General features: G+C 51.9%; 2 protein-coding genes, 1 long non-coding RNA gene and 4 other non-coding genes across 7 annotated transcripts; 5 read left to right on the forward strand and 2 right to left on the reverse strand.

Moving 5' to 3' along the window:
• Positions 1–11,825: 11,825 nt before the first annotated feature.
• On the reverse strand, positions 11,826–13,023 carry LOC123378015. Its single transcript, XR_006582423.1, has 2 exons — positions 12,934–13,023; positions 11,826–12,339 (listed from the first exon to the last, which is right to left on the reverse strand). It is a non-coding gene; the product is annotated as an uncharacterized LOC123378015 (long non-coding RNA).
• Positions 13,024–26,255: 13,232 nt separating this feature from the next.
• Positions 26,256–37,896, forward strand: NCL (nucleolin). Its single transcript, XM_045030599.1, has 15 exons — positions 26,256–26,412; positions 27,529–27,642; positions 28,350–28,590; positions 29,539–29,685; positions 30,289–30,444; positions 30,709–30,795; positions 31,106–31,241; positions 32,682–32,818; positions 33,424–33,550; positions 33,757–33,890; positions 34,632–34,758; positions 34,932–35,083; positions 35,789–35,915; positions 36,977–37,215; positions 37,426–37,896. The coding sequence occupies exons 1-15, from the start codon at positions 26,395–26,397 to the stop codon at positions 37,506–37,508; spliced, it is 2,025 nt and encodes a 674-aa protein (XP_044886534.1). The 5' UTR covers positions 26,256–26,394; the 3' UTR covers positions 37,509–37,896.
• On the forward strand, positions 30,553–30,633 carry LOC123378131. The gene has a single exon (XR_006582473.1). It is a non-coding gene; the product is annotated as a small nucleolar RNA SNORD20 (small nucleolar RNA).
• Positions 30,965–31,032, forward strand: LOC123378129. The gene has a single exon (XR_006582471.1). It is a non-coding gene; the product is annotated as a small nucleolar RNA SNORD82 (small nucleolar RNA).
• LOC123378130 lies at positions 35,265–35,333 on the forward strand. The gene has a single exon (XR_006582472.1). It is a non-coding gene; the product is annotated as a small nucleolar RNA SNORD20 (small nucleolar RNA).
• On the forward strand, positions 36,100–36,237 carry LOC123378124. The gene has a single exon (XR_006582466.1). It is a non-coding gene; the product is annotated as a small nucleolar RNA SNORA75 (small nucleolar RNA).
• Positions 37,897–55,340: 17,444 nt separating the features above from the next.
• On the reverse strand, positions 55,341–69,704 carry B3GNT7 (UDP-GlcNAc:betaGal beta-1,3-N-acetylglucosaminyltransferase 7). Its single transcript, XM_045030955.1, has 2 exons — positions 69,574–69,704; positions 55,341–56,948 (listed from the first exon to the last, which is right to left on the reverse strand). The coding sequence occupies exons 1-2, from the start codon at positions 69,582–69,584 to the stop codon at positions 55,754–55,756; spliced, it is 1,206 nt and encodes a 401-aa protein (XP_044886890.1). The 5' UTR covers positions 69,585–69,704; the 3' UTR covers positions 55,341–55,753.
• Positions 69,705–70,116: the final 412 nt, after the last annotated feature.

Genomic DNA, 70,116 nt, shown 5'->3' on the forward strand with positions numbered 1-70,116 from the left:
AGAGGCTGGTGGGGAACAGGAGAGCGGTGGATGTACGGGAGGGGAGGGGTCTCAGGGCAGGAAGGGGCGGAGCCAGGGGACCAGTTGTTTTTCCTAAGGGGAGGGAGCTGCTGAGAGTCAAGCTGGAGCCTGGCCACCACCCCTGCTAAGACGTTTGCTTATGGGGCGCACCCCATCGATGCGGGCAAGGCGCTGCAGCTCTGCCTCACTGCCAGCTCCTCCTGCCACCTCCCCGTTGGGCTCCGGAGGGAGCCCCACGCCCTTGCTGAGGTCCCGCTGGGCACGTCTTAACAGGCTCTGAGTGTCTCCGAGAGCCCTGGCATTGGACTCCTGGCAGCCGCCCGTGTCACGAGCTAGCAGCCAGCATAACCCAGCAGGCTACCTGTGACAGGGGCAAAGAGCTGTAGGGCCAAAGGGGTGGTGAGGACACTGGTGTAGGCTGCAGGAGACCTGGGTTCCCGTCCCAGCTCAGCCACAGATTCCCTGACCAAGTCATTTAATTGCCCCACTGCCTCAGTTTCCCTTCTGAGAGGCCCCAGTAGAGCTGGGGGTGTGCATACTGCAGTGCAATAGTGGAGGGAACGGTGGGTCCAACCAGCGTGCAGAAATGCCAACAAACAGCCAAGGCCCGGCTTTCCGCCTCACGGCACCAACTCAGAATTAAGACACAAATGCCATTTAGCAAGGGCGGGCAGAGCTGTGCTGCCTGCAAACGTCTGTCTGAGCCCAGGCTCTTGAACCTGAAAAGTAACGCTCACGTTGGCTCAAATGAGAGGAGCCTGCGGTTCTGATGGATGGTGCGAGCAGGAGGGATAGAATGCAGAGGCAGGAACAGGATTCGGGGGGATGTGGGGCTCAGGGAAGCAGTCACATGGTCTGGGGTGATGGGTGACAATATAAGGAATTGGTTAGGCAGGATCCAGGGAGTAGGGTCTAGAAACAAGACAGACCAATGAACTAAGCCTGTCTTTCTTTTTGTCTCTCTCGCTCTCTCTTTTTTTAGGGGAACCCTGATAGCTTCCAGCTGTGCTCAAGAAAAAAAATCTGGGTCCGGTTCTCAGTTACTCCATCCTTGCGCCTGGGATGGGAATGAGGAGGGTGGGATTGTGGTGCTCCGGGGCCATCCCAGATCCTGCCCAGCCCTGGGTGTAAGTTAGAGCAGTCCTGAGGCCGCTCTGATTTACGCTTTGCTTCCTATGGCCGCAGGGATGCAGTGAACAGCTGCAGTGCAATGCATTTAGCCACCCCAGGGCTGGCTCTCCCAGTGCAGGAGGGCTGGCACAGAGCCCTTAAGCTAACTCTACCCCAGTTGGGCAAGGATCCTCAGGAGGCTGTGTAGGCTCCTTTTAAGGCCCCTATACGCTGCCTGAGCACAGTCATGGGGCATGCTGAGACTTAGGCCTTCTGGCGTTGGTAGGGGCTGGGACGGTTTGGAGAGATGGGCGTGGGGGGCGGGGCAGGCAGCGGGGTTAGCAGCTCAGAAATAAAATCCCCCAGTCTACTGAGAGCTGTCGATCCACTGGCGACAGCAGCTGCGGTGCCTTCCTGCAGACTCCTGGCAGAGTCAATTAAAAGGCTTTTTTAAAAGAAGAAGTAGCTTCATTTCATGCCCTGAATCAAATCATGAGAACAAACGTGGCCACACAAAGCTACCGCAAGTGATAAACCGGGGTCGGGCTAGTTACCCACCCCAGACGTGATGGCTTCTCGCGGGGGCCTGCAAGCCTGTGATTCTGGATACCCTGCCAAGTGCCAATTCGAGTACATTATAGTCACAGACCTTTCCTGGAGGGAAGGATTAGGACACTTGGTAGCTCAGTGAAAACGTGACCCTTGCTAATAGCTTGCGGTTAGAAAAGTTGGTGTGAACTGAATGTTGTTTGATAAGCGATCGCAGCGTTGGGGAGTTTCTGCACAGTGCCAAGGTGGAAGCAGCCCCACGGAAATTCAGCAAAGAGGGGTGCTTAGCAGCCAGATTCACCGGCTGCATGGCTGGGTTTGCAGCTGGGGATTGGAGCGAAGGGGAAACTGGGGGTGTCTAGGGGCAGACGCAGCAACACTGAGAGCTGCAAAGGGAAGGAGGAAACTCTTGAGAAGCTGGGTGTGGATGAGCAGGGGTTCTCTCTCCTAGTCAGCAGCGCCAAATCAGGCAAAGCCCCTAACTCTGAGCAATAGCCTGGCTTTGGAAGAGCTCAGAGGACATTCCTGGTCTAGTGCAGGGGAGAGGGACCTCTGTGGGCCTGTCTGGCCACGAAAGGAAGTATCAGCTAGTGGTTAGAGCACTGGGCGAGGACCAGGACTCCTTGGATCTCTTCTTGGCTGTGTCATTGCCTCACTGTCACCTCATCTTTCTGTGCCTCGGTTTCCCCATCTGTGAAACAGGCATTACACTTGCCTCCCTCCCAGGGTGTGAGTCTCCGTTACTGAGAGAGAACAAAGGACTTGGAGATCCTCGACTGTGAGGTGCGCCGTGCAAGGGCTGTTCCTCAGCGGGAGCCCGCCCACCCCCAGGCTGTAACTCACCGTCCACGGTGTGTGCTTCGGTGCTTGGCAACCCAGCCCGTCCTTACGCGGGGAATAAATGGTCCCCTTTTGTTTAGAATGGGTACAATCCGCCGTAATTTGGGGGAATTAATCACAGACACATGCATTCTGTCCCCACTGGTAGCAGCCTAAGTCATAAAGATGCCAAAGTGGCCACCCACTCATTGAATATATACAGCTAAGTGCTAGGCGAGCAGGCCCTGCCGGGACCCGCTCCCTCGGCTCGGTGCACCGTGGCATAAAGGACTCTCTCCACTTGATGTAGTGTCATTATGAGGGCACAAAAGACAAAGCTCTGGCCCAAAGATGTTACAGGGGAGGAATGAGCTGCAGGCTCCATGAGATGGGCTTATAGGTCGGGCACTGGGTTAGGGGTTAGGTGCCCTAGGTGCACTTCCTGACTCTGCCACAGACGCCCAGGGTAACCTTGGTCAAGTCACTTAGGGACCAATCCCGCAACTTTTTTTTTTCCTGCGAGTGGAGTGCTGGGCCCCTCCTGAAGTCAGTGGGGGTTGGGAGTGCAGCTGCAGGATCGGGGCCTCGTCTCCTGGTTGCTGGCCTCAGACCTTACTGGGGACTGAACCCTCCCCATTATGCTCCCACAGGAGGGGGCGGGGCCTTTCGTTACTCTGCAGGGCTCCACCTACTGGCCCAGTGCTCAGCTAGGCTGATGGCCAGTGGGTCTGAATGTGAGGGGGGGGGGGGCAGCAGGTTGCCCCATTGTAGGGCTGTAGCTCGCATTTCCCTGCACAGAGCGGTCTCCTGCTAGCAGAGTGCCCCTGGCACAGACTCAGATCCTGGTGGCCCCTCTGTCAGGGAGCCAAAGGAGAGTCACACCGAGCTGGTCTCAGCTGAGAGTCTCCTTACTCCACTCAGGCTGCTAGGAGCCATGCTGAGCCAGTCTCTACGGGGACTGGCCTCCCTCTGGCTGAGCTGAGCCAGCTCCCAGGCTTCCTCCCGCTGCGATAGTAGACGTCACCTTGAACTGGTCTCCGCTGGGAGTCCCCGGAGAGAGGAAGGCTGGCCTGACAGTCTGGCTCAACCACCCCTTTGCTCAGTTTCATCCCATTAGGTCTCCTTATTCCCTTTGGATCCCCTGCACCGTCCCTCTCCCACCTGGGGGTTTACACCCTCCAGCTAGCCAGAGCTGTAACCCAGCTCCTCCAGTCTTTCACTGATTTTTTGCTATTGAGAGAAGATGACCCTTCCACCAGCTCCTTTCCCGCCACGTGCTGCGCAAAGCCCGGCAGTTGGGCCAGCAGGCCATTGAGGTTTTATAGCCAACAGCATTAAGTATTTAATTGCCCAGTTGGGTGAGCAAATCAGGTTGTTTGTTTGCTGTACAATTAAAAAGGAGCATTCTGGGCCTGGTATAAATGTCTCTGGTCTAACTTTCCACTACAATTCTCGGGTCCAGGAGGGGGGTTGATGGCTTGGGGGGGGGGTGTAGAGGGGAGGGGTCTGGAAAACACTTTTTCTCCTAGCAAGCAATGTTCTTCCTTCTCTCTCTCAGGGTCCAAATGGCTCGATAACCTGCTTGTCTCTGGTTAATGGGACACAGCTGGGTAGTTTGTCTCAGGGCTCAGGGATTGTTTTACAACATGGATATTAACGGAGAAGTTTTCTTTGTTTGATTGATTGATTTTTTTTTCCATTTCAGCGAGAACAATTTTTTTTTGTTCAGACCTTACCATCCCCCTGCGGAGTTTGCTGGGCTTCTGGGGTGAAAACCAGGAAGTGAAACTGACCCGAAATGACTGTGGTTGTTTGCAGTGATGTTGTAGCCCTGCTGGTCCCAGGATACGAAAGAGACATGGTAGGTGAGGCCATTTCTTTTATTGGACCAACTTCTTGAGGTCCGGGGAAGGAAAATGAATTCTGTGGAGCTTGAAAGCTAGTACTTCCGCCAATGTTTTTGGTCCAATGAAAGATTATCTCACCTACCCTGTCTCTCTAGAAATGACTAATCTGGGTCCTTTGACCTGCCCATGCTGAGTGAAATGAAGAAAGCCAGTGAACAGCATCAGTGCTGGGAAAGTACGTTCTATTTACAAAGAAATTCTTTCGATCGTAATAATATACGATATTAGCTGGAACACGCAGATACGGCAGAGCTGAGAAGATAGAGAAGAGCCTAGTTAGACAGTGAGTGACTGAAAGGCTGGTCTTATATGGGTCAGGCCCTGGACTGGGACTCAGGAGATCTGGCCTCAGTTCCTAGCTCTGCTACTGACTCGCCGTCTGACTTGGGCAAGTCACGTAATCTCTGTTCACCTTAATTCCACATTGGTGAAACAGGGAAAACAATTTTTCTCTTCTCCCCGCACAATCTCCCACTGTGTATCTTGTCCACAGGCTGCCTCATGCTAACTGTCTGTGCAACACCCGGCACAATGGGGCCCTGATCTCCACTGGGGCTTTTTTGTGCCACTATATTGCGCATAAAGAGATTGTTTTTAAACCTGACTTTATCCCTTTAACCTCACACGGCGGCTGCATGGTTCCCTGCGGCATATCCTGCATTGTGCTGGCATGGGAACACACACACACACACACACACACACACACACACACACACACACACACACACACACACACACACACACACACACACACACACACACACACAGAGCCTGGCTTTCACACCAGTGTGCAGGCCCAAGGACTGTCCTGGGGTTGTGTAATATTTTGAAGTGGTGCAGTTGTTTCAGAAAAGACTCTCAGTAATTAAAAAACAAAAATGAAATCAATTGACTGTAGCACTCTCCACCAACCCTAGAACACTGTCTGCTAATAAGATCAGCAGTGCTGTGAAGCCAGAATCAAAGCAGCCAGCTGGCTGGGCACATGCCAGCCCCAACAAATAGCAAGAAGATGCGATTCAGTTTTCAATGACGAGGCCAGTGCCCAGTAAATCTCCCTTCGCCTGCCCTGTCCAGTTTGCGGGGGCAGCCGAGTTAATGTGGTCAACGGGTGCCCTGCGTTCCCATTCTCACCGATGCACCCAAAGCCACTTGGGTTTGCAGCGAGCTGCTGACCCATGACTTAACACCTGACTCTCAGTGAAACATCTCACATAAGCATAGAAATGCAAGATGAAAACCACTATTCTGAAACGCATCCAGAGGCGCCGGCTGTTAGCAGAGCAGTTAGCAAAGCATTAGAACGCGGCAGGTGGCGTGTTTCAAGGGTTTAGCATGCGCCACAAGCGATCCGTGGCTTCATGATATACAGGTGCTGAGGCCCTGAGCCAACCATGTACGTGTGACCTTGGAGAGGGAGCTTGCAACCATCACCTTTTGCGTCGCTGGTTTCTACTCAGTGAACGATGCTGACATATTGCACCCAGCAGGAGGCAGTGCTGAGACCAAACTCTCCTGTCAGATCATTGTCTGTATTCAGCAAAGTACATAAGCATCTGCTTAAAGTCCAAGTGGATTCAATGGGACGGAAGCCTATTCTTAAAGTTAAGCATGTGCTTAAACACTCTTCTGGATCAGAGATGGTCTTCCTCTTATGAAATGGAAATGATCGCACCCAAGCCCGTAAGCATGAGCGATACAAACTCATGAAATTCTCCCAACAAAAGGCGAAGCTACTTGGCATTAGAATCTGTTGGTGTTTTGTGCCTTGCAAATGGGCGATTTGGCATAAACAAAACACGCTCCGTTTTGCAGACATCTTGCTATACATGGGACACTTTCCCGGAGGAGATGAGCTTAAAGGGGCGTCGGAATCCAACACTGTCAGCTTGAATAATAAATATTGTTTGTAGCAAAGTAACACTGGAGAGTCCCCAGTCCTGACCCCGCAGCCGTGGGGACCTGCTCAGCAGAGGGACAACAGGAAGCTCAGGCAGCTGCATAGGTTAGTTACATGCACAACGTGATGGCTCCTAGGCCTGGATTGCTCCAGCCAGAGGAATCTTGCTGTATTGCTGCCTGCGCCCGCCCTGTGGGTGCCCAGAGCTGTTGATCTCGTACCTTTCCCCAGCACGGAGTGCACTAAAACAGCAGCCCACAGAGACGTGGGCAGAGTCTCTCTCATAGGAATTGCCAGCGTGGGTCAGATCCAAGGTCCAGACACCCTGTCCTGTGTCCTGTCTTTGACAATGGCCAGTGCCAGATGCTTCATAGTAGCAGATGTGGGATAATCTGCCCCCAACATAGGTCTCAGCCTGAAATCTAACAGAACTTGGCTTAAGCCCTGAAGCACAAGGTTTCCTATTCATTCCAAAATGTAGTTGTCATTAATGTAACATGGGATATTTTTCATATCCATATAGAAGTCCAATCTCATTTTTGACTCCTAAGGAGTTTTTGGCCTAACTGACTTCATGTGGCAGGGAGTTCCACAGGCCAATTACACACTGTGTGAACGAAATATTTCCTTTGGTCAGTTTTGAATTTCCAACCTTTGTGTTTCATTGACTGGCTCCTCTTTCCTGTGTTGAGAGCCAGGGAGAAAAGAAACTCCCAGTCTCTCTTCTCTACCCCAGTCATTATTTCACGCACTTTTATCAAGTCTCCTTTTATCCGTCTCCTCTCTAAGGGAACAATCCCAATCTTGTCAATCTCTCTTCTTTCTCTCGCCCCCACCAGTCTGACAGCGGTGTAATCGCTCTGGCGGTGACAGTTACTTCTGCACCTGCGTGAGAGGGGAATTGGGCCCAGCCAGTGTAACCAAAGCAATAGGGGGTAGGAAATGCAATGTGTTTGCTGGCAGATTCGAAATACAGAGCTGCAGAGTTGTGTTCGGCGCGACAGCCCTCTGGAGAGCTTTGCTATGTCAGGGAAGAACCGCAGCCTGCGCCAACGGAGGCTGCAGAGAGCAGGCTAGCAGAAATGATCATTGCTAGGAGCCCTGGGGGAAAGCAGAAAAGTACGGGCTGGTGCCAAAAGAGGAAGCTCATCCACCGTTAAAATAGCGGTGACTGGGCATGTTGATTACAGAGAAGTGACTAAAGTGCAGTAATTTAATTCCGAAGGGGAGAGCAGAGCGTGTGATTCGGAGGGTAGGTTAACAACTGCTCTCTTATTGCTGTGCCATCAGGCAGAAGGAAGGCATGTTTGAACTCAAGACTCTGGTAATGCCGGCTAGAGGCGGGCCCAGGTCCAGGTGGGTACAATGTGTGCTGCTGCACCAGAACCCCAGCACACTTCAATCCTGACACACGGCATCCCCTGCTATCCCAGCCCCGGGATCCCACCCCAGCTCTGCCAGTGCCCTCCAATACCAACCCACAGCCCCCTGCTATCCCAGCCCCGGGATCCCCCCCCAGCTCTGCCGGTGCCCCCCAATACCGACCCGCAGCCCCCTGCTATCCCAGCCCCGGGCTCCCCTCCACCCCAGCTCTGCCGATGCCCCTCAATCCCAACCCACAGCCCCCTGCTAACCCAGCCCCGGGCTCCCCCCCCAGCTCTGCCAATGCCCCCCAATACTGACCCACAGCTCCCTGCTAACCCATCCCCGGGCTCCCCTCCAGTCCAGCTCTGCCGATGCCCCTCAATCCCAACCCATAGCCCCCTGCTATCCCAGCCCCAGGATCCCCCATCTCCACCTACCCCACAGCCCCCAGCTAACCCACCCTGGGCTGCCCCATCTCCACCTACCCCATAACCCCCAGCTAACCCATCCTGGATTCCCACATCTGCAGGGAGAAAAATTGTTCTCGTTAACCTCTGAGGATAGGACAAGAAGCAATGGGCTTAAATTGCAGCAAGGGAGGTTGCATTAGGAAACACTTCCTAACTGTCAGAGTGGTTAAGCACTGGAATAAATTGCCCAGGGAGGTTGTGGAATCTCCGTCATTGGGGATTTTTCAGAGCAGGTTGGACAAACACCTGTCAGGGATGGTCCAGATAATACTTAGTCCTGCTGTGAGTGCAGGGGACTGGACTAGACGACCTCTCATGGTCCCTTCCAGCCCTAGAATCTATGATTCTATGACTGGCATGGGCAGACCGCTGCAGGCTAATGGTACCTGAGGCTGAGGATTGCAGCATGCAAAGGAAGTGGAGCGTAAACTGAGCTTTACAAAAAGATGTTCACAAATCGAGCTCCCGGCGAGCGATCCCTGGGCACAGGAGCTGGCGTGACCTGACGTGGCCTAAGGGACAGAGCCAGACACCACAGGCCTGTTAGATTTGCCACAGCTGAGGGCAGAGTACCAGGAAGCGTTCGAAGGGATCCCGTGGGAAAGGAGCGTGCAGCGCTCGGATGAAGCACGCCTGAGCTCTCTGAGTGCTCTGAGGGGTGGTGGGCTGAGGGGGATGGAGTGGGGAGATGGAGGGCAGGAGGCACTCCGAGGGCAGGCATGGCGTCAGAAGGGATCTCACACAGAAGCTGGCATCCCATTCACGCCTCCGTGTAGCTGGGAGACGGCACACAGCGGGGCTGGGGGTGGGGGGGAGTTTGGGACGCTAGCAAAGGGCCCTGGCTCTACAGAGAAAGCAGTCGCTGAGTGGCCCACCTGGCACTCTCTGGTGGGATGGGCCACAAGGGCTTTGGGGGAAGTGAAACCTCCCCATGGCCAAATTCCTGCCCTCGCTCAGAGCGATCTGGGGCTGATACAAAGCCCCTAGGAGTCACGGTCAGAGAGTTTCAGGCCAGCAGTTCATCTAGCCCAACCTCCTGGACATCCCAGGTCATCAACCACTCCTCCCCCTCGCACCCGCACCCTAACCCCAACAACCGAAGTGTTGCAGCCCCCAGGAGACTCGCTATTCCCCATGGGCAGGGATAGGAGGGGCTGAGGTGTGCCAGTCCCCAGGCCCCCGCACTAGCAGGGAAATGATGATGTGAGATATACCCAGCTAATCCCGGCAAGTGACCCGCACCTACACGCTGCAGAGGAAGGCGAAAAACAAACAAACCACCAGGCCAATGGGAGCCTTTCCACTGCTGTCATGGCCTGTGTCTGATGCACCCATCCTGAGGGTGCGTGAGCACCACTCCTCCGGAGCCAGGCCATGCTGCTGCCCGCGGCACGAGATGCCGATCGAAAGTGCGAGGGCACATGACTCAAAGGGCAGAAGAGCTCCACAGATGGGTGGATGTCCTCCTCCGCTCAGCACCGGGAAGGCGGTGCCTGTGTTACCCCTATGCCCGTGTTAGCCAGCACCTCTGCACCCCCCACCCCCCACACACAGGGCAGACCTGAGAGCCCGTCGTTAGCAGCGAGGGCAGCAGGGCCGATACAGTCTGATGTGGGGCACTGCGAACGGCTTCCTCTGACAGTTCTTGGCATCCGCTCTTCACCCCTGCCTACATCCAGGTGCCAAGTGGAGGGGGATGCAGACATCGGCAGCTCATTACCTGGAAGTGAGAAAAGCTTTATCATCCTCCCCACTGCCTTTTCTTCCATGCACCCTTGCTCCTTTGATCTGCTGTTCAGGATGCTCCCTTGCTCAGCCGCGCATGCCTGCAAGGAAGACGGCACCTGACATAACGATATAGGTACCTCCATGGTAGTCAATAGAGCTATGCTGATTCACACCAGCTGGGATCAGATCCTACCCCCGCTGAACTTCAGGGGTTTTGCTGTTGAGTTCCGTGGCCATAGGATCAGACCCATGATAGCCACGCTAAGGTTAGCAAACATGTCCCAGGCCATGTCTTCTCTACAGTAGTGACTGTGTGTGTATTCGGCAGAGACACGTGGCTGTGAGCCAACATGGTTTCTTGTTCCCGTGTGGACAGAAAACCACGTCAGGCAGCGGCACTTGAGGCATGTCTCCGCCTGGCTCGGGGAAGTTGGTTCCAGCCTGCTTGTTCTCTGGCCTGACGATATCGGGGTTGAGGTCTGTAGCGCTGACGGGACCTTCACCGTGTTCCAAAGCCCTGGGCAGCCCAGTTACGGTCCCATCAACACAACCAATCAGAATGGGGTTGTCTCTGGATCCGGGCCAGCCACGCTGTGAGTGGGTCGCCTTTCTCGGTTGGACCTCCTTAAATTCCAGCCCAACGTAAATGGGCCCTGATTGGGCAGAGAGTTCAGACGCCGTGTCCCGTCAGTCCTTGGCCCCTTGCTGCGGTTGCCAGGGGAGCTGCTGGCCGACACCAGTTATAACGGGGTATTTTTCATGCCGGGGTGGACGCCTTCTGCAGAGAACAGTGAGACCCAGCAGGCTTGTTCCATGCAGGCACCGCACAACAGCTGTCAGGTGAGAACAACCTGTCAATCACGGGCAACTTAGCCTGGATCTGGACCCATGGCGGAGGGAACTCGTGTGTGACATGACATAGAGCAGTGCTAGGGTCTCACTCCCAGGCTCTTCCCACATGGGGGGCTGGGGTCTTTAATGACCATTGCACGGTGGGTGGAAGTATCTGATTTCCTTGTGCCCCTTTCCTAGCTGCACTGGGCCCAGGGAATCTCCACAGCCTATCCTCCCTGCAGCCCCCCAGGCTGTTTCTTTGCCCAGGAGTTGCCGGTGCATTCGTTCGAGGGATACGGACCTGGGGAAGAGAAGCTTCAGCTCTTTCTGCTTTTCCCATCTGGGTGGTGGAGTGCGATCGTTCTGCCAGACGCTCATCTGCTGCACGTTGCTCAGCAAGCCGGTGGTCAGAGTCCTAGGAGCTGCACTTAGGGCCGGTGGTGCTGGCTGGACTCAGATCCCTTCTCTGCTTATATCAGCTGTGTCCTGCTCAGCATAAACTAGCGCATGAGTCTCCATCGCCTCTGCCTTCCCTTCTCCCCCCCCCCACCTTTCCTTTCTCCCACTTGTGCACCTGATCCAGTGGCAGCTTTCGAGTGACTTCAGATCAGGCCCCATGTCTAGACCACCAGGAGTGTGCACAAGACGCTGCCTTGGGCATGTGAGGGGCCCTGCTGGAGGGGGTTTCAGTCAAGCAGGGAGGCGTTTCTGGGGGTGGGGGTCCTTAGGGGTGGCGGGGAGCCAGAGAGAAGGGCTGCACCGGTAACGGTGTCAGAACCACATCCAAACACTTGTGCTGCTGTTCAACTCCGGAGCGTCCAACCAGCCGGGGCAATAGGCAGCGGAAAGGGTGAGATTCCCCTTCCCTCTCCCATGCTGCCTCCTGCTCCTTGATACTAGCTAATGCGGCTGCTGTGCCCCAGTCAGGATCAGGGCCCCTTTGGGCTGGGTGCTGCACAAAGAGAGGGGTAGACACTGTCCCGGCCCAAAAGGGCTCATCCTCTGATGGAGGGGTCCTCTCCCATCTCTTGTGATGATTATTGTATTTTATTTATCTGACAGTAGCATTTAAAGACCCCCATTGTGTGAGGTGCTGCACAAACACACAGCAAGAGACACTTCCCACCTTGAAATGCTCACTGTTAAAGGACCCCAGGACTAGAACCCAGGTCTGCTGAGTCTAGGACAGCCAAGAGTCCCACGGTGCCATTGGGAGACCATGCAGAGGCATAGCCAGGGAACATTATGGAGAGTAGGCACTGCAGGATGTCCCGCTCAAGAGACCCAGAGCGACTGTACCTTGTGGCCCTCCGATTGGCCAAGCTCCCTATTTAACCCCAGGGGTTGGCATTGTCTGAGCAGCCATACAGATGTTGGCTTGTTGCAATGTCAGATTTCTGGGCTCTGGCTTATGGAGCCTGGCTCTTGCGATTCCTCCAACTCCTGCCCATTGACTCCTGCCCGTGGTGGGTAGACCTCAGCCCAGCTACGACCGCCTCTGCCCTGGTCTCTTGCACATCTGCTGAATGCGTCGTCTTGCTGACATCTCCTGGCAGGTTCATTCCAACCCACGGGAGTTCCCATCACGTCTGCATTCCTCTTCCACTCGGCGGCGTGACTCTTCAGTGCCGGTCAGCTGGCCAAAGGCAAGGGGGACAAAAGCCCCACGATGTTAGGCCCATGGGATAACAAAGGGTGTTGCAAGCTGCTGGGGAGTGGAGACAGGCTGGTCACAGAGGTGACATGAGTGATGTGCGCTGAGTGCGGCTAATTCGTGTGTATTGTTTGCTGAGGGCACAGATAGGGGCTCCCTGCAGCTGCAGAGGTGGGCACTGGCAGGGGGGATTCGCTGGCAGATGGGGGGATATTGTTTGGGCCTGACTGGTAGGCGTTGGGCTGACCTGGGTGAAGCTGAGACAGGACTAAGTGAGGTGCTCCCAAAATTGGAACTAGGGGCTCCCTGAAATACTTCCCACCACCGCTGGCGAGACACACGAAGTTCCCTGGATAAAATCTGCTCCCCCAAAGGATAAGCCGTAAACTAGGGGCACTCTGCCTCACGTCCACCTTGAAAACCATCAGTTCCACACTGATCCCCCAAGAGACTCATCAGTTCCATACTGTCCTTCCCTCCACCCCATCAGTTCCGTGCTCATCCACTCCCCAACTCCCAAGAGTCCAGTCAATCCCATGCCATTCTGAGCATCCCTTCCTAGCTGCCTTCGCTTACCCGCCTGGCCCTGTGGGCTCGCGTCCGTCTCTGACTGCGAAGGCTCTCTGAGATGCTGGCTCTTTCTCTCCTGGTGCCACGTGGTCTCTGACGCCTGGGCTCTCTGTGATGCACTAACTGGCTGCTGGGGTGCTGATTGTGGTGTCACGGAGCAGAGGGCTGTGGCTTGAAATGAGGCATGAGCAGCTGCTGCAAATGGGGAGCTTCCAGGCTGGAAGCAGCTCGTGTGCCCTGGTGTAATTTGGCCTTTCCGACATTCCCTTCGCTGGTACTGCAGCTCTCCTGCCATCATGCTCAGAGACGCCACTGTGAAAACAACAGAGTGGGCTCCTGCATATTCCCTCCCAGCAGAGCCAGATCAAAATTGCCTGGTGGTTTTTGCTGTCGGCATTTCCAGCTCCCTGTGGGGATCCGGGCTCTTCTTGCCATTTGGCTCTGCAATCAGGACTTAGCCGACAGTTTTGCTGCCGGCGTGTGAGGGGAACAGATTTCTGGCTCTGTAGCCAGGCTAGCAGGAACGGTGCCTCCTGTGGGTCAGGCGGGTGCAGATCTCACCTGAATACACGAGGAGTGAGAAGGCGACGTTGTTGCCACTGCTTCTCTGCACCTTAGTCAGGGCCTTTGCCTACCCGGCTAATGGTCACTCACAGGCCCCCAGGACTCAGTACAGCCCAGGTCACCTGTCTGACTGCATTTGGCTGATCAGACAGATGGATTGTGGCCCAAGCGCATTCTGTGGGGGACCCACAAAATGGGGAGGGGTTATCAGTGGCCATTTATATTGCGGCAAACAGCCATTGTGCATGTGGTCTAAGTACTTATAGCAGGGGGCTTGGAGATAGGGCTCCTGGGTGTTATTCCTGTCTCTTGGAGAAGAGAGGGGCCTACCAGTTAGAGTGGGGGAGGGGAGCTGACTGTCAGGACTCCTGGGTTCCATTCCCAGCTATGGGAGGAACGTGGGGTCTAGCGGGTTAGAGAGCGGGTTAGAGAGCAGGGGGGCTGGGAGCCAGGACTCCTGGATTCTGTCCCCAGCTCTGGTGGGCTGGACGCTGTCAATAGGGGAGAGAACTGGCTCCAGCCACCTGGCGCCAGGTATTAGGACAGAACTCAGTGTCTGGGACCACGTGCGCAAGGCAGGGCAAGGAGGTGGGCTAGTCCCCAAGCATCCCAGCACTGAGCGTGGGTGTCCTCGGTGGGGAATGGTCTCCCAGCCCTCCGCAGGGCTGCCCCAGGAGACCTCGCTCGGGGGAGTGCAGGAGGTGGAGGTGGAGTCAACCAGTGCCGAACGTCCCCGTCTGTCCTGCTCTAAATCCACAGGAGCTAGCCAAGTCGCTCTAAGCAGCAGGCTGTTACAGCAGCAGGGCCCAGCCCTGGGAGGGAGACATGGGCACACACACTAACCTTGCGTATCCCACAGGGTGCTGGGAACCAGAGTGAACCAGCAGGGTTTACATGAGGGGTGGGGTTAGCAGGAGAGCAGCCTGTTCTTGGTTTGTACTGTTATCTGAAACTCCCAGCCACTTGCTTTTCCCTCACCACGGAGCTGCTGAAGAGCTACTGGGAAGGGAAACAGCCTGGTATATCCTTGTAACGACCGGCTGGGAGTTCTGATTGGAACCGAGTTCTAAAGAACCGGGGGGAAAGGGTCTTTGATCACAAAAGGGAAGAGGCCGGAAGTAGGGCTGCCAAGTTTGGCTGGACGTGTTCCCGGAGGCTTCATCACATGACATAATCTTTGGAGCCAGGGTTGGCAACCCTCGCCAAAAGCGCTGCTTGACGTTCACTCTGTGGAACAAAAGGGAAGGTGAGCGTTGATGGCAAAGAGAGCTGAGAGCCCCAGCTGGGGTTAGAGACAGTTCAGTCCCCTACTTACCTAGGACATGGCTACACTTGCAGATGTAGAGCACTTGGAGTTAAACCAGCCTTCAGAGAGTGCAGTAGGGAAAGCGCTGCAGTCTGTCCACACTGACAGCTGCATGTCCACTGGCGTGGCCACATTTGCGGCACTTGCAGTGGCATTGGGAGCTGTGCATTATGGGCAGCTATCCCAGCATGCAAGTGACTGCAACGTGCTTTTCAAATGGGGGTGGGGTTGGGTGCAGTGTGACAGGGAGCACGTTGTGTGTATGTGGGGGGAGAGAGAGTGGGTTTTGGGGGGGCTGAGAGCATGTCAGCATGCTGTCTTGTAAGTTCAGACAGCAGCAGACCTCCCCCCGGCCTCTCTCACACACAGCATTCCACAGTAATGGTTGATTTGTCTCGGAGCAGATAAGCAGCTGTCTGTCTGAAACGGAGCTTTCAAACGGCATATCCACATTCCTACAGCGATTCAAAACAATGACGAGTGGCCACTTGACTTAAGGGGATTATGGGATGTTTCCGGAGGTTGATCAGAGCGCAGTAATGCAACACCTCATCCACACTGGCGCCGCGGCACTCCAGTGGGGGTGCAGCAAACGTTCTTCCTCTCGCCGAGGTGGAGTACCAGGAGCACTCTAGCTGTGGAGTCAGAGCGCTCTCCGTGCCTTGCCAGTGTGGACGGGGAGTGAGCTAGGGCGCCCAAGGCGCCTTTATTGCGCTGTAACTTGCAAGTGTAGCCAAGCCCCTAGATATCTCTAGCTGTCTGAGAGACAAGGCGGGTGAAGTAATCTCTTTTATTGGACCAACTTCTGTCAGTGGAAGACACAAGCTTTCGAGCTTGCACACACAGCTCTTCTTCAGGTGTGGGAAAGGTACTCAGAGCGTCCCAGCTAAATAGGAGGTGGAACAGATTGTTAAGCATAAGAAGTTAACACATGTTGCAAGAGACTGTTCACAGTCAAGGGGCCAGTTTACACCCCTGCAAGGAGGGTTAGTGGGTTACAAATTGTTGCAATGAGCCATAAATCTAGTTTCTTTACTGAGTCTGTGATTTTTAGCGTCTATCAGAGAGAAGAATTTAAGCTCCCAAGCTCTCGTCTTTTGGAAGTGGCTAAGCTCTCCATCCTCATAGGAAACCAGTGCAGCATTGATCCTGGCCCCCTGCATGGTGGCAGCTGCCTAGGAGAAAGGCTCCTTGTGTTACCTCTCTCCCCCACTTGCACAGGGACCCTCCCTGGGCCCAGCTGCTCCCACGTTCCTTCCCACCATTTGCATGATGAGAGGGAGTTAATGTGTCTGGGATCTGGCTGTTCAATCCAGTGAAATATCCCTCAAATGCCAGCTACTAGGCTAGTGTTTTTCCCTGAGAGCATCAGAATGGGACGAGGCTCTGGAGAGATTTTCATCCGCTCTTTGAATTTGGTTTGATGGCTGATGCCCCTCATCAGCTGTAAAGGGCAGGAATGAGAGGAAACCATGGTAACCCCACGGTGGCCAGCAGCAGGTGCACCATCCAGCCCAGGGCCGGGGCTATGCTGGGGGTGACAGCTTGTCCATCCGTCTTTCACTTCTCTCCACTCAGAGCCTAATGGATGAGGAGGGACGCGAGTGGGAGCTGAACGCTGAACAACCTGCCTTTCTACTGCCTCACCGGGAGCAGAATGGGCGTTTGGGCTGGCACTCGGGCTCGCCGCAGGGGAGGTAGGGGCTGCTTCTCAGGCTCGGGTCTCTCGGCAGCATGGCAGCTGCGGCTGGGACGTGGGGGAATGAACTGATGGGACCAGTCCAGGCAGGTCCCAGGGGTTATGGTTCTCAGGCCCCTTGCAGTGATGTTCAGATTCACTTAGATTGTCCCGCCCCCCGGGGCGTGGACAGGGGTAAGGGCACTGAGGCTGGGGGCAGGTCTGGGGCCGGGAACAGAGCTGGGGCTGAGGCTGAGGGCAAGGCCGGGGTTGGGGCTGGGGCTGGGGCTGGAGCAGGGCTGGATGGCACTCCTGTCCCAGCCCCTGTGTGGGCTGGCTCAGGCCCAGCTGCGCCCCTCTAGAGGGGCGCACCCCACAGTTTGGGGACCTCTGATCTGGTGTAAAGTGCTGGCTCGATAGCCCTGGAAAGTGATGGCCTCTATCCACGGCACAAATCTGAATGGCAACTTTCCCAGCCCTCAACCAGCCCGCACTCAACTCAACCGCAGCTCCCGCTTGCAGCTGAGACGTCGCCTGTCAGGCTGGCCAACGGGAGTTACAGCTCTCCAGGAAAAGGAGGGAAGATCAAAAACAAGCCGGAACGATTAAACCTCCGATAGGGGCAGTAAAGGATGTTCAGGTACCATGGTGACGAGTGTGTGATAGAGAGAGCTGGGCCTGGATGGGGTTGGATGGATGGTCCGAGGGATCTATATGATAGGGATATATAGGTCTGACCCCATGCAGCCATTCTTAGGTTCTTATCCAGGATGGGTAAGGAATGGTGTCCCTAGCCTCTGTTTGTCAGAGGGTGGAGATGGACGGCAGGAGAGAGATCACTTGATCATTGCCTGTTAGGTTCATTCTCTCTGGGGCACCTGGCACTGGCCACTGTTGGTAGACAGGATACTGGGCTAGATGGACCTTTGGTCTGACCCCATATGGCCGTTCTTATGGCTGTGTGGGGAGGGATGGCTAGAGGGGCTGTGTGGGGATGGATGGCTGGCCAGAGGGATCTATATGATAAGGATATATAGGGCTGTGTGGGGAGGGATGGGTAGATAGATGCAAACCATCTTTATTGTGCTTTGCAGTTCACATATAACTAGCACAAGCCCAGTCCTTTACGTCCCTATGTCCCATGCTAGCACCTGAGGTCAGAGGCATTGGAACCGCTCTCTGTGGCGCAGCATAATCCCGTAGGGATAGGAGGTAGGGCCTTCTACATGGCGGGTCCATGAGCTCTAACCCTCTGCATGTGCCAGGACGCGGAATCCAGGCAAGGCTGCTGCTGTTTTGGTTTCTGTGTGAGATTTACGTTGCCTGAGCAGGGGTTGTTTTATTTATTTGAGCATCGGGGGCTGGGCTTTGGCAGTTTTTCTCTTTCATTTTCCCCGCCTGCTCTGCTGTTTGTTTAGTTCTTGGCCCTCTGGTATGTGGTAAGTTTTCAGTTATTGGGTCCCAGTGGCCCTTAGGTGCAGAGTGCCTGTGGCAGTACAACTGCCTGGTGTTTGATTGCTCCCAGGATTGGTCAGCAGGGCCGCTCAGAGGATTCAGGGGGACAAAGCAGGGGAGCTGCGGTGCTTGTACTCACCCGGCAGCGGTCCAGGTCTTCAGCAGCGGGGGGCCCTTCAGTCGCTCTGTGTCTTCGGCAGCACGGAAGGGCCCCTGCCGCCGAAGACCCGGACCACCGCCGGGCCAGGGCTCGCAGGGCCCCTGCGGGGCCTGGGGCAAATTGCCCCACTTCCCCCACACACACCCCGAGCGGCCCTGTTGGGCATTGTGTTTTTAGGACCCCAGCTGCTTTTTGATCAAATGCAGAACTTTGTCGCTTCGGTCATCCTGCCTGTTCCAGGGCCTCCCGTGCTCTCGGGATGGGAGATTTACCAGGGGCAAGTGCCCGGCTGCTCAGGTACTCGCTTCTCCACGCGTGCCCCTGCAGAGTGCACCACAGGTGAGATCTGCCGTGCGGCTCTGACCGCACAACTTACCCTTCTGTCGCTGTGGGGTTCCCACTCTGAAAAAACGACATGCAGCCCTTTGTCGCCATCTACTGGCAAAACCCAGCCACAGACACACACATAGTTTGGGGGTGAGGATTTTTTTCGCCTGTGGGTGGCATTAATTTGTACCCAATGCCAGCCCCTGTCACTGTGTTGAGATAGGTACAGAAAGCCCTCAACTGGAGGCGGTTTTGTTCTAAAGAACCATTTTATTTTAGTTCAAGTTTTTGGGCATTCTGCCCTGGCCTCAACATCCTGACTGGAGATTGCTCAGTACTTGAACTAATGTCTGAGAATGGTGCTAGGGGGAAATGTGCTTCCTGGAGGTGCCTATCTTTCAGATCGGATGTCAAACCAAAGTCCTGATCATTTACAGAAGTTATAGATTGCCTGACGCTTCAGAGGTGGAAGGATGGACCAGTGGTTAGGATGTTGACTTGGGAGACCCAAGTTCAATTTCCTTCTCTGCCACAGATTTCCTGTGTGATTAGCCACGCTGGGCCTCAGTTCTCATGGGGATAACAGCACCACCCAACCTCGCAGGGGTGGTGTGGAAATAAATACATTACAGATTGAGAAGTTAGATGCTCCAGTGATGGGGGGCCAATCTAAATACGTACCTAAAACAGATTTGCTCCAAGAATCAGACTGCTTGTCCCACTCCTCTAGCCAAGTTTCAACTTAAGTCATTGTCTTGCATCCCTAAAATTTCAGTTGCATGCGGTATTCTTCACTTCCCAGCTTAAACTGTTTCAGAGTTTGGGTCTGTATTTATATTGCGGTAGTGCCTAGGAGGCCCATTTAAGAGAACAGGGCAATTATTGAGTGATCCCTCCCGTTGCCCAGTCCCAGTTTCCAGCAGTCAGAGGCTTAGGGACATCCACAACATGGGGTTGCATCCCTGACCGTAATCACTAATAGCCATTGATGCCCTTTCCTCCATGAATTTATCTAATTCTTTTTTGAACCCAGTTATAGTTTTGGTCTTCACAGCATCCCCTGGCAGTGAGTTCCACAGGTTGACCATGCATGGTATGAAGAAGTACTTCCCTTTGTTTTAAATCTGAACCCTGATTCTTGTGTTATGTGAAGGAGTAAATACATCCTTATTCACTTTCTCCACACCAGTCACAATTTCATAGATTTCTATCATATCCCCCCTTAGTCATCACTTTTTCCAAGCTGAACAGTCCCAGTCTTTTTAATCGCTCCTCATATAGTCCTAACACATGGACCATGTTGCATTAAATGGGTCTCTAGCTCTAGAGAAACAATGTAACATAATGGACTGAGCACTGGATTGGAAGCCAAGAGTTCCTGAGACTTACTGCCACTGCCTCCCTCTGTGGCCTTTGGTAAGTCACTTTGCTGCTCTGTGCCTCAGTTTCTCCATCTGTAGGTGGGATTTTGTGGCCTGACATTTGTGAGGTTATTACTATATACTCAGGCAGTCATTGCCACTACAGTAGGATTCCAAAGAACACTTTGCTACAGACCGTGACACCTGCTGTGGGGAAATAGCGTGTTTTGAAGACTGAACACTCGGCTGTCCCTGAAGTACATGAAACCCGTCTGGCAGCCCTCCGTGAGCTGAGGCAAGGAGAGAGAGAGACCACATGCGTCAACCTGCTGGTGCCTTGGTCAGACTGTTCAGAAATGGATTTGGACATCAGATGACTTCTTCCTTGAGCATTAACTTCTGGGCAAACTCCTCCTAACCGTAAGAGTGGTTGCTGGGCACCTCAGACATGTCTGGGTCTGTTCTAAGCAGAATCCAGCATGATCCCATGCATGGGAAATTCCTGACTGGCCACAGTTCAGCTGTTTGGCTGACTCAGCGGCTTGGCTTCCCTTCCCATGGGAGGGATGCAGCGCTCAGGAGGTAATTGAGCACCACGGGTAGCAGTTTGGTGTGGAGCTAAGCCAGTGCAGGTAGGGTGACAGTACAATGGCAGACAGACAGTAACGCGGTGCTATTGAAGTGCTCAGCAGAGCTAGAGTAGCCATGGGGTGTAATGCAGTGCCCCAGTGGTTCGGGGGTATAGCAGTCGAAGGAATGGAGGGCAGCGCTAGGGGTAATTCAGTACCATGTGGGCAGCGCAGTGCAGCACGCCTGGGGCGATGCAGTGTCACAGAGGTGTCGCAGAGCCTTGAGCAGGGAGGCAGTGCAACAGGGTTAATGCAGTGGACACTGGGTTGGGGGTCAGTGAAAACATTCCTCCTTCCCATTTGGGTACTGGGCTCCGTCAGCACCACATCTCATTGCTGCGATTCACGAGCAGGCTGCGTGGAGACGGAAGACAATGTCTTGGTACCTGAAAACAGCCTGCTGCCCTCCCCCATTCAGAACACTCCATGAATAACTGATCGAGTAAGAAATATACCAATCTGGTCCCTGCCAACCTCAGGCTCTGGCTGGCTGCCAAAGCTGTCCCTTTCATTCTTTGCTGCTGCCTCTGGGAGAGCGCATCAAAAGACACAGGCTTGGCTACGCTGAAAAGGTTTATCAGTGTAACTATATCGGTATAGCCATTCCAGCAAACCCTCATACGGGAGAGCCAGTCTATAGTGGTAAAAAAAGTCCTTTCACCAGCATAGATTATCCCAGTCCCCTGCGTGAAATAGGCTGGCAAAATGACATTTTTGCTGCTATCACTGGACTTATGCTAGAACTTTTAGCACAGTTGTGTCCACAAAAAAAATCACACCCCTAACGGACAGCTATGCCACCAACCCTTCTGAAAGCAGCCCAGCCTTTAGTGATGGCAGGAGCACAGGTTGTAAATCCACTAATGTAAAGGCAATTACAAAGTACAGCACAATAAGCCTCACTCTGATGCCATGCGTCTTAAGAACAATGAATGGCACCATGGGACATCCAGGTCCCTGGCTCCAGCAATCGCAGCATGGTGAAGAGATGCCATGGGGAACTTGAGAAATACTTCAGGGTTTCCAACACCTGCATCAGCAACAGTGATGTTTTCTCTAAAGAAAGAAAAAGAGTTTCAGTGGCAAAAGTTGAGGAGGACTGAAATGATCCTCTGCAGAGCTGTGAACCTAAACACCAGTGAGCTACTCAGGAGCCAGAAATGAAAGTGATTAGAAACCCAAAATGAAACCAGGAATGAATGAAAAATTCATTTCATTGCTCTAACTGTGTGAAGTGCAGAAAAGTAAACAAACAGCATGGACTGTGAAAAGTGAATGAGTTATTACAGATGATTTGTGTGTGAATGGTCTCTAGCATTGCCACATACAGAGAAAAGCGCAGGATAAATATTGACAAGACAGGGAAGGGGGGAAATGAATGCACACTTTTGATCATATTTGCTGTCTGGACTTTTAGAGGTATACAATGCTGGTAAAATGTGATTGAAGTTATCCTTAAGAGGGAGATGGGAGGGGGCAATTTTAGGAGCATAAATACAGCTTGGGAGCTGAGCGGTGACTATAAAGACCAGCAAGAAGGTGTGCTACTGGAACAACAATGGAAGGTTTTAAAATAGAGACACACTAGGGTTGCCAACTCTGACTGAAGCTATTCTGGGAGATTTTTTTTTCCCCCCAACATGTCATAATGTCATTTTCTTAAAATATCCTATTCAGATCTCCTGGATTGCTTTCAGTAGTCACTGGGAGATGGATGCTGATTCCAGGAAACTCCAGGCCAATCCTGGAGGGCTGGCAACCCTAAGAGACACAGAGAACAGCCCAAACTCCCCCTGGACGTCTACTGTGCTAGAGGATCTAGTTACATCTTGGTAGTAGTCGATATGGTTAAAACACTGTCCAGCCTTGCAGTGAGATGGGACCAAACTCTCTTATCAGATGATGATAAAATTTCCAACTTCGCAACCAGCTCTGGCAATGTGTTTTTATAGTGTGGACAGGCCTATGCGCATAAGCACAAGCTGTCGTAGAATCACAGACTTTAAGGTCAGAAGGGACCATTATGATCATCTCACCAGGAATTCCCTGTGTACCACGGAGCCAAACACCTGTTCGCGTTGCCATATGAAACCCAGCTTGCCCAAGGCTAAAGGGTGAAATCAGTGAGTATGGCCTGGAGATTGAGCTAATTTAGACACCTGAAATCCAGGGATGTCTTTCTCCACTTCTGCACCTATCTAGCTCAGTGGTACTCAGACTTCAGGAGCTCAGGAGCCAAAGGAGAGATCAACATTACCCAAAAGAGCCACAGTCGTGTGAATTTTTTCATTTCCTATTTTATATGTATATAATGTACATATTATTCTCACAGCAAAATGACTGACCAAATATTTTATCAACTACAATTGGTTAATAACATAGTAAAAGCATCTGATTGGCTAATAACAGATTGGCTAATTAAATCACACAGAGATACATTAAAGAGCCACTTGAGGTCCATAAGCCTCAGTGTGAATATCAGTGATCTAGTTGATTGATAGTGATTAGTCAGTATAGACAAGGGCAAATTATATTCGGCATTGTGTCAGTTAGTTGTGGGTAGGGGCGGGGAGTTTTATGGGCCTGTGGTGCCCATGCTCCAGCAAATTCAGGGCCCTGGATCCACCAATGTTCAGGGCCGGGTCTCTCCCCCAGCCCTGCATGCCGGCCCCAAGCGTCCCTGCCTCACCTATGCCCTGGGCAGCGGGTGGCTGCCCCCTGCAGCTCCGTGCTGAACTCCCTCGCCGGCCGCTGCTGACTAAGGGAGCAGTGCTGGTGGCTGGCTGACTGCTGCGCCTGCGGAGGGTAGGAGGCGCAGCGGCATGGCAGCCCCCCTGGCAGGCAACTCAGAGGCGGCTTATCTTGTCTGGACCTCCTGAGCCACAGCCTGGGGCTTGGGTGAGTGTCATGTCGGGGGGGAGGGAGCTCGCTGCTGCCAGTGAGGAGAGGGCTGGGGAGAGTCATCCTCTCTGGCCCCGGCCCCGGAGCAGCCTGCCTGCTGCACCCCAAAATTTGAACTTCTCAATCCTGGCCCAGCCCCACCCCAGAGCCCACACCCCCAGCCAGAGCCCTCACCCCCCCAACCCTCTGCCCCAGCCCTGACCCCCCCCCCCTCCTGCCCCATGAACCCCTCATCCCCGGCCCCACCCAGCAGCCCTCACCCCAGAACCCCAACCCTCTGCCCTACCCTGAACTTGCTCCCATACTCCAAACCCCTCAGCCCCATCCCATTAATTCTGTGTAATAATAATCAACAGTGGGTAAATTTTTAATAAAGTTACCCAGAAAAAAGGAACAAAAGGGCAATTCATCAAGTGACGGCCTGAGTTCGACCCCCAGCTTGCAAACTGAAGTGCTACAAAAGAAAGATGTGGCAAATCTAACAGATAAGAGAAGGAGTTTTCATCAATCTTGGCTATCAAGATTTACATGGTTGGAGTCCAATAGCAAATTAGAGCTTTTTGTTTTTGAGGGTTATTGATCCAAGAATGCTGGGTTGTTTCCGTATTCAACAGAGTATTACTAAAGTTGATATTCTTAGTTAAATATTTTTTTCTTAGGATAGTGATATTGTGCAATATAGGGAAACTATTACACACTTACTGTTTCCAGTCCATTTTTACATTATTTTAAAAAATATGTATCAGCTTACAAGGCAGGTGTGGCGGTGGGAGAGGACTTGGACCCATTCTGGGCACCACCAAAAATTATACAAGCCTGCCGCCACTGGTTGTGGGTAAAATCTACTGGCGTCCGAGTTTACCCACCACTTGCTAACACGATGCTGACCACAACTTGTCCTTGTCTGCACTGATGAGTCAGACCTGGCCAGCATCATGCCCCCTAACATAATAGTTAAAAAACGTGGTTAAATACAATTTAGTTTCCTAGTAAAGACAAGCCTACGTTGAATTACAGTTTTGCCTTTTTCCTCCAGCCTGTAAGTCCCCAGAAAGAATAAAATAATAGTGGCAAAGAAAAGTTTGAACTACTTTCCCCTTCATCTTAAGGGAATGTTAACTATGATCACATTAACTTGATCTGCAAAGCTTTTCTGCGTTTGTCAGCTCATGTGACCCATGGTTCATGAAGATCGACTCCTGCTTTATTATTTTTTGGTCAAAAAAACCTGTTTTAATGATTTTAAAATTAAAAATAGAGGCTCTGATGCCCCATCCTGGATAAATCCCAGTGAGAGCGATTTAAACCCCAGCCTCTTGCTGATTTAACTGATTAGCATGGTAAGCAGATGCAAAGAGCCTTCCCTTCTCTATCACACTCCCTACTTACCCATTGGTTAAAGTTGTTACATTGCAGCCTTCCAGTACAGAGTGGGGAGGGGAACTAATGTTACAGATGCTGGTTAGTTAGTGACTAAGAAGTCCGAGGGGGTTGTGATGTCACTCTTTCACAGAAAATGAAGTTATAGGAGCTACTGACACAGCAGATGTTTTAAGGGTATGTCTACACTTCGAGATGGGGGTGACATTTTATAACATAAGCTCTTTGAGGCAGGGATTGCCTCTTACTCTGTCTTTGAACAGTGCCTAACATAGTGGGGTCGGGACCTTGATTGGTCTCGACGCTATCATAATAAACATGATTGATAATGGTAGAGTCAGCTAAAATGTGCTGGATTTGTACTGGTCAGGATGTGACATTTTGGATGGTTTGTACAAAATAGGGTCCAACAATAGCAAAGATCATTTACTGTGTCAGATGGAATCTGTCATCTGCATATTTTCATGGCTCTTACATTTTGTGCTATTTAAACTCAAGACTGTCTCACTTGCCATTTGAAGTGAGCAGAACCCTCGGCAGGGATGTCTACACTGCAAGTGAAGGTGTGATTGTAGTAAGGGTAGGCATAGATTGTAATGCAGACGTAGTGGCACAGGCATCAGCACGGACTCGGGGTGCCAGAGTATGCATTCTGATTGCTAACCCGTGCCACGCCAGCTACTCTATTGTTACCTGAGCTAGATTAAAACTAGCACCAGTATGCCTAGCTGTGCTACTGTACCTTCACTAGCAATGTTGGCCTGCCCCACAGAAGAGCAAGTGGAATGAGGTAGAAACAGAGTACAGAGGGTAAAGATGGAAGGAAAAGAGATCATGATGAAGAGAGACTGGGAAAGAGAGGTGGAAAGTGGGTATTCTTAAACACTCACAAACCAAAAGGGGAAAAAACCTTATCCAAGGTAAACATTTGACCCTGAAAAGGGATCCATGCCTGAGGCGCTACAAAGTCTGTGAGGGTCTTTGCTATTGACTTTATGTGTAAGGAACTTAGATACCATGGTGATGGGTAGCAGGATAAAAGCGATCATAGATCAGGGAAGAAACCACCCTCTCCAACCCATCACCAGCCCAAGCCCCCCTGGCCTAATTCCATCTATCCCAGTCCTATCCCCAGGGCTGGGTGGTCCCATGGCCAGTCCCCCAGGGGTAGGCTGCTCTCCAGCCCCAGGCTGGTCTCGGCTCCCGGCCCCCAGCCAAGCCATGGGGTAACGTAACGACCCCTCTGACTCCCTCTCTCCTGAGCCCCCCAGGTGCACGTGGTTTTCCTGGAGCCACGTGCTGCGCTGCTCCTTTACCAGGTCCCCCTCCCCCATCCGAGCGCCGCCACCTATTGGTTACATTGCGCCTTCTCCCCAGCGGGCACGACCCCTCGCTGTAACGCGCACTCCAATTGGTCAGTGGCAGCCCCGCGCGGATTGGTGCGTCTTCCGCCCTCGGAGACCAGCGATTGGGCGGCATTTGGGCGGGAGGGCGGCGCTAACCGCGACGCGGGCAGGGGTTGGTCCGGCGGGGCGAAGGGGGGCGGGACAAAGCATAAGCTGAGGGAGGTAGGGGGGAGGGGCGGCGCTCTCACTCTTTCGCTTCAGCCCAGGCCACAGTCGAGTCGCTGCTCCCGGCGCTGCCTGTCGCACTCGGACCCAGCCGACCCGGACCGCGCGCCGGCCCGTGACGCCCCCGCCGCCATCATGGTGAAGATCGCCAAGGTGAGGCCCGCGGAGAGCGCGGGGCCCGGAGGGGAGGGGCGCGCGCTTGCCGCGGCCAGGCCCCGGCCCGCGGAGCGGCGGGCCCGAGGCGGCCCCTTCCGGGCCCCATCCGTGAGAGGGGCGAGCGGCGGCCAGGCCCCCGTCGGGGGGCGGTGCCGGGGGGCGGTTTCTCGGCTCCCTGAGGAGAGGGGGCTTCTAATCCCCCCCCTCCGCGCAACCCCGAAGCCAGCAGGTTTCGCGCGGCCTCTCCCAGCCCCCGAGGCCGGGTGCCGCATCCCGGCTCCGCAGGGCTCGGGGCGGTTTCTAGGCCTCTTTCCGGCCTTTGGGGGGGGAGGGGGAAGGAGGGTTTCTAGGCTCCCCTCGGGGCTCGCGACGGAAGCTAGGGGGTCGGGGCGCGCGCGCGCGCGGGGGGGAGGAGGCGGGGCCGGAGGCTCGCGCTGCCGGATGGGAAGGCCTCAGGCTGCGTGCGCCGCGTGGGGGGGGTGGCCACGTGGTGTCTCCGGAGCAGCAAGTACGCGGCGCGGGCCCGCCTGCCCCACATGGTGCAGGGCCCTTTGTCGAGCCCTCCCGGGGCTCGGGCGGGCAGGGGAAGCGCTTGGACTTTCCGCGGCCTGGTCGCAGCGCTGACGGCTCCCCCACGAGGCGTGTGGGCTCCTCGATCAGCATGGCCCTGTGTGGGCGGGAGGGAAGCCGGGTGTTAGGCGTGACTTCCCATAGGGGAGGGATTTCCCACCCCCCATTTCTCCATCGCTCGGCTTTATTCACGGGCTGCGCGTGTATTAACCTGACAAACTGAGCAGGTTCAGGAAGAGCTCCGCGTGGCTCCAAACCTCGTTCCTCCCCTCGTGTCTCAGGTTCACGAGCAGGCATTTTAGAGGATCTGAAAATGATGCATGATACAGGGTGACAGACCAGCAGATTTCTAAATTTGATATGAAAGTAGTGGTGCCATGCAGTTGTAACAATTGTGTGTGCAAGCACAATTTGGAAACAATTTTGCTAAAATGGGATTTGTCTTAAATGTTTTACGGCTTTGGTGTACTTTTCCAATTTACAAAAATGTCTATAAAAGAATGTAGTTTAATGTATGTTCATATTTTACATTTTTTCTTTAAGACCCCGAAGAATCAAGCCAAACAGAAAAAAGTGGCTCCTCCTCCCCCAAAGGATGTCGAAGATAGTGAGGAGGACGATGACTCCTTAGAGGAAGAGGACAGTAGCGAGGAAGAGGTGATCATTTTACATCTGGATTTTATTTTGCTCCATGTTACTTTGGGAATAAACTACTCATTTGGGAAACACAACCAGAAGGCTTCGGTGAATGAAATAGGGGAATAAATACAATAAGTGATGAGACAATACCATAAGTGATGAGACAAGGAACTAGCATTAGCAAATGGATATTTTGAGTGTAGTTAAATAATTTTCAAATCTGGCACTGTAAAAGTTTGAGTCTGTTGCGGAAAGGCTGGCTTCTTGAGCACTAAACTAATTGTATTCTCCTTTCTATTCCTCTCCCATAGAGATAAGGAAGAAAACACAAACTAGCTATCTGGGCATTTCATCAGAAACTAAGTAGTTCTGTCAAAAAGGGCAACTATTAATACTCAGCTCTTACCAAGGGTTCTTAATATTGGTTTCTTTTTATACTTGGTAAACCCACCCCCTCCAGATGTCCTAGCTGTGGAGGCAGAGAGGGGCCAGAAACAGGCGTAGAGGTGGCACAAGTTCACATGTAGCAGGGAGACTTATTATATATGCAAATGGGGAACAGTCCTTTAGTTCCCGGTGAGCTGCCAGCGTGGCTTTACAGTTTGGTCATGCGGTCTTTTTAGTCACAGCAGCAGAGACGCTAGTTGGATGAATGATTGTGGTGGGTTTAATTTAATCTAATTTAGGAGTTGTGTACACTCATTTGACTTGTCTGTTTCTCTAAGGTTGTTCCTCAAAAGAAAGTGGCAACACCAAAAGCAGCAGTTACACCTGGCAAAAAGGCTGCCACTCCAGCCAAGAAGGTAGTTGCCACTCCAGCCAAGAAGGTAGTTGCCACTCCAGCCAAGAAGGCAGTTGCTACTCCAGCCAAAGGAGCTAAAAATGGAAAAAATGCGAAGAAAAAAGACATGGAGGAGGAGGAGGAGGAGGAAGACGACAACAGTGAGGAGGATGAAGATGACTCTGGCAAGTCAAAATTCACTTTTCTGTTAAATGCTTTGCCATAATTGAACAAAATTACCTCAAACTGAATAGCTCCTATTTGGCCATATCACAACCAGTGCACAGTTCAGCACAACTGGCAGTTTTTAGTCCAATGAGGCACAGGGTTTATATAGCAAAGGAATAGGGTAGAGAGGTCAGCACTAAGTTAAAGTAGCAGAGCTGTTAGGGGGAAGCTTCATGGGCTCCCTGTCGTGCATGGTTCAAGCCAATGATTGATTGATTTTTCACAGCTTTCTTTAGCAACATCTCATAGAGTACATTTCTTGAGCAAACCTGAATTAACCATATAAATCAGGGATGGGCAAACTTTTTGGCCTGAGAGCCACATCTGGGAGGGAAAATTGTATGCAGGGCCATGAATGTAGGGCTGGGGCAGGGGATTGGAGTGCGGTGTATGGGAAGGGGGTGCAGTGTGCAGGAGGGGACTCAGGGCAACGGCTTGGGGTTCGGGCTCCGGCACGGCGCCGCTTACCTCGAGCGGCTCTGGGGTGGCAGTGGGGCTGAGGCAGGCTCTCTGCCTGCCCTGGCCCTGCACCACTCTCAGAAGTGGCCAGCATGCCGTGGGGTGGGGCAGGCGGCTCCGCTGCGTGCCACCCTTGCCTGTGAGTACCACCCCCTGAAGCACCCATTGGCCGCAGTTCCCCATTTCCGGCCAACTGGAGCTGCAGGTGGGCAGTGCCTCCAGGTGAGGGCAGCACATGGAGCCCGCTGTTCTCCTCCCACAGGGGCCGCAGGGATGTGGTGCTGACCGTCTCTGGGATTGGGGCCAGGGCAGGCCATAGCCCTGCTGAGCCACGGGGCTGGCAATCCCCCAGGCTGAATCCTGCCCACAGGCTGTAGTTCGCTCTCCCCTGGGATAAGTGCTCGTTTGTAGCATACAGACTAGTGAGTGATAAACTCTTGTTACAGATGAGTCTGAGGAGGAAGTAGCAATGCCTGTGACGCCTGCAGTCAAAAAGCCTGTACTGGCAAAACCTGTGGCAGTATCTGCAAAGCAAGAATCTGACGACGATGAGGATGACGACGATGAGGAAGATGACGATGAGGAAGACGATGGTGTGTAGACTACACTGGTTATGGGAAGGCTTAGAGTATATAATTCTGATGATTTATAAAATGCACAAGTTTTTAGTTGGCTTGAACCCACAGAGGCTGACATGGCACTAATAATGTACTGAGCTCTTTGTATTATTGAAACTAGTTTGCTTGCCTATTTCACATAGGGCAGACCTGATTTTATAAGGCCGCTGATGCCTATAAATAAAACTAAGGAGTGTGTTAGAGTTTAACAATTATTTCCTATTGCTGCTTTCTGTGGTGCTTGTTACTACCTACTGGACACTACTAATGGTAGAATACGTCTACACTGCAATAAAATGTCCACAGCTGGCCTGTGTCAACTGACTCAGGCCAGCCACAGGTGTTTCACTGCAGTGTGGACATAAGCTAAGAGACCTCAGTCATGTCCAGGACCCAGTTGTGTTAAGCACTGTAAAACACACCTGCCCCAAAGAGCTTGCAAACTGAAATGGATAAGACGAAAGAGAGAGAAGCATGGCTCATTTTACCAGAGCGGAAATGAGGGTGGTGAAGATTCTTTGCTCAGTTGCACAGGTATTGAACCATTCCCAAGAAAGATCGTTTGCTTTGATGTTTCAGACTCTGAAGTTGAGGCAATGGACGTAACCCCAGCAAAAGGAAAGAAAGCTGCTCCAGTGAAAGCTGTTCCAATGAAAGCAAAGGCAGACTCTGAGGATGAGGATGACGACGACGAAGATGAGGACGATGATGAGGATGATGATGATGAAGAGGAAGGTGAGCTGAATGTTCTATGCTTATGTAAATCCCTGCTGCTTAGTAATACACAGAACTCATCTACAGCAGCAGTAGGCAAGAAGTGTGTCCAACCCTGTCTTCCAAAGCTGGAACTGATGAACACTCCGTGAAATGATGTGAGGAAAAATCACAATGAAAGTTTCTCAAGATAGTCAAGTACTGATCCAGCATGATGGGGGGGCGGGGTGTCACTGGATGCCTTTTTATTCTAAGATCCTTCTAATGTATTTTCCTGTACTACAGAGTCTGTGAAGGAAGTTCCTGGAAAACGAAAGAAGGAAATGACCAAGCAAAAAAGTGTTCCAGAAGCCAAGAAAAAGAAAACTGAAGGTATGTTAGTATGATGCAGCCTGAAATGTGAGTGCAGCTAAAGTCAAGGCTCCCCTTACTGCAGTGCTCCAGAGAGAATGTTCAACATTTCTTCATTTAATGTGGGAAGGTACTAGCTGGGGAACTTGCACTATGGGGTTTGAATCTTTGGCTTTTATATGGTGCTTCCAGCACAAATGATGAATACTAGGGACTTAATACTGAAGTCTGATGTGACTTTGATATAAACTGATGTGCCGTAGTCCTCTAGAGTAAGATGCCTCCAATTTGATCATCCTTTTAATTTGCCTAACTTCACTTTTTCTTAAAGAAACTGCTTCAGCTTTCTCCCTGTTCATGGGAAACTTGAACGCCAACAAGGACTATGAGGAACTGAAGACTGCCATCAAGGAGTTCTTTGGCAAAAAAGACCTTCCAGTTCTGCAAGTCAGAATTGGTGGTTCCAAGTAAGCTCTTCACTATAATTCTGCTGCCACTTTGTCTTCATACTAAGCTGTAAACTACTGGCAGTTAGGAGGCATAACTGAGACAAGCAAAATGTTTAAGTGATCACTGGATACTATGTGGAACTGTTTAGCCCAAGTTCAGCCTTATGCAATTCTGAACAAGGTGGAGCACTTCCTCTCAGGACTGGTAGCTGCTTCAGACAGCATGGCCATATCAAAGAGGAAGGCTGCAGCCTTCATTTTATGCAATTTACGTATAGCCCTTGTTTGGGCAGATGAATCTAAGCTATTCTGCTTTATAAAGAGCTATTTTTTGAGTGTCTTGGGGGCAATTTAGTTTCATTTTTCTGAAAATATTTAGTACTGAACAACTAATTCTTACTAGTTGTGTGACTTGGGTAAGTGTGTCCATTTGACAGATGTTGAAAGAGGTTAAGTGACTTTCCTGGGAAGGCACAAGAAATCTGTCATGATTTGAATTCAGGACTGCTTTAAAGACAGGTGCTGGTTTGAGATGTAACTTGTCTTGATGCATTTGGATCTCTAAATTTGAGTTCCAGTCTGAAAACTTGCTGTCTTAGGAAAGCAATCAACATGACAGATTCCGTGTCGAGGGGCACAGCTCTTCTGACTACTGTTAGTTGGGTAAGGTTTATATTTTGATGGCTTGCACTGTAAAGCTGCTTCAATCATTAACTCTTTTTTTGAAGGCAGCTCTTAGAGTGCAGTGTACACATACCCTAAGGCTTTCTCTGCACTGGACTTTCGTCAGCAACACACTTGTTGTTCAGTGGTGTGGAGAAAAACACCCCCACCCCCCCAATGATAAAAGTTTTTTGCCAACCAAAAGTACAGGTGTGAACAGCTACTGCCGCTCGGGGGTGGGAGTTTTTGTTTGTTTGTTTTTTTGTCATTGGGAGAAATGTCTCCTGCTGACAAACAGCGGCTACACTGCATGCCTTTTAGCGGCACAGCTGTGCCACTAAAAGGTGAGTAGCATAAACATAACCGAAGTCCAGTCCTGATTCAGTTTTGAGCCCAAGTCCCCTTTCCATCCACACACACATCTGTCCGACTCGTATCAGCAAGCAAGCAGGACTTCGATCCTAAGGGAGCCCCACTGTGATTCTGGTCTAAGCCCTTGTCATTTTCAGTGTGGATGCAGCTCAAGCCACAGGCCCAAGTCAAGAGGTCTGTGCAGTGCAGGGTGGGTGCTGTAGCATGGCTGAGAGACCTGAGTCCAGCAATCATAAGCTCAGGTTTACAGTGCAGTGTGGATGCTTAAGCGTGGGTTTGGAAACATCAGCTCCATAAGTTTGGGTTGCACAGACCATGGTTTATAATGCAGCGTAGACATATCCTTATTGACCACACTTCCACAATGTGTTCTGACACTAACTCCAAAGTTCAGTGTAGATATTAAAGTCTTCCTTCTTTCAGGCGGTTTGGCTATGTAGACTTCTCATCAGCCGAGGATCTGGATAAATCCCTTGAATTTAATGGGAAGAAATTCATGGGTTTGGAAATCAAACTGGAGAAAGCAAGGAGTAAAGAAATCCTTAAAGAATCAAAGAAAGGTATGAAAAAGAACAAAAGTTAGTTATCCGCTAGATTTCTGGGTAATGCGTCTTGTCGTGTTAAGCAAGCCCGTGACTGACTGACTCTGCTACTGGCCTGTTTGGTTTGGTGTTTGTAGTAATACCTGCAGAAATGGTTAATGGCTTTTTTAAAACCATATTTTTGTTGCATCTTCATACTGGTCAAGAAGGAAATTGCACCTCTAGTATAAGCCCTTTGTTGTTAATCAGAAACCATTAAACTAATCTAATGTAACAAGTTCTGGTTGTATTAGTTCACTGCTTCCTTATCAAAGCCTTGTTACATGGGTTGAGATTTTTCAAAGTATGTCTCAAATATGGAGACAATTCAACATGATCTGGATTGTGTTTGGGGGAATGTTCATATTACTAGCAAAACAGCATGTGGTAAAGATATTTCTACTATTGGATGTAGAGCCCTTAATGTGTAAAATTCTAGCTGTTCCTGGCACAAATATAAAATATCAACTTTACTTGTGTTTTGGTGATATAATTGAATTACTTTAGCTTTCCTGGTGCTGGCATTTTGTTCACTGTGGTACAGTGTACTAGGGAATCGTAATTTTTTTTTTGTCTTTGTGTAGAGAGAGATGCCAGAACACTCTTTGTTAAGAATCTACCTTACCGTATAACTCAGGATGAATTGAGAGAAGTATTTGAAGAAGCGCTAGAAATCAGGCTAGTGGCTGGCAAGGACGGGAGCAGTAAAGGGTATGTAGTTGTGATAGTTTAATTTTTTCCCAGGCATGCGTTGCCTTTTTAATGTAGACTGATGTCTTTTTGCTGTCTTCAACTGCTAATTAGAAAAGTGAAATTCAGTACTTGTCCTGAAAGCATTATTTTGGTTTTAGCTTTTTGTGCATATTCAATGCTCCCCAAAGAAACAGCTTGTTCATCTGCTGTCTTTACTGTTCTAGGATTGCCTATGTAGAGTTTAAAACAGAAGCTGAGGCAGACAAGGCACTAGAGGAGAAGCAAGGCACTGAAATCGAGGGTCGTGCTATCATCTTAGACTACACAGGAGAGAAGAGCCATCAAGAGACACAGAAAGGTATTTATACAACACTATAATGTGCTAAAGGTACATGATAGCCAATACACAGATCAGCTTTACCAAGACGGGCTAGGTAGGCTGTGATGCTATCACAAGCAAATCAGAGCAGTTCACAGGAAATCCTTTGGGTAACATGGAGGGAATCCTTTGTATTTCTTCCTCTTTTCTTTCTACTTTCAATCCCATACACTTCATGCCATCTTAAATAGTTCTAAAAAATCGCAATGGCTACTATTCTAATTTGCATATTAGTGGGAAAGAGGTCCATCAGTTCAGACTTGAGTCAACCTGCCCCTATCATACTGGGCCTTGTGAAACAAGTACCTTCGTTCTCTAGACCTTGACCAAGAGAGAAAGTGTGGTACATTGGTGAATATTCTTGGATTTGTTTTGAAGGCTGTTAATCCAGCAGCACCTTGCACAAAGGAGCACTTAAACCATTCTTAAATCCTTTGGAGTCTTAAGTTACACAGCGATTCTCCAGTTCTGAACAATCTTGCTAGTCCAGGTACCAATTACCCTGACATATAATACACTAGATGCCAGTTAAGTGCATGAAGGTTATTAGTTTGTGCTTGAGAGTCCACCTTGTGCAGGTGACTGAGGCAGATCCTGAAGTGGAGGAAAGATACATAATCCTGAAAATACCCCATTCCCTCTTGCTCCTAAAAGCTGTTTAGTTCGGAAAAGTCTGTCTGTAAATGTGCAGCTCTAAGTTGTCTTTCTCTTTCCTGATAGGTGGAGAGTCAAAGACTCTAATTGTGAACAACCTTTCATACAATGCAACAGAAGAGTCTCTTCAAGAACTGTTTGAAAAAGCTTCTGCTATCAGGATGCCACAAAATAACCAGGGCAAGCCTAAAGGGTGCGTAAGAGTGGAGTTATTTCCTCCCAACCCCCACCAAAAAACTAACGAAACCTAAGTGATCCAGCCCTGTAGTAAAGATTTGAATATTGGCAGCATGACTTGTTTCGTGCTATTCAGGGCCCATATGGGAACAAGTCTCCAGTCTGATCAGAATTTTTCTCTCCACCTAGATATGCGTTCATCGAATTTTCCACAGCTGAAGATGCTAAGGAAGCTTTGAATTCCTGTAACAACACAGAAATTGAAGGCAGAACAATCAGACTGGAATTCAGCACACCAGCTGGACAGAAAGGCAGTGGTAACTCCAGAGGAGGATTTAGTCGTAAGTGCCCTGTGCTTTATCCTGACCTACAGAGGTTTTGAGACTTTTTGATTCAGCTAGAATTCATGTACACTTAATTATCTTCCCCAAAAATCATTTGATGTGGACAAATGGTGTGGAAAAGACCTGCTTCTCAGATGCTAGGAACAGTGAACAGCAGCAAGAGTTACTTTTTAAGAGGTGGATATGATGACTGAGATACTGATGAAATAATCTCAAAATTCTTCTGGATAGTAAAATACTGATCAGGCTGTGTTAATTGTAGTTACGATTATGCCTTCACAACTGAACTTGTTTTTTATGAGCATTTCTGTTTGTAAATGCTTCAAGTCTAACAGGACAGGTTTTTTTCCAGGTCAGAAACAAAGGCGGGGGAATGTCTTGGCATAAGCTGCTAATATTTTTCCCTCCTTTTAAAATCTCGAAAGAAAAACACCTTAGCTGTTTGTATGTCAGTCACTTAAATGTTTTTGGCCTTTCTATTTTTGTAGTTGTGGCCCAGGAAAGCAGCCTTGTAATGTTGATGTAGATAATGTTTTTTATCTGACATCTCAGATTAGTCCACAGTGTTCAACTGGCTAACGTCTCCTTTTTTAACGTAAAAGGGCTTGATGTATGCGTGGCTGGGAACCTGGCTCACATTTCTTACTTAAGGCAGAAACTTTACAAAAGTGGTTGATCTGAAAATGGATTCTCTTTTTTTAGAACAAACCAAAACGCTGTTTGTCAGAGGCCTTTCTGAGGACACCACAGAGGAAACGTTGAGGGATTCATTTGAGGGTTCTGTCAATGCCAGAATAGTCATGGACAGAGACACTGGCTCATCCAAAGGGTATGTTAAATTCTAATCTGGAGACGGTATAATTGGAACTTGGAAGAAGTCTAGATTAATCAATTGAAATCCTAACTGACCTCAAATTGGTGTTAATAACATTGGCAACTAGTTGCTAAGAGGAAACAGGTGTGCAATCTTGGATATTCTATTACACCTGTGAACAGTAAAGGTGTAACAGCCTCCCTTCTCAATGAGCTCCTTCCTGCCGTAAAATCAGTGGCAGCCTGTGGATTCGCACGAGAAGAAAATTAAGTGCTCAGTGCTGGCATATTCACCTTCTGGCTTCAGATGGATGATTAGCCAAGGCTGTGCGACACTGGATGTGTGGTGTTGTGTAACAAGCTGTGCTTAGTATCAGAGGGGTAGCTGTGTTAGTCTGGATCTGTAAAAGCGGCAGAGTGTCCTGTAGCACCTTATAGACTAACAGACGTTTTGGAGCATGAGCTTTCGTGGGTGAATACCCACTTCGTCGGATGCTTAGTCCCATGGATGGTCATGAAAAATGGTGTAGATCTTCTGCTCTGACTGCCAGTGGGCCAATATTAATAGTGCAAACAGATCCTTCTTGATGAGGTTTTACACTCTGCTGCTCCCTCCTTCCTTCCCCCACTCCCCCTGTAGCTCATTACCAGTTCGTTACATTGAGCCTCTTAAGGGATATTTAAATGTCACAGCTTTGATCTCTGGGCCGACATTAGACACGCAGTAATTTGGACTGAAGGTATTGTGAAGAAGCAGCATAGTCTAGGGAACTTGCCTCCTTTACATTTAGCACGCTTGCTGCAAGGAGCAGGTTACATAAACAAGGCACATGTAAAATTGGCATGGTGTTAACAAGCTAGAACTTCGAAAGACTAAAGCTTATAGGATGGTGGGAATCCAAATACAGTGGAAACTCCACCCCTTCTCCCCCCCCCACCCCCAAGCGCGTTATCTTTTTAAATGCATACATTACAGTGTAGCTCTTCAGTGTGCATGGTATTCTGGTGAAGGGTGGAACTGCTGCGTGGCTCACTTTGATGGAAGGTGAACTCATGTCTTTTCACTACCTTGCATAGATTTGGGTTTGTGGACTTCAGCTGCCCAGAAGATGCCAAAGCAGCTAAAGAAGCAATGGAGGATGGAGAGATTGATGGAAACAAAGTGATCCTTGACTATGCCAAGCCCAAGGGTGATGGTCAGCGTGGCGGTGGATTTGGCGGCGGATTTGGTGGTGGATTTGGCGGACGTGGAGGAAGAGGAGGACGGGGTGGCCGAGGTGGATTCGGTGGACGAGGTGGCGGCAGAGGATTTGGAGGTACGAAGGAAGTATAACCAAAGCTTGGCATGTTATCAGCTTCAGTCTTTGACTTATCTAAAATGTTGCCTGACTAATCCCAGGCCAGGCACATACTTTCAGATTCTCTGAGGTGGCACATTGGGATAGTAACGTGCTTTCCCTTCCATGTGCTGTCCATGTACTAACTTCTTGCAACGTTGGTTCCTGATCTCTTCAATTTCTTTCCAGGTAGAGGAGGTGGCTTCCGGGGAGGCAGAGGAGGAGGAGGAGATCACAAGCCACAAGGGAAGAAGATAAAATTTGATGACTAAGCAGTCCCTTTTCCTTCCTTCCCCTGCTATCTGAAAGGACTCTGGGGTTTTTATTCTGTCACCTTGTTTTGACACGGAGCCTTCTGAGGACATTCCAAGAAGCAAAGCAGTACTGTGAGCCACTTGGGAAAAGTAACTATCATTTCAAAGAGAGCGGCAGCTTGACTGCCTGGCTATTCAAGTGAACTTTTTAAAGAAATGAGTGCTAGATGTGGGAGTTTCCCCTTGTCTGTGAGTTGTCTTGAATTTATAACGTTTTACCCCATGTACAAAAATATTTTTTTCCCTATAAATTTCTGTAGGTTTTTTGCTGTAAAAATGCAGACCGTTTTATCATTTTTTGTGCTTCGGCACCCTGTCTCAGACAGATTAAAGGGCCTGAACTGGTGCACGTCGTCCTGCCATTCTTCTTCACGTGCTGAGGAGTTAGCAATCTGGGACAGGAAAGCAAGCGAGCTCTAGACTAGAGCCCTGCATGGGATCAGTGTAGGGTCCCTGCAGTGGGACTGGGATCCTGCAGGACCCACTGTCATAACAGGAGTGGGTGGGACCGGGATTAAAAATAGTCCCATGCAGGGCTCCACTCGGGATGGACATTTGAACCTGTTTATATGTAGCAGTACTAGTTTGTCTAAGATCTCTGCTGTGCCACCTCTTGATGTTCAAAGAGTGCGCACTCTAACTCACCATAGAACAGCTGTTCCATGTTCCATATCCCATTTCTGTGCTCGCAAGCCTCCAAAATCACAAGTTGCTGTTTGGAAGGCATGTAGCTGTTCAGTATATAGGATCACTCTGATGGTAGAGTGGACAGGTCTAAGATTTAAGAACTACTGCCTGCGAAAGAGGGTGGAGGGAAATACAATATTATGGCTTGGGCAAATCATACACACATTCCTGATGTGAAAGGGCCCAATGGTGTTAAATGCCCTCTTGGTTAGGAATAAAATCTAAATATGCTTTACTTCTAACAACTTCTAACAACTAGTGCCTTAAATGCATGTCTGTTTCATTGCTACCTGATGTATATGAGGCTGGGAATTAGGACTTCCTGCCTGGAGGAAAGGAAAATGTGGAGGAAAGGAAACCTGTCTCTGCTCCCATGACTCAAGTAATGGAGGTTAAACTAAACATTTCACTAAATAAAACTTGGCCAGCTAGACAGAGCACATCAGTTACACAAATCAGACTGTTCCAAGTTTAGATGTCATGTAGTAATTAAGTTAACTGTCTAATGGAATATCTCAAACCAGACAAGTCAGGGAGAATTTTAGACATTTCCTGAAAGATGCTATTCTCTAATGTAACAAAACTCCAAACAGTGTGACCCTGCCACTTCTGTCAATAAGTCTAATTCCTGCCATAGAAGCTTATTTGAACATCTGTCATGGATCTCTTACCTTCTCCAGATGGTGTGCTGAACAAGTCATCTTGCACATTCCTTTGAATGCCAGGCTGATAGAGCTGAAATGCATCTGCCTGACACTAGATGGTGGTGAAATGACTGGTGTAATTTTGTAGTATGGCGGTGTGTAGAGGCCCCATCAGGCAGGGTGGGGCTATTGTCTTGGAGTAAAACTACAGCTATTCTGAAGTATTTAACATCTGCATAGATGAAGACAGGCTCGGAGAAGGAACTCCTCCTCATGCAGGGCTGCAGGCCTGGTGCCTAAGCATTTTGCCCCTTGTAACAGAAGGTCTGACACACGGTTCCATGTGAACACCAAAAGGCGTCATCTTTCAGGGGTGTGAGCACGAGCACGATTGTCAGCTGTAACTACACCTACATTTCCTATGTAGCCTGAGATGATGATAACCTGTGTGGATTTTCTCTCCTAGAAAATGAACATCTGCCTTTTAAAAAAATCAGTACTGTACTCAGTAATCTGACATTACTAAGTGATGTTTTTCCACACTTTTGTCTTTAAAAGCATGTAAGTGCCAGCTCTTAACTCTCCCACAAAAGAGAACTAGATGTTACATGTGTATCTCAAGAGCATTGGAGACTAAATGCAGCATAGATTCTGTGCCCTATGGATTGGGTAGAACATCACATACCACAAGAATCTGCTGTATTCTACACAATCAAAGGTTTTAAAAAGTGGCTTCTGTGTGTGTTTGGAAACCTCCTGTTCTCTGCAGCACTTGGCACCTAAAACCCACTGCAAGGTGTATTCGTTCTGGGACAGCTTGCAATGCCTAGACATTCTCTTTACTTGAAAGCTCTTTCTGAGGCTCATTCCTAGTAGCTGCAGATCTGTACAGGTGTTAGTGAACTTATTCCTAGTGATGTGGGGAAGTGTTAATTATTTCCATGGGGGAAACTGAGGCACACACGGATGAGAAGCAGGCCTTTTGTCACTACTCCAGATGGAAGACTTAGGAGGAGCCAGGAGCAAAATCCCCATGAACTCCAGTGATGCTGTCTTAACTGCTGTTTAATAGAAGAGGCTGTTTAAGTATTAAGATGAATTGTATAATGTGCTACTGTCAAAATACTCAACTACGCTAAGTAAAAGCTTCCTTGATGTGTGAAATCTTCAATGTGCTGGCCTGGAATGGGTTCCTTTCTACACCTGTCGGTACCCAAGGATGCTTCCTTTCTAAAGCCTCAGTGCAGCTGAGCAACAGCAATTCCTACTACAATTGCATTGGATGTGGTGTAGGGTGGTATACAGGCCTTGTAAGCAGTTTAGCAGGCCTTCCTTCCTGTCTTCTGTCGCGTGTGCATGGCACAAAGTCCTTTGAGTAATAGGTGAAACTTGCTGGGGTGGGGCGATCCATGGGCTTGCGGGCCTGCCATATAAAAGGGCAGAGCATTTCTAGGGGCAGGTCTATACTACACACCGACAGAACTACATCACTGAGGGATGTGAAAATCCACACCCCTGAGTGATGTGCTGACATTGCTCCTACCTCTCCCAGAGGTGGAGTTATTAAGCTGATGGGAGACCATTTCACCAGACGCACGCAGCTGCACTGATGTGAATTTTGACTGTCGACCTTCTCTAAGATCTTACCCTCCCTGGAGTCAGCAGCTTCGAGGGGCCAGGGGGTCGTGCACAAGCCAAGCTGTTGGAGCAAAGGGCCTTGCTGAACACTTGTGCCTAACGTTATGTCTGTGCACAAAGGGTGCATCTTGGAACGTGGAACAGATGACAGCCTGTCTCTTCAGCCTTGCAGCTGTCCAGACCAGGAATACATCCCTTTCCCTTTGTGAGATGAGTGACTGCAACACATGGATCTGTACAACCACGGTCAAGGCAGCGGCTACTAAACTTCTGTATCCTGCAACAGGACAATGGTGGTAGAAACTTCCCCTAGTAACTAAGCTCTAAAACATAAAACAAAAGCACATGAGAAATTCCCAGACTATAACCTTAGTGCCATTCTGCGTGTATCATGTGGGGGTTTTACACCGTGGTTTGACGTGATCTCTAACTTTTCAGAGTATGTGGTTTTACTTGCTCAAGGAGAGTCTCTTCTGTCCATAATCTGGAGTGCTATGCGTGTCCTTGGGGAGGTGGTGGGAACTGTCGTACTGTTAGATCATTCACTGGCAGCTTAGAATGGATAGAAGGTGTCTCTTCCCTCAAACTGCATCTCAGGTGTGAAGGTTAGTGTGGGATCATGGCAACTTTGGCAAAAGTACGTGTCCGCCTTTCATAAAGACATTCTCTAGAACGCTCTGGAGTACCTCCTGGCCCGGCTGTCCTTGCTAAAAGTACTGCTCTTGAAGTGTACTAGGGGAGCAGGGCAGATCACTCCTTGCCTGCTGCTCCCCTGCTTAAAGCTGATACCGCCTTTCTTGCTTGTACCCCTTTGCGAGGCAATGCCTCTGTGAGAGGGGGCATGGGCTGGGAGTTATCCTGCATTTATTCTGACTAGCTAACGCCACGATTCCCTACTAAGAAGCGTTATGGGACCTTATACAAGAGGAGCTGCAGATGGTCAAATGGAAGCTGCCTCTCCTTTGTTGCTTGTGGTGCCCATAAGGCCCAATTAAAATTGGGCTCATTGGACGGGGTGCTGTGCAAACAGCAACACCTGCCCCAAAGAGTTTAGTTCCTTTCCAAAGCCCCTCCCCCCCCCCCCCGGGGGGCACTATGAAGTGCTGACGTACTTTCCTGTCTTCTACCTCACCGGTGCACAGAACAGTTCACAAAATTAAAGCTGCCACTTTGTAAACGCTCCTTGTCCTAGAACAGGGGTTCTCAGACTTTTGTACTGGTGACCCCTTTCCCACAGCAAGCCTCTGAGTGTGACCCCCCCCCCTTATGCATTTAAAAACACTTTTTGATATATTGAACACCATTGTAAATGCTGGAGCCAAAGCGGGGTTTGGGGCGGAGGCTGACAGCTCATGACCCACCATGTAATAACTTATGACCCCCTGAGGGGTCCCGACCCCCAGGTTGAGAACCACTGTCCTAGAAGGAAAGCAGAGACTAGAAAGCACGGGAGTCGTGACAGCAATAAGAAATATTTTAAAGTCGTTTAACCGGTACTCCCCAGGCCTGCTAGGAGGATTTGGTGAATATGATTTAATTTGGGCTTCAGCCATTTTAGAAGATGTGTGGCTGCTCAGGAGCAATACCAGCAAATGGTCGAAAAGGCTCTGCTGCTATTCTCTGTAGGAGCACTAGATGGCAGCATTTGCTTTTAGCAAGGCAGGAAAAAGCTGTTTAGGGGATTTTTACAGGTTCTTACAACTCAACCCGAGCGTGTTGCTGAGCTTTGAGGGGTGGGAGGCTGCAGGTAGAGAGCCTGGGGGAGCTGTGTGGAAGCAAGGTTGGAGCACTTGTTTTGTTTTCTTATATGCTGAAAGGCTGGAGAGAAACCACTCGTTTTTTGCAGGAGGTGAAAGGGGTTGAAAAATCTAATGTCATTAAAGAGATTCCAGGATTACCAACCCCACATGCTCAGGAATCATGTTAATGTCCCTTAAAATCACCAGATTGATTTAAAATCATGAGATTAAAAAAATTAATTTTAGATTCCGTTTAAGAACATGAGAACAGCCATACTGGGTCAGACCAATAGGTCCATCTAACTCTTCCAACAGTGGCCAATGCCAGATGCTTCCGAGCAGGCAATCGCTGAGTGATCCATCCCCTTTCTTTGCCTTCTGGTGTTTGAGCCTTTAAGGGGCTATATTTTCCAGCTTTTCTGGGCAACCCAGCTGCTTACTATTTTGATTAAATGAAAGCTGAAATTCTCAGGTACTTATCGAACTCCGGGAGCTGATGCTTTAAAAAACCCACCAAATGCCAAGAAACAGAATCACGAGCGATGGGAAACGCTGGCCATCGTCAGAGCAGACGGCGTGAAGGAACCAGCTCGGGATACAGGCCTCTGCTCTGTTTGTCCAGAAACTGAGTTAAGGGACTGAGTTTAAAACACTGCTACAAGCCATAGGATGTGTCTGGGCACTTAGCTAGGGTGGGGGCTTGGCAGAATGGGGTTTGAAAGCTGTGCTGTATCTAAGAATCCACAGACTAAGGTTGTGTCTATGCTACAGCTGCACTTCTCTGGCAGTGCAGCTGTGCTGTGGTAGCACCATGATATAACCGCTTCCTACATCGATGGGCGGGGGTTCGCCAATGTAATTAATAAATCTCTCTGAGAGGTGGGATCTAGGTGGACAGACAAATTCGTCCATCAATGTAGCCACGGCTGCACCGGGAGCTGGGTCGATCCAACTACAGTGCTCAGGAAGAGAAATTTTTCACAATCCTCAGCGATGGAGCTTGGGCGAGCAAATTTTTACGTGTAGTCCAGGCCTACCTAATACAAAGGGGTAAGCATGGGGCTGTTTCCCAGTGGCTGAATCTGGTCCCTTGACACTGCTGGAATGGCATGAAGGAGCCCCAAGGCAATGGTGAACCAGGCTCGTAGTATTTAATGATCCTGTCTCAAACTGGCATGGCTCTGGCCACCGCGCCCTTGTTCTAGTATTCCCAGAGTGGGCACGGTGGCCAGGTGAGAGGAGGCTTCTAAACCAGCATCCACACTGAGGGGCATGGGATTGCGTGAGAGCTGCTGCCTCCAGAAAGGCCAGTGTCTCCTCCGGGGAGCGGAGCTCAAGGATGAAATAAAGGGTGTGGCTAAGGACTGGGACGCGTTCTATTCTCTGGGCCACCGTAGACTGGCTGCGTGATTGTGGACTAGTGAATTAACAGCCTTGGCCCTCAAGACCATGTGAACAAAGGAGACGATGTGACCGTTGCTGTTATGGCCACGTATGTTGTTTTACACACCCAGTGGCATCTCTGGGCCTCTGTTCTTCATTAGTAAAATGGGGACAACTTTGGGCAGGGGACTGTGTCTCACTGTGTGTGCAGCGCCTGGCACAATGGGGACCAGATCTAATCCAGCTAATGATACACACTCATGCCAGTTTGGGGCTCGACGAGGTTGTTCCTGGTGCAGCAACTGCTACTCACAAGCCCGAGGTTTCGGTTCATAGATTTTAGCAACAGAAGGGACCATGCTGAGCCTCCAGTCTGGCCTCTTGTGTAACAGGCCAGAGAACCTCACTGACCAATTTCTGCAGCAAGCCCATAACGCGTCTGAGCGAGCACAGAAAGAGACAGCCAGCGTTGACTTAAAGTGCTAGCGATGCCACTGCCACATAAGTGGCATTTAAGGCGGGTCTCTCTCCAGCTCCTTTCAGCTCCTGCTTTATAACGCCTGCTCGCTGCACAGGGGCCGTGCAGGCTGAAGTCCAGTGCAGGGTGGGGATTCTGCATTCTAACCACCTGCCTCGTCCGTGCCTTCCAAGGACACCCAACCACTGAGCATTCACAGCTGCCTTTGCAGGCGGGAAACGGCCTTAAGGCGTGATGTGCTCAAACCAGGCTGCCACTGCCAGGTTTGAGCCAAAGAGCAGCTGTACCTGGCTAAACTGCCCACATCATGGTGGGGTCTGAGCTGCCCTGGACCCAAAGTGCATCAGGGAGCTGAATCAGCTGCAATATAGACACTGATTCATATAGTTCTCCTTAATGGATCACCTGAGTGCAGCGAATGGGCGGCATAACCATGTTGGGCCCAGGATAGCAGAGAGACGAGCTTTTACTGGCCCAGTTTCTGCTGGTGAGAGAGACAAGCTTTTGAGCTTACACAGGGCTTGTCTTCAGGTCAGGGAAAGGTACCCAGAGTATCACGGCTAAATGCAATGGTGTAATGCAAGGTGTTAACGTGTTGCAAGAGACCATGCAAGGTGTAGAGGGCAGTGAACACCTCTAGGTATAGGACAATGAGGGGATTCGTGGGCAGGGCCGCCCAGACGATTCAGGGGACCTGGGGTCTTCGGCGGCTGGGGGCCCCCGCTTCGGCGGTAATTCGGTGGCGAGGGGTCCTTCCACTCCGGGACCCGCCGCCGAAGTGCCCCAAAGACCCGCGGCAGGGGGCCACTGCCGCCAAATTGCCGCAAAAGACCTAGCACTTCGGCGGGTCCCGGGGCAGAAGGACCCCCCACCGCGGGTCTTTGGGGCACTTCAGCGACGGGTCCTGGGGTAGAAGGACCCCCCACCGCGGGTCTTTGGGGCACTTCAGCGACGGGTCCTGGGGTAGAAGGACCCCCCGCCGCAGGTCTTCAGGGCACTTCAGCGGCGGGTCCTGGAGAGGAAGGACCCCCCGCCACAGGTCGTCAGGGCACTTCAGCGGCGGGTCCTGGAGAGGAAGGACTCCCCGCCACCAAATTGCCGCGGAAGAAGCTCCGGGGGCCCGGGCCCTGCGAGAGTTTTCTGGGGCCCCCGGAGCGAGTGAAGACCCTGCTCCACAGGCCCTGAAAAACTCTTGTGGGGGCCCCTGTGGGACCCGGGGCCAGGGGCAAATTGCCCCACTCCCGAGGCCTGAGCGGTCAGAGCTGGAGTGGTTAGGGGCTGGCCCGGGACAGCTTTCCCGCGTGACCTTGGCCAAGTCACTTAGCCCCAGATCCTCCAAGGGATGTAGGTGCCTAACGGCCATTGAGATGATCTATCTGTTGCCGTCTGATGGGTGTTTGTGGCCGGTGTGAACGGGGTGGAGCCAGGGAACACACACACAGCGCTCCGTGCCTGCGGGCTGGCCGGCCAGAAGTGCACTTGGCTCTCCCATGAGGCGGCCTGCCAGGAACTGCGAGACCCCTATGAGGTGTGAGGGGACAAACGATGCCAGAGAATGACGCCAAAAAAATGTGACCATGGCAGGGAAGGAGAGCTCCTCCAGTCCTGGGGCAGTGGCGGGGGGGTGGAGATTTTTTTGCGGGGGGGGGGGCAAATCTGCCACCGCCCCTCCCCCACTCCAGCGGCGCAAGGTTTGGGGAGGCTTAGCCTCCCCTGGCCTCCATTACTCGCTGTGTGTGTCCGTCAGGGTTTGTGGCCGATGTATGATCCCTGGTAATAAAGATGCTGCAGTGGGCCCATGCTCTGCGAGTCTCCTGATGCCTGAGCCAAACGAGAGGCCAGTATCTGATGCTTCTGATAAGGCCAAAAGAAACCACGGAGGAAAATCCAGCATGTGCTTAACCGATTATGCCCTTCTACTCTGGGCACAGGTGACCTGTGTACAGCTGGGAGCATGGGGGTGCCCCTGCCTTCATCAGGGTAATTAGATGCGCCGCACTGTGGCACAGCAGCCCTTTACGATACCAGTCGGGTGCCAGGTATACCATGGTTCAGAAGCACGTACTGCTAGGCCTGTCTGGCTCACTGGGGCCCCTCTGCCCTGGCTGCTTGCCCCATCGCTGCTGTGCCCCATAAGTCCCACACAGACCTGGTCCCAGCTGCGGGTCTGACATCACACCCTGCTCCACCGTGTTCCCGGGCTTCTGCTGCAACCTACTCTGCGCAATTCCCTCGAGGTTTCTTCCTGCTTCCCTTCAGCAGCTGGCTTGCCACACCATGGCTGCTTCCCTTCCTGGGTCTTTTCAGGGAGTTTCTGCCCCCTCCTCCTACCCAGGGCCGGCTCCAGGCACCAGCTGACCAAGCATGTGCTTGGGGCGAGGCGGGGCAACGCTCGGGTTGTTTTGTTTGGGTTTTTTTGGTTCGGCCGGGCGGTGCTGGAAGGTTTTTTTGTTTTTGTTTGTTTTTGTTTCAGCCTTGCAGCGCTGGGGGAGGGGCTTGGGCGGTGCGGCGCTCGGGGGGGAGGGCGGGAGGCTTCGGCGGCGCAGCGTGGTGCTTGGGGGGGGCGGGAGCTTGGGCAGCGTGGCGTGGTGCTTGCGGGGGGCGGGGGCTTGGGCGGCGTGGTGCTCGGGGGGGGGCGGGGGCTTTGGCAGCGTGGTATTGGGGGGAGTTCGGCGGCGCAGCGCTCGCGAGGGGGCAGGGGGAAGGGGTTACGGCAGGGCGACGCTCTTTTTTTTCGCTTGGGAAGGCAAAAAAGTTAGAGCCGGCCCTGCTCCTACCTGGCCAGCAAGGGGCGGGATTGATAGGAATCATAGTCTCCTGCTTGGCAGTTAGTCCGCTGAGCCACTCCCCCAGGGGGATGCTAGCGGCTGCTCTACTGCATCTCTGGCGGGGGGGCCCACGCCCTAGTGCTGGAGGCAGATATCTGTGTTCCTGCCTGGGAGGCCTGTTCCTGGGGCAGACACTTGGCTCAGCTCCGCTGCTGTGATCCACTGGGGGTTGCAACCCAACTGGAGCTGCCTCCAGCCGTGCCCTGCTTCTTTGAGGAGCAGCCACTGGGGAGCTGCCAGGAAAGCACAGGCCCAAACCCTGTCTCCTAGGAGATAAGGGCTCTCCCCTCTTTCCAAGGCCTCTGAGAACAGGCCAAGGTTCTTTCCTGCCACGCCACAGTTGCATGGAAGAAGCTGGCTGCTGCCTTCGCGTAAGGGGTTGCCCTAGCGATCCCTGGGCTGCACTCAGTGCTCTGGCCCCTCAGCCGCAGGAATGACCTGGCATGAGGGGGAGAATAGGATGGGGCAGGGACAGCAACGGCCAACAAGATGGGCCTGGGCAGGGAGGGCGTGTCCACCAAACAGCCTGGCTCCGGGGCCAGCCAAGGAGATAAGGAGCTCGTTGCCCCGCTAGGGTATGGGTTCGAGTTGGTACTGCCTGCTAGTGCGAGGTGGGGGCTGCTTGGCTTAGGAGCACTGAGGAGACGGGCGCTCAGGCTGGTTTGTGCCAGGCAGGCCTCCAAACTATAGCACAAGAGCCACCTTTGCCTTTGGCACCAATTTGCTACCTTGTGCCTGCGCTTGGCCGAGGGCTGAACGGCCAATGGGGACTAAACGCTTCACAGCTGGGGCGCACGGGTCAGGGATGGGCCATGGGCTCGCTTCAGCGGGGTGACCTGAGCAGAGGTTAATCACAGGCCTCTGTGCCCCTTTCACCAGTTTCACAACCTCAATAAAGGCGAATTCAAGGCGAAACCAGGTTTTCATTCATTTCTGCTGGAAACCCTGGGAGAAAACCAGCACCTCCAACCGTGTTGCCTCTTACAGGTGTGGTTTGCCCCCCGCACCCTCCACAGTGCTGGGGGATTGGCAAGCGCACGCCAAGGCCGAATTCCTTCAGGACAGCTCCCTTGTGCCAGCTGGTGGGGCACGTAGCACTGAGTACGTCCCTTCTGGCGCCGGGCCTCACACTGCGAGGACTGGGCTGGGACACTGAATGTCACACAGCCTGCAGAGCACCAGCTTCATCATGGGCTTGTCCTCTTTGTTTGCTGGAGAACGGCCCTTTTGTTAGCTCAGGTGCAGGGGATAGGTGCCAGCGGCAGGTCTGGCGAACAAAGATCTCTCATGAGCCCTGCACGAGATACGGCCGGGGCAGGGCCCCTGACCTCCACACTGCGCCTCCAGATCACCTCGAGGGCCCCTTTCAGCTGAGGCTGCCAAGTGATGTGGCCACGTGTCCCTCAGGAACCAGAGTGACACCCCCCCAAAGCTCCTTTCACACAGCCCTGGCCTGAGGTGCACTCACAGCACCCACATGCTGCACTAGCTACCCATCCCTTTCCAGGCACTGCTCCCAGGGCTGCTCGTGGTGACAGAGCCAGAATACTCCTGAGACCGATTGTGGTTATAAGCTCAGTAGAAGGCTCAAATAACGTCTGCTAGAGGCAAATCTGACGGCAAAGGAACTTTTTTATTTGTCTTGCTTCTTTGTGTTCCCGTTTAATAAAAGAAACCCCTGTCAATGCCTAATGGCTGCCTCACACGCTGCGGTCCAGTGTGGCACACGGCTCGGGGTAAACTGAGGGCCCAGCAGGAGAGGCGGAAATTGGGGTGCTGATGAACTTGTGTATGGGGCACTGGAAATGCCCCGGCCCCTCGGAATTGCTGCGTGTGTTGTTTGCAGGTTTCCAGTGGCAGGGCCAAACAGTGGTGGTGGAACAATTTTTACAGTGAGGGTGCTGAAAGCCAGTGGTCCCCAAACTTTTTACCTTGCACCCCTCCCCCCTTACCCCTGTCTGTGCCCCCTCTCCGCAGAGCTGTCGCCGGGACGGGGGGGCGATGCAGACGGGGTAAGGGAGCTGAGCCCGGAACCACAACTGGGGGCGGGAGCAGAGCCCCAGGCAGGGGCGGCTCCAGGCCCCAGCACGCCAATCGCGTGCTTGGGGCGGCATGCCGCCGGGGGGGGGGGGGGGGCGCGATGCCGGTTGCCGGGAGGGCGGCAGACGGCTCCGGTGGACCTCCCACAGACATGCCTGCGGAGGGTCTGCTGGTACCACGGCTTCGGTGGAGCATCCGCAGGCACGTCTGCGGGAGGTCCACTGGAGCCGCGGGACCGGCAGAGCGCCGCCCTCCCCCACCCCCCCCCGCAGCGTGCCGCCGTGTTTGGGGCAGCGAAATGGCCAGAGCTGCCCCTGGCCCTAGGTGTGGGTCCTGCAGCCAGGACCCCTCCAAAAAAATGGGGGTTCTGTAGCACCCCCCGCACCCGTAGTTCCTGCACCTATGGGGGCCAAACAGTGATGCACTTGATGCATTTCAAGAGCTAGCAAAGCAGGCAAAGAAGATGAGAGCCGCTGGGTGGACCCTGGATTGTGCCGAAGGAGCTGATACCAGCACAGCGATACAGAATGGAGAGGCGCTGGCTGCTTGGTGCAGGGGTGAGCCGTGAGCTATGCTGGAGGGAGGATTCTGGGTCAGGCAAGTCTCTGGCAGGTAAATAATTAACAGCTTCCAAATATACTGCAGTCGTCTCATTGTCCCTGGAGCCGAACTGGCCTTCAGCAGCAGGATCGCTCCCTTCAGAGCTTTCAATGGGTTCATGCCTGCGGGTGATTCTACAGCTCTCCAGGAGACGGCTGGCCTGCACTCGGTTAGGCACACCCGAAGGCTTTTGTTACATCGACTCCCAGAGAATCCCTGATGCCATGTGCTGGGAGGTTTTTGCCCTCTGGGGGTTAGATTGGGGCAGGTCCCCTGCTCAGCATCATGGCAGCTTTGCTTCCCTAGCATCGTCCCCCTACATTTCCATCAGTCATAGTTCCTCTGCCTTTGGCGCCTTCGCCAGCTCTCTGAAATGTGCCACTCTCTGGCCTCTCCATAACACCCCTTCCTTAGCCCCGACCCACTTGCTAGCTATGGCCCTGGCGCCCCTTTCCCCTTTCCCACGCCATGGGTGAGAAAAATGGCCTGCTCGTGCCACTCAGCTCGTACCCAACATGATCTTGGATTGAGCTTAGTTGAGGGGCAAGCCCACAGGACTGCCCCTTCTCCACATCCCTAAGGATCTCATTGCTGCTGTTGGGTGCCTGCTTGGTAGCCATATAACACACCAATCCCTTTTTAAAACTTAATCAATGAGAGGCCTGCACTCCTGTGTTACATACGTACAGTGCACACTGATGCTGGGAGATGAGTCAGTATCAGGAAGTCCTTTTTTCAACTAAGCAAACTGAGGCACAGCACGGGGAAGTGACTTGACCAAGGTCACCCACTTAAAGCAGTGGCAAAGATAAGAAGAGCAGCCAGGCATCCTGACACCCATGTGCCGGCTCTAACCAGTAAGCCATACTGCCATGCCTCAGCCAGTCAGTTCCAGTGCACTTGTTTTCACAAGGGCTTTACATGAACAGCGGAGGTGCAAAGCCCTTGTACAGTCTCAGCCAGAACGATGAGTTCACCCGTGCAGCAGCGCAAGCGGCTGTCTGGCTGCACCAAGAATGGTATGTAATGCACCTGGCAGCGTGGAACACAGTTCGGGGTCTAGCGAGGGCCGAACAGCAGGGGCGGTAACTCGAGTGGTGGGAAACGTGTGAATGGGGCAGTGCACCAAGCCCTACCACCATGAGCATCATTACACTATTGTGCCATGAGCCAAACTGTCCAGCAATTTGGTTGCACTTGCCTCTGGGGAAGTGGCCTGTTCTGTGATCACCCAAGGGACATGAAGGGGCGGCTGCCTTGATGGGTCCAAGGAAACTGACCCCAGCTGCTGACCCATGCAGAAGTTGAGAAATTCACAGGCACGCGGGCAGGTGCCTTGCTGTGTATCAGGCCAGGCTAGCTAGCAAAAAGCCCCAAGCGGTCAGACAGTTACGAGCTAAGGCATCCGACGAGCAGTGCCCCTGGCAGAGGGAAAGAATTCACAGCGAACTGCTCCCCCCCCCTTCCCATACAGAGCTGCCGGGGGTGGGGGGCGGGAGTGGGGCAATTTGCACGAGAATACAGTATTCTGTAGTATTGCAACTTTTTTTTATGGAAGGGGCCCCCAAAATTGCTTTGCCCCAGGCCTCCTGAAGCCTCTGGGCGGCCCTGTTCCTCCGCCATGCACACACGCCCAACAGCAAATGCTGGGGCAGGCAGCAGGAGCTGAGGCCACATGCTGGTCACATGGCTGGGGCTCTGTTGGTACCACGGGGCTCGGAAAGTGCCAGGGAGCGAGCGCAGACAATGCCCAGGTTCCCAGCACTTCGCTCTGCTCACGGGACAAGCCTGGCACCACATTTACCCAGCAGGTGGCGCTAGTGTGACAGCCAGCAAGCTGCTCCCGGCGATGGCGGGTGCACGCCATGGGCCCCCCTGCCCCAAATCCCAGCCTAGCATCTTGTGCTGGGCCAGAGCAATGGCCGGGGTGTGGTTCAGGGCCTGCTGGCCTGGGCGTCTCTCGCTATAGACATGTGCAGCGTGCGCCGTACTTTGGCCAGCCGCCGGGCCCTAGGAGACGAACCGCAGCTGTTACCAGGGTGGGACCTGGTTACACCAAACACAGCAAAGTTGTGTCCACACGGCAGCTTTTCCCCCCAGCCGCATGTCACTGTTCAAGCATCCACACCCACGGTGCTGCCTGCATTGGCGTTTGCCTCAGTGCATTGTGGGATAATCGGGGGCAGCTAGCTCCTAGCGCCTCGGCAGGGCAGAGTTCCCAGGGAAGATGCACCTAGCGCAGCAACATGAGGGCAGTGCAGTGTGTGAGTGTGTGGCGGGGGTATCACTGCACAGCCGGGGGAGGAGTGCGCAGGTTGGATAGAGGCAGTGAGAGTTCTGGCCATGCTGCACTGCACCAGTTACAGGTCGCCATGAGCCAGCCAAAGGCGCTAGCAGGGGCAATCCGTCAGGACTGGCTACCTAAAGGGAAATGGGGCGAGGGGGAGGGAATCAAACTCACTTTAAACCCACTTCATGCCAGTACTCAACTAGGGTTCAAAAACCCCTTCCCTAGGGCACTAGCACCGCGCTATCCTACCAGGGTACATCTGCTCTGGCGTCAGAGCGGGCATTGCGGCGTGTCGACATAGTCTGGCTCGGGTACCAATAGCGCTGAAGGTGCAGCAAGCACGGGCTTTAGTGCAGCCTAGCAAAGCACCCAAGTAATTACCCAGGAGTCCATGTACCACCCCCATACTCCTGAGGCCTCGCTGCTTTTGGTACCCGTGCTAGTGAGATCAAAGCTAGCTCGGGGATGCCCGCATGTCTTGCAATGACACAACCCCCCCACACACACCCCCAGTTGTAGTGTAGACGTGGCTGTAGTGCCGTGGGTCTCAAACGATGGGTTGGGACCCCCCAAGTGGGTCACCACCCAGGTTACCAGGGCCAGCATTAGATTCGTTGGGACTCGGGGTTGAAGCTGAAGCCCGCGCTTCCCCCCCCCCGGGGGGTGACAGGGATTGGGCTCCGCCATCCCCTCCCCGGGGGGGTCATGTAGGAACTGTTGTCAGAATGGGGTCGCGGCACAATGATGTTTGAGAACCCGTTTCAGGTGGCTGTTGTGGCATAGATACTAGCTGCTGCGGCCCTGACTAGCTGCACATCTGCAGCAGATACAGCACAGGCTGGGGAGCGGTAACCATCAGGGAGTGGGGCTATCTTGGGCTGAGCCAAAACACTGTGATGCCAAGATCATAGGTCAAATCAGAGGTCATAGAGCAAATCTTCAGGACACCAAGTCAAAGGTCAACTCTAGGCAAAATTATCTTTCCATCGAGACACATCCATGGCGCACCGCTGACCCCAGCTGCTAGGAATTACTCGAGGTGATTTTTTAAAAAACTCTTTATTTAGAAACTAAAAGTCCTCAAACCTACCATATTTGTCTGTACAGCTCCCACCACGGCAAAAAGCAGCCTTGAGATGTTCACGTACACAGTCAATACTCTCCTTACCCATGCACGTGCTATATCGCTGTCTACGGTATTCCCTAGAAATAGCCATACATAGCTACTGGCCCCCGACATACATTACACAGACACGTATAGTGAGAGTGCACCTGTGTGCGTTCGTTAGGAGATAGCGCTCCCTGGAGGAGGCCTCTGGATTCTGCAGGGAGCTGCAGAGAGGGTGCAGGGTGATACTGTGCAGCTGCAGTTCCGGTCAGACACACACTGCGTTTGCACACAGGACGGGGACAGTGGGAGTGGAACTTGCATGGTTTTGTTGGGGGGGGCGGATTGTCCATTTCCAGCCCCTTTCCTTTTCCACCCTCCCCCGCCACACAAAAAAAACTTAAATAAAAGTTCACAGTAACTAAGTAAAACACAAACTTTTCTGGCCCTGAATCCTAGCAGATTGTCTGCCTGGCCGCCTGGTTCCGAACGCAACAGCGCTGGATTTCCCGCGGCCCAGCCCCCCGCTTCCAAATGTGCACGGCGTTTGAGCAGAAGGTGGGCACAGGCCTCGGGTAAGTGGCGAGACCTGGCATGAAGTTGGCTTTTTTGGCTGGCTTTCCCCCTTTCGTGTTTGTTTTCTAACCTGGGGAATGTACAGACTTGGCGTGAATGAAACCGGCACGTTTCCAGGACACATTCAAAAGGTGCTGCACAGGGGGAGCTTTGAGGTAGTAGGAGTGCTTTCCTTTCAATGGCTGGCACCAGGGAGAGAGGGGGTGTTTCTCTCTGCATGCTCGGGGCATGTATGTGGCTGTGTGTGCGCCCACCCGTGTCTCGGTGCACATCACCGTATGTACCGTTCTGTCTATGCAGCAACGTGCTATGTTCCCTCCGGCGGCTTTGCTCTGCCCGTGTATGTGAATGACTGTTTGGCTGGGTATGTGCACGTCTGTGAACCGGGCTTGCGCATGTGTGTAGAGGTGCATCTCACCATGAGGCTGTGCATGGACATGTCTGCGCACCCGTGTCTGCAGGTATATAGCTGTGTCTTTGCAGGTGTAACGGGTGGGAGTGCATGGTCATGTGCATTCCTGCACCATGGATGTTGCTTTTTCTGGGGCCATGCTGCCTGCTGGAGTGTTACCAGTGGACCTTTCAAGGCAGGTTTTCCTGGCACTGGGGTTAACCCCAATGTTGACTTCTAACTAGAACAGAATGTCCCATTCCCTCCCTCCACTGAGGGCCAGGCGTGGGGCTGCAGACCTCCAGCCCCCTGACTCCAGCCTGCCCGCTGCTCAGGTGGGAGAGAAATCTAGCACCCGTTGCTGTGGTTACACGGCTGCTGCTAGGCCCGACCCAGTCATGAAATGGCCTCCCGCCCCTGGCTACAGAGTTTCCCCCGGAGCGGTGCCATTGTCAGGCAGCTGTCAGTGTCCTCAGAGAGTCTCGGCCACAATCACTGGCACAGGGAGGGAAATGAAAATCCTGTGTGGAACGAGCACCACAAAACTCATGGGTGGCACCACGACCAGCTGTGGGAGGGTCGTGTCTCCCAGGGCTGGGACCAGGATGGTCCTGGAGTCTCCAGGAATTGAAGATTATGTCATGTGATGAAACCTTCAGGAATACGCCAACCAAAACTGGCAACCCTAATGGGAGGGGAGAGAATCCCTGGTTGATGACTCCAGGCCGTGCCGCCTTTGGCTGGAGACAATGGAGTGACCAGCAGGCGCTGGCGTTAGGAGGGTACTTGTCCAAGGTGGTTGATGAGCTATAGGCAAATGAAGCCATTAGAATGGGGGTGCTGCAGCCTATTGATCTGGGGCAGCGTGCGACTGCTTTGGGGAGGCTGCACTGGCTAGACCGAATTGAGATTCACTGGGTGCTCGTTTTGAAATTTGCAATCCCCCCTCCCCTTCCCCCTAAGAGAGGAATCCCCCAGGCGCTCCCAGGCAAGGGGAGGAGAGGATGACACAGGGACACTGCGGAGCAGGGCATGTGCCAGTCAGTACGAGTTGTCAGACTGGAAGGGACCTCGAGAGGTCGTCTAGTCCAGTCCCCGGCACTCACGACAGGAGTAAGTATTATCTAGACCATCCCTGACAGGTGTTTGTCTAACGGGCTCTTAAAAATCTCCAATGATGGAGATTCCACAACCTCCCTGGGCAGTTTAATCACCCTGACAGGAAGTTTTTTCCTAATGTCCAAACTCAACCGCCCTTGCTGCAATTTAAGCCCATTGCTTCTTGTCCTATCCTCAAGAACAATTTTTCTCCCTCCTCCTTGTAACAAACGTTTATGTACTTGAAAATTTATCATGTCCCCTCTCAGTCATCTCTTCTCCAGACTAAACAAACCCAATTTTTTCAATCTTCCCTCCTAGGTCATGTTTTCTAGACCATTAATCATTTTTATTGCTCTTCCCTGGACTTTCCCCAATTTGGCCACATCTTTCCTGAAATGTAGCACCCCAAGATGATCCCTGTTCTCCCTCTCTTTTTCGTTTGTCTCATTCTCCTTTTTCAGCAACCCCCCAACCCAGTTGGGGATAAAAAAAACACAGTACAGTACAAAAATACACAATTAGAAACCTTCCCTCCCCCCGAACAATCTCTCTCCTCTCATCGCCGGAAGGGAAGGCTCTGGAGTAGTCCCAGAATAGTTTGTTGCCTTCATCTGGTTCTAGGTTCTTTCCCCTCGCCCCCCAGGACAAGGTTCTAGATGCTCCAGCCCTTCCTGCCACAGCTCCTCAGGGAAGCCACACGCTAAAGGACGTTGAGCTTTCTGGAGCAGGTTAAGTTACTGTGGACCAGGTTCCACATCTCGAGCAGCTCCAGAGGCAACAGTTTGTGAACCACCATCATGCCCCGGTAGAAACACGGCTCCTTGTTCATCTTGCTGTTCTTGTTCTTCACAATGCCGAAGGTCTTGAAGCCCTCGTGTCTGACTGGCGCCACCTTGAGGACTTCCAGGCACATCCCCAGGAAGACGTCATCGATGGGGTACAGCTCCAAGGTCTCTGAGGCCTTGTGGAGCTTTATGGCCAGGGGCCCGTCCATGAGGAACCCTCCACCACCCGCGTAGGGTGGGTAGTGGTTCTTGTTGTAGAGGGCGCTAGGGATGTAGTACTTGTTCTCTTTCTTCCGGATCGGCCTGGCCTTGTGCAGGACGTCCCCCACAAACAGATCTTCTTCCATCTTGTTGTCCAGGAACTCCAGGATGTTGCTGGGGCTGACGAAGACGTCGTCATCCCCCTTGAAGATGAAGCGAACGCTGTCGCAGTAGATGTTGAGCCACTTTAGGAAATGGACCTCCTTGAGGGTGAGGTTGAAGAAACTGTCTAGGAAATCCCATTGTAGGATATCCCCATAGATGTGGTTCTCATAATCCAGCAGCTTCTGGTAGTTGGCCCTCTCTTCTTCTTTGGAGGCTGTGCCCAACAGAAAGAGAGTCTTGATCTTTTTCCCATCCACCTCTTTCTCCTGGCCCCAGGTCCTTCGGATAGCCTCCCGCCGGTCGTGCTGCGTGATGATGGACTTGACCACAATCAGCAGGTAAATGTCACCCCTGCACTTCTCCGGGTGGTTGATCAGCATGGGAAAATACCTACAGTGCCGGTAAAGCAGGAACTGCCGAAAGTTGGGCTCCAGCCCCTTGAACCAGTCCATCTTGCTGATGTTCTGGTTAGCCGTGCAATTGATAGTGGTGACGTCCCAGGATTTCACCTGGTTCTCAGTGACTCCCGCTGCCTCCAGGTGAGGCTTCTCCTTCTTGCTCTTCCAGAAGTTGCCGGTCTTGGAGAAGATGCCATCTCTCTTCTGAGCTTTCACGGGCTCTTGGTGCAATTCTTTCTGCTGCTGGCCCTGCATGAAATGGCTAGGAGTCATCCCCCTCTGCAGCACCGTCACCATGATCACCAGCACAAAGGACAGGCACACACTTTTGTAGATTGTCTTCTTCCTAAAGAGACAAGATATATGGTTAAAGCAAAGATGCTGTCAGCTGGGGTAGAATCTCAGGGGCCAGCCCACTCTGTGCGAGAATCTTTTATTCTTACAATCAGAGAGACACTGCAATGCAAATGCCAGACAATGGTTATTACATAAGAGAAGGAAACTGAGCGTGACAAACAGAGAGAACATAAGAATGGCCATACTGGGTGAGGCCAATAGTCCGGTATCCTGTCTTCCGACAGTGGCCAATGCCAGGTGCTTCAGAAGGAATGAACAGAACAGGTAACCATCAAGTGATCCATCCCCTGTCGCCCATTCCCAGCTTCTGGCAAACAGAGTCTAGGGACACTATCCCTGCCCATCCTGGCTAATAGCCATTAATGGACCTATCCTCCATGAACTTATCTAGGGTAGGTTAAGGGAGAGGGAGGAAAGGCAGCCCCACTCCAGGGTACGTGTAAAGCCAATTGACGTTTTTTGTCTATTCATTTAAGAAGTTTTAGCTGGTTTACAAATTCTCACCATGTAAATATCAGACACAAAACGACAATCATTAAAAGACTGAGAGAAGAACGTTTTCTTGCTGAAATATAGGGTTTCATCCAAACTGAATTTTTTTGCAGGGTCAGTTCCAGTGAAAATTTTCTATTTTTCCTCCATAAATATCAAAATCAATGTTCATTTCCAAGTGCCTTAAAATATCATTTTGTTTCACTTTTGGTGTAAGGGGAAGAAAAAGCAAATCAGAACGATGTTTTATGTCGAAATGTCAGTTTGAACGATCAGATTCCATTTCCACTTAAAATGTTGTTTAGGTGTTTTCTAAACTAAAGGGGAAAAAGGAACCAATCCCACCCTCGCCTCCATATTTTGCCCTCACCCCTATATTTTAAGCTGAAATGAAATGAAAATGGTTGTTTCATTTTAAAATGGCGATTTGAACAAAAATTTCCATTTTGAAAAAGTTCTGAACACCCTTTGGGGAAAGAAGGGGAACTTTTCAACCTAAAAATGTGAACCAACATTTTTCATGGGGAAAATGTGGGTTTTATGCCCAGGTCTAGGTACATATGATTTACTTATATTCATATGGAGGGTAGGAAGACGCTTTAGGTCATTATTTGAATGGTTCTCACCAAACATTTGTTTTCAAACTTTTGGGGCAAATTTTTCTCAGTCTTCAACATTTGCACTCTCAAACCACTGCATGTTAAACCCTTCACATGCTCCTTGTAATTTTTCCCTGACATAACAACTAGGGTAACCAGATCACAACAGTAAAATATCGGGACACGTTGGGGTGCCATCAGCCCGGCCCACAGTCCATCCCCACTCCTCCCAGGCCCCGCCCCCACTCTGCCCCAGGTCCCGCCCCCTCTCCGCTTGGGGCCGCCCCCCACCACGCCCTTCCTCATCCCCTGGCCCAACGCTGGCTCTTCACCCCCCCGCCACTCGCCCCATTGGCGACGACTTCCCCTCTGCCTGGTGGGTGCGCACCTGCCACCCCACCTCTTCCTGCCCCGCCCCGCCCTCGCCCTGTCCCCAAATCCCCACCCCTGCCCTGCCGCTTCCCCTGAGCACGCTGTGTCCCCGCTCCTCCCAAGAGTGACCAGACGTCCCGATAAAATCGAGACCATCCCGATATTTGGGTGGTTGTCCCGGGTCCTGCCCGATTTGTCCCAATATTTCACTTCACCAGCAGCACTGGGTTGTTTTTGGGGGGGGGGTGGGTTTCTCCCTCCAATGGCAGCACTCGGCTTTTTTTTGCTCCGCCGGCGGAGCCCTCCCAATGTGTCCCAATATTTTCTTCATCTCATTTGGTCGCCCTACTCCTCCCCCTCCCTTGGGAGAAAGTCATAAGTGCCGCCAACCCCAACTATACGTACAATATGATGGGGGCTAATTTAGCTACAACGAATCAGGAAAAAGATCTTGGCGTCATCGTGGCTAGTTCTCTGAAGACGTCCACGCAGTGTGCAGCGGCAGTCAAAAAAGCAAACAGGATGTTAGGAATCATTAAAAAGAGGATAGAGAATAAGACTGAGAATATCTTATTGCCCTTATATAAATCCCTGGTACGCCCACATCTCAAATACTGTGTACAGGTGTGGTCTCCTTATCTCAAAAAAGATCTACTGGCATTAGAAAAAGTTCAGAAAAGGGCAACTAAAATGATTAGTGGTTTGGAACAGGTCCCATATGAGGACAGATTAAAGAGGCTAGGACTCTTCAGCTTGGAAAAGAGGAGACTAAGGGGGGATATGATAGAGGTATATAAAAGCATGGGTGGTGTGGAGACAGTGAATAAGGAAAAGTTATTTACTTGTTCCCATAATACAAGAACTAGGGGTCACCAAATGAAATTAATGGACAGCAGGTTTAAAACAAATAAAAGGAAGTTCTTCACACAGCGCACAGTCAACCTGTGGAACTCCTTGCCTGAGGAGGTTGTGAAGGCTAGGACTATAACAGGGTTTAAAATAGAACTGGATAAATTCATGGAAGTTAAATCCATTAATGGCTAGTAACCAGGATGGGTAAGGAATGGTGTCCCTAGCCTCTGTTTGTCAGAGGATGGAGATGGATGGCAGGAGAGAGATCACTTGATCATTGCCTGTTAGGTTCACTCCCTCTGGGGCACCTGGCATTGGCCACTGTCAGAAGACAGGGTACTGGGCTGGATGGACCTTTGGTCTGACCCAGTATGGCCGTTCTTATGCTGTTTGTGCTGAGGACGGAACCCGACTGCGGTTATTTGCATTGCTCCATAGCTCCCAAACCAGCTCCGGCCCTGCTGCTCCTTCTCTCACATCTGCTCCAATTTCCTCCGGCCCCACTGTCCCGTGCGTGTCAGGGCTTCTCCCCCAGCCAGTGACCTGTTTGCCTAGCAGGACCCCGTCACAAGGCAGTTTGTGAGATGCCGCTGGCGGATGGGGCCAGGGAAGGGATGTAGCATCGGGGCTGTTGATTTCATCGAGCTTGACGCACAGGCAGTGTGCTCTGCTGATGGGATCCCCTGGGAAGTAGCTGCTGCTCTGGAACGTGTTTCTCAGAGACGGCAGGACCTATACGGCTGGTAACCTCACCCAGAGCCCTGTCCGGGTCACACGAGCCCCTGCTCTGTAGCCCGCATTTCCCCCCCTCCACCCAGTGCAGGCTGATTCTTCCCAAGAGATCGATGAGATCCGCTGCGCTACCCCCGACTCCATTCCACCCCCTCTAACTCCTTCCCTCTTCCCACACTGAGGTTTCTCCCCTGCTCTCCATCTGACCCCTTTTCCTGCCCCCCAGGGCCACTGACATCTCTCCCCTTTTCCCTCCCCCTCCTCGGCCACCTCCTGCTCACCTCCTCCATGTCCCTCCAAAAGCTGACCTCCCCACCTCCCCCGGCCTCCCAGTTGCTGCCCCATCTCCCTTCTCATCATGGGTGATGGGTATAATAGGCATGGGGAGGCTGCTGCAGCCACCAGACCCCCTGGTTATGGGAACTGGGGGCAAAGATTTTGCTTTATTATGCCCCATGCACGTTCTGGGGTGGCTGGGAGGCAGTATGTACTATTCAGCTTCCTGGGTTCCTCAATAATCTCCCTCGACTCCAGGGAGATTACTGAGGAACCCAGGAAGCTGAGTAGCAAATACTGCCTCCTCGGCCACCCCGGAACTTGCATGAGGCATATCAAAAGCGTCTTCGAAGAGACGCTTTCCCCGGGCTAGCTTGGGTCTGGGGAGGGGAGGGGAGGCACGGCTGCGGCTGACCCGGGGATCCTCTGGGCAAGGTGGTTGCAGGAGAGGGGGTGGGCTTTGGGCTTTGGACGGCTCAGAGCTCCTCCTGCCAAGGGGGGGCACTCCAGCTTCAGCCAGCCCGGGGCTCCTCCGGGCAGGTGTGTGGGGGGGGGGAGGTTGGGGGGTGTCTTGGGGCTTCAGCCAGCATGGGGGTCCTCTGGCCAGGGGGCATGCTTGGGGCTTCTCCAGGTGGGGGGCTTTTGGCTCTGGCTGGGGGGAGGGAGTCTCGGGGCTCCGGCTGCTGGGGGGCAGGCAGAAGGGGTGAAATCTCTGGGATCAGCGGACCTCCCGCAGGCGCGCCGCCGAAGGCTGCCTGACTGCCGCCCTCACGGCGACCGGCAGGGCACCCCCCGCGGCTTCCCGCCCCGGCACGTGCTTGGAGTGCTGGAGCCGCCGCTGTAGGCTCCCCAAAGGGGGGCTCCACCCGCCGCCCATGCTTCTCATCACTAAGTTCATCTAACACACCATCTACAGCTGCTGCCTCACGGCCCTCTCCTCCCCTCCCTACGTCCAGCTTTCCACCCCACTGAGACTGTTCTCACTTGGTCTCCAGCAGCCTCAGCCACCCTCCGTCCTTGTCCCCTCTCTGCCAATCACATCCTCCTCCTTGAAATCGGTTCTTCTCTTGGCCTTTCAAATACCATCCTCTGAGGTCCTCCTCCCTCCTCTGGCCCTGGTCCCTGCACCAGCCGCTCTTTTGGAAGACCCTTTCCCACCTTCTGTGGGGGTCCCATGGGGCTGTATCCAAGACCAGGTCTCTTCCTGGCCTCACTGCTCCCCACACCTTCAAATCCCTGCCCTGCTCGTCCTCGCTTTCGGGGTTCTTGCCTCTCTTTGCGCTAATGCAATATTGCATTTCTGGGGTGCTACAAAGGTTCTGCTTGAGGCCCACAATACCCCAATCTTGTACCAATCTGCTTCTCCATCGCTCTTGCATTATGGCATGCCTGACGTTCATCCCTCACCCCCAGAACTCGGCTTGGCAGAATTGGTTTGTTTGAGCTGAGACTCGGCAGGTTACTGCTGAAGGCGAAGGCGAACATTGCCGTCAAGTTTGAAGAAAATTGATCAAATTCATTCTGGGTAACACATCGTTTTAAAACCGGGCCCCGGGCTGGAAATGCTGGTTTGGTTCTAAGGCCCATGGGGTCCTGCTAGCTCTGAAGCAGCTGGTTGTGACTCCCTGGCAATTTGGCACAGCGTTAAAATCTCCCTGGAAACTTACGCCCCACCCATGTTTGAACGTCGTTATAGCCAGAACTATTAGCCACTGTATCTAGCTGAAAGCGGTTACTAGCGGGTCGCACACTTGGTGTAGGCCAAGTTCACTGCACAGACCAGGGGCTCATTGCGTCCTGCACCCCCCACAAGCTGCCTCTGTACCACCCTCCCATCCTCCTCTTTGTCAGGGATAACTCCTGCCTCCCTTGTGTGCCCCCATTCCATCCTCCCCTATACCAGCATCCTCCAAAATACACACACACACACACACACGCTTTTGTGTGCCCTTCATTCCTCCTCCCCCCATGCCAAGATCCCCCCTTCTCTTCTCCACAGCGGGGGTGTTTGTGCCCCACCTCTCTATGGCTGTGCTAATCAGATGGCGGGGGGGGGCTCACGTGTTTCACGTTTTTCCCCTTTTGTTTTTTTCTGATTTCCCCCCAAAATCAATAGGATTCTGGCCTGGGATGCCTGGAACATTCCCTGACATTTTGGAATGGATCAGGTGCGCCATTCAAAAGTTATCGTGTTACGAACCAACAGAGAAGAGCCACCCAGCGGCATGTGTGCCCTTCGCAAACCCAGCCCATGAGCAGTTTGCATCTGGTGGCTGGCAGCAGCATAGGGAAAACCTAGGTATCCGGCTATGCTTTAACCTGGAACAAGGGGACTTCGTTAGCTCAAGCAGTAGTAGCCTGTGGTTTGGGAGACAAAGTCTTCCAGGGTTCCACTCTTTGATTTTCACAATGGATTTTGTTGCAGGATCGCTTATGGTTTCAACAGTGAGGGCATTTCCTTAAAGTTGCAGGGGAAAAAAACTGCAGCAATAAGGAACTGCTTTGACTATGAAGGCTACTCACTAGTAGCTCCGGAGTTACGATCACAAACAAGCTCTCTCATACGCAGTAGCTATGGGATTTCTAATGTACTAACCACAGCACTGTCTGATTCGTGGCCCGTATAAAGCAGGAAAAGCATTTCCGTGATTATAGACTCATAGACTTTAAGGTCAGAAGGGACCATTATAATCATCTAGTCTGACCTCCTGCACAATGCAGGCCACAGAATCTTACCCACCCACTCCTGTAACAAACCCCTGACCTATGTCTGAGTTAGTGAAGTCCTCAAATCATGGTTTAAAGACCTCAAGGTGCAGAGAATCCTCCAGCAAGTGACCCGTGCCCCATGCTGCAGAGGAAGGCGAAAAACCTCCAGGGCCTCTGCCAATCTGCCCCGGAGGAAAATTCCTTCCTGACCCCAAATATGGCGATCAGCTAAATCCTGAGCATGTGGGCAAGACTCACCAGCCAGCACCCAGGAAAGAATTCTTATTTCACAGTACGTGAGAATTCTTCTGGAAAATTTCAAAGTAATGGGTCAAAGGAGGGGTCTGTTCCTGGGTAGGGCCTATTTTGTATGTAATTATTGGCTGGTTGAGGGAAATTCAGTATCGCTACCCCCAAAGTGTTCAAAGGTTGCAAGATCTGCCACCCCACACTGGAATCGATACGGGGTATCATCAACAACTACAACCCATACTTGACGGGGATCCTCTTCTGAAAGAAATCTTCCCTGAACCCCCAATTCTGCCCTTCAAACAACCCCCCAGTCTCTCCAAGCTCAGAAGCAGCAGCTAGTTCCTCCCAGACCAGGACACACTAACTCAAAGTGGCACCAGACCCTGCCAGAATAACAGCTGCAAAGCCTGCGGACAGCTCTCCACTGCTGCAATGATGAATACTCCCCTACAACACACCTGTCTAGATCCACGGGTCCTACACGTGCCTATCCCAACATGCGCTGTACCTCACCCAGTGCACTCAATCCTCCAATAACAAGTATGCGAGTGAAACCAGGCAAATCACTAAGCTCTCGAATCAACTCACACAGGAAAAAGATAAAAAACAAAACCACCCCCAGCACCTGTGAGTGAATAGCGGCAGTATCTCTGTTGGCTGGACACTGCACGGTCCACACTGGCGCTCAGAGGGGTGGCTTAGTCACACCCCTGAGGGACATAACTTGTACTGATGTAGGCTGGAGTGTGTGTAGATAGCCTGTGTGGCTCAAAAGCGTGTCTCTCTCACCAACAGAAGTTGGTCCAGTAAAAGATCTTACTTTGCCCAGCTTGTCTTTCTGATATCTTGGGACCAACATGGCTACAACACACTGCATACAAAAATCACATGACAGGCCTCTCAAAATCGCAAGATTGGCTTAGAAATCATGAGCTTTTTTAAAAATCAATTTTGGGTACCTTTTCTTGGCCTTCCGGTTTGAGCCTCTAGGGAGCACTCAGGTCCCAGTTACAAGCTTTTCTCCACAGCCATGGGCTAGAAATGTACTTTTTAAATTAAAGCTGTGATTCACGTGTCATCACTTATCTCCAGCAGCTAGGGCTTTCAGTAAAACATCCAATATCGCTATGTGATAAAATCATGAGAGGTGGCAACACTGGCTGTGACACTCCATGGGAATAACCTGAACTTCGTTAACATTTTTGCGGTGAGAATTTCTTTGTTTTTATAAATTATATAGGGTTACTGCAGAGATTAGATGCTCTATAAGGCCTCTGGATTCCCATAGCTCAGTGCAGAGATCATGCTTTCTATAATGTTCCTTGTCTCTCTTTGCCCAATAGAAATTTGACGACGCTCCATCTTCCTCTGCACGTTAGGTATGATCTGCAGAGTTCCCAATTTTCTTGTGCTTCCTCTTACCCTCAATAAACTTTATGAAATGCTTGTTAGGCCAGACAGATTTTATAAGGGACCTGTCACTATATCAAACAATAATGCCAGATTTTGTAAATAATTCTTCTTTGTGTTTTTTTTTTAATTAAATGGCACTTAACTGAATGCAAAACCTGAAGATTTACAATCAAACTGTTTTTTAATGAATGAAAACCCCAAAGCTGGTCATTTATAAGCATCTATAACTTCTTTCTATCTATTAATAATGTAAAAAACACCCTCGCGGTAGCTCTGGTTACAGCTAAGAGTATGGAAATAAACAGTTATGGGAAGGTGGATAGATATTGTATGTGATATTTTATATGTATACATTTATCTGAGACTGTATGAACTGTGAGGGTATTGGAACCTTTGCTTTGAATATTCCTCAACCAGGGGTTCCAGACTCATGCCACAGTCCTTTCCCTGCAGAGATCACCCAGAATTTCCTACCATCTGCTTTTCTGGGGAGGGATGGGCATGTAAAAGAAACAATGGTCCCAGAGGGAGGCTACTGGGTAACGCTTAACTAGAGACTCTCCATGTTAACTTCTACTGGCCGCAAATAACTCTGAAGTGCCCTCCCTTAAACTCTCCCCTGCTCACTGATGTGTGACTTCTAGCCCCTCCTAGATTCCCCTGGGGCGCCGCTTTTGGAATCTGGCCCACAAATTAAGAGAATCTGCGCAGGTGACAAGTATCGGGGGGGTGGGGGGGGAAGGAGCCGTGTTAGTCTGTAGCCACAAAAACAACAAGGAGTCTGGTGGCACGTTAAAGACTAACCGATTTATTTGGGCATAAGCTTTAGTGGGTAAAATCCCCACTTCTTCAGATGCATGGAGTGAACATTACAGAAACAGGCATAAATATCTATTGGCACATGGAGAAGGGAGTTACCTTACAAGTGGAGAACCAATTTTGAAGGCCAATTTAGGCTTTGGCTACACTTACACTTCAAAGCGCTGCCGTGGCAGCGCTTTGAAGCGCTAAGTGTAGTCAAAGCGCCAGCGCTGGGAGAGAGCTCTCCCAGCGCTGTCCGTACTCCACCTCCCTGTGGGGAATAACGTACAGCGCTGGGAGCCGCGCTCCCAGCGCTGGGGCTTTGACCACACTGGCGCTTTGCAGCGCCGCAATTTGCAGCGCTGGAGAGGGTGTGTTTTCACACCCTGCTGCAGCGCTGCAAATTTGTAAGTGTAGCCAAGCCCTTAGTCAGGATGGATGTGGTCCACTCCCAATAATTGATGCGGAGGTGTCAATACCAAGGGAAGGGAAATTGCTTTTGTAGTGAGCCAGCCATTCCCAGTCCCTATTCAAGCCCCAGCTGATGGTGTTAAATCTGCAAATGAATTGTAGCTGAGCAGTTTCTCTCTGAAGTCCGTTTTTGAAGTTTTGTAGAACGATGGCTACTTTTAAATCTGTTATTGAGTGTCCAGGAAGATTGAAGTGTTCTCCTACTGGCTTTTGTATGTTATCATTTCTGATGTCTGATTTGTGTCCATTTATCCTTTTACGTAGAGACTGTCCCGTTTGGCCAATGTATATGGCAGAGGGGCATTGCTGGCACATATCACATTAGTAAATGTGCAAGTGAATGAGCCTCTGATGGTGTGGCTGGTGTTGTTGGGTCCTATGATGGTGTCGCTAGAGTAGATTTGGGGACAGAGAAGGCAACGTGGTTTGTTGGGGATTGGTTCCTGGGTTAGTGTTTCTGTGGTGTGATGTGTAGTTGCTGGTAAGTATTTGCTTCAGGCTGTGGGGCTATCTGTAAGTGAGAACTGGCCCTGAGATGATGGGGCGTTCAGCTGTACAGAACGCAACGCCATTCACCGCCTAGAAACAACTCTGACATTATAATCAAAAGGGCTGACAAAGGAGGTGCTGTCGTCACCATGAACAGGTCGGATGATGAACTGGAGGCTGCCAGACAACTCTCCAACACCACATTCTACAGGCCACTATACTCCGATCCCACTGAGGAATACCAAAAGAAACTACACCATCTGCTCAAGAAACTCCCTGCTCCAGCACGGGAACAAATCTACATGGACACACCCCCAAAGCCCTGACCAGGGGTATTCTATCTGCTACCCAAGATCCATAAACCTGGAAATCCTGGACGCTCCATCATCTCAGGCATTGGCACCCTGACAGCAGGATTATCTGCTTATTTGGACTCTCTCCTCAGACCCTACGCTACCAGCACTCCTCACTATCTTCGAAATACCACTGACTTCCTGAGGAAACTACAGTGATCTTTCTGAAAACACCAGCCTGGCCACCATGGATGTAGAAGCTCTTTACACCAATATTCCACATGAGGATGGACTACAAGCTGTCAGGAACAGTATCCCTGATGAGACCACGGGACACCGGATGGCTGAGCTTTGTGACTTTGTCCTCACCCACAATCATTTCAGATTTGGGGACAACCTATACCTTCAAGTCAGTGGCACTGCTATGGGTACCCACATGGCCCCACAATATGCCAACATTTTTATGGCTGACTTAGAACAACGCTTCCACAGCTCTCATCCCCTAGTGCTCCTCTTCTACTTACGCTACACTCATGACATCTTCATCATCTGGACCCATGGGAAAGAGGCTCTTGAAAAATTTCACCCGGATTTCAACAATTTCCACCCCACCATCAATCTCAGCCTGGACCAGTCCACACAAGAGATCCACTTCCTGGACACTTCCGTGCAAATAAGCGATGGTCACATAAACACCACCCTATACTAGAAACCTACTGACCGCTATACTTACCTACATGCCTCCAGCTTCAATCCAGGACACACCACACGATCCATTGTCTCCAGCCAAGCCTTAAAATACAACCGTATTTGCTACAATCCCTCAGACAGAGACAAACACCCAGAAGATCTCTATCAAGCATTCTTAAAACTACAAAACCCACCTGGGGAAGTGAGGAAACAGATTGACAGAGCAAGACGGGTACCCAGAAATCACCTACTGCAGGACAGGCCCAACAAGGAAAATAACAGAACGCCACTGTCCATCATGTATAGCCTCCAGCTAACACCTCTCCAGCGCATCATCATCAATCTACAACCTATCCTGGAAAATGATCCCCCACTCTCACAAGCCTTGGGAGGCAGGCCAATCCTCACTTACAGACAGCCCCCCAACCCCTGCAACAAACCCTGTTGCCTTCTCTGTCCCCAAATCTACTCTAGCGACATCATGATAGGACCCAACCACACCATCAGAGGCTCATTCACTTACACATTTACTAATGTGATATGTGCCATCATGTGCCAGCAATGCCCCTCTGCCATGTACATTGGCCAAACCGGACAGTCTCTACAGAAAAGGATAAATGGACACAAATCAGACATCAGAAATGGTAACATACAAAAGCCAGTAGGAGAACACTTCAGTCTTCCTGGACACTCAATAACAGATTTAAAAGTAGCCATCCTTCAATAAAACAACTTCAAAAACAGCCTTCAAAGAGAAACTGCTTTCCTGAGCTACAGCTCACTTCTTCGGATGCATAGAATGGAACACACAGACAGGAGATATTTATACATACAGAGAACATGAAAAGGTGGAAGTAGCCATACCAACAGGAAAAGTCTAATCAATTGAGATGAGCTATCATCAGCAGGAGGAAAAAAAACCTTTTGAAGTGATAATTAAGATGGCCCATAGAAGGTGTGAGGAGAACTTAACACAGGGAAATAGATTCAATTAGACTGGAATGTCTCTCTCGCCTTTAATTCCTCCTTTAGATCCAGTTATCAAGCGGCTCTCACAGCCAATCGCACCTGGGGGCCGGGGAGCTCATGGGATCAGATCTAGAACCCCAGGGTTCCAGACTAGAAGTTCCAGTCCCATTGGCTCCCGGCACTGCAGGTGAGGGGATTTCGTGCCCTTCCTCTCCGCCGAAGCCGAGAGGGGCGATGACTTGCCGACAGGCCCCGTGACGGACGGACGGACGGACGGTTCGCCGGCAACCCAGGGCTCTCCGCTGGCTTGTCCCTGGCTTGGGGTCATGAAGGGAGAGAGATTTTACAGTGGGGGAAAAAAAATGTCAGGAAACCCAAGTGCTAGTGGGGGCCCTGCACGGGCCCCTCCCCGGCTCCACGGAGGGCGCTGCTGGAATAACCAATTAATTGCCACTGTTGCGGGGCGGGTTGATCCCACCCCCACGCCCCCAACTCCTCTAATGAGCAACAGGGTCCTGCATTGAGGAGCCGCCCCCCCGCCCCCGCCGGGAGCACAGAGATGCCGGTACCGTTTGCAACGGAGAGAAAAACAAATCTCAGCAGCCGAGCCCTGGGGGGGGGGGAGATGTGCCCCCCCCAGGCTGGGGCGCCGCTGGAAGCCGGTGGGGGAGGGGGCTGGCTGGGGCTGGACATTGCCGCCCCCCCCCTGCAATGCCTTTACCTCCCCCCGAGCGCCCGCTCCCGAGCCAGCCCGCGGGGTAACTCCACGGAGCCTTTGGGCGGCTGCTAGGGCGGGGACGACACCCCCCAGCCCGAGCCAAGCTTTGGCCCCGAGGAGGGAGCAGCTCCAGCGGCTCCGCGAGGTCCCCTGGGGGCTTTGCGCTGGGGATGGAGGCGAGCGAGCCCCGGGGACCGGACAGGCGAGCAGCAAATGCCGAGTCCCCCAGCCTGGCTCCCCAGATTTTCACCCAGCCGCTTCGCAGCCGCTCCCCGCTGTACCTGCGGGGGGGGGCGCAGGGACCCCCCAGGGGCGCCCCCGAACTCGGAACCCGCAGCTCCCCCGGAGGCGGGACGCGCCGAGCCGGTCCGAGGGCAGCGGGAGGCAGAGCCCGGCTCGGCCCGGCCGAGCAGCCAATTCTTTGCATCAGAGGGAAAAGTGGGGGGCGCGGATGTGCCCCCCCCCAGGGAGCCCAGGCGCACTCACCACTGCAACATGCTAGCGGCGCTGCCGGCCGGTATCCTGAGAGGCGTCCTGGCTCCGCTGCTGGGGAGCTACGGGGCAGGCTGGCTTGGCTCGGCTCGGCTCGGCTCCGCCCGGCCCTCCTCCCTGCCTGCCTGCCGCTCGCACACAGAGCCCTCTATGCTCACTGGCCTCCGCCTCTGCAGCTCCCAGCATCTGCCTCCTGCCTCCCCTCCGCTCCCCGAGGTGGAGCCTGGGCTGCAGGTATTTTAACTCTTCAGCTGCTGGGCTGGCAGGACTGCTGCTCTGCCCCCGTCCCAGGCCATGTCAAAGGGCGATGGGCCAGGATTCAGTGGTGGTTGTCGCTCAGTCGCTGGGAACGAGCTCCCCACACCAGGCCCTCTTGCCATTTTGCTTTCCTGGCCGCAGACACCCGCTGGGCGCCGGGAGACCACGGGGGCCCATCATCCCCAAGTGGATCACTTCTTGGGAGGGGCTCCCATCAGCACAAACGCCCCAATAATTCTTCCAGCAACCTAGCGCTGTCTACACGGGGGCTTAGGTGGG

The sequence above is a fragment of the Mauremys mutica genome, chromosome 9 (assembly GCF_020497125.1).
Source record: "Mauremys mutica isolate MM-2020 ecotype Southern chromosome 9, ASM2049712v1, whole genome shotgun sequence".
Lineage (NCBI taxonomy): Eukaryota > Metazoa > Chordata > Testudines > Geoemydidae > Mauremys > Mauremys mutica.

Excerpts from the sequence above, each read along its gene's own strand:
- NCL (XM_045030599.1), top strand. Across the intron at positions 27,643-28,349 it reads AGGACAGTAGCGAGGAAGAG|GTTGTTCCTCAAAAGAAAGT; the intron begins GTGATCATTTTA and ends TGTTTCTCTAAG. Across the intron at positions 35,084-35,788 it reads CTCCAGAGGAGGATTTAGTC|AACAAACCAAAACGCTGTTT; the intron begins GTAAGTGCCCTG and ends CTCTTTTTTTAG.